Here is a 72,089-nt window from a genome sequence, read left to right as displayed (position 1 = left end):
TGAATGCAACTTGAACAATTCTTCAAGGGCCTCTTTGCAAGCTTAAATAATCAGCTAATAAGCTGATTTGGGTCTACTCCTGGGACGGTTTTTGGGTTGTCCATTTCTTGGTCGGTTTAGTTCACTCGGTTCAGTTCAACTGGACCACTTTTTCATAATTAATTAATAATACTTTATTAACCCAAATTACATTGGATATAAATTAAAATTAATTATATTATGAATTAATACATATAATTTTGGGTCGTCTTAGGCTGAAATTTAGTTCGTCTCCATACATGTTAACCCTTACAAATTTTGATTTTATTTCCTTATTCAAGATTAAATTGCAATCATTAAGTTTAACTTATGCCTTCATATGTTAAACATAGCAATTTCTCTCCACTAATGTAGGTAGCATTGAAAACTTAAATCAATAGGTCTTTAAAAAGGTTGTAACGTAGCTAGGCTAGAGGTAGGTAAAAGATAGATAAATTTAGGCTTTTAAACCCTAGACTCAGCTTCAATCGAACCTTTGGAATAATTCCCCTCAATACACCAACTTACTTTACTTTTACATGCTCCTTTGTACATCTATTTTCTTTCAAGTACATGTGTTCTTTTTTTTTGAGTATTTTATTGTATGTACTACAATTTTTAGAGCATTTGATACTTTTTTCAACTCCCCCAAACTTATTTTCAAAGAATATTCTGAATAGTACTGAGTCTAGTGTTTGGGACAATTTAAAGATAATTAAGAGAGAAGTGATGGCTAAATATTGGAAGGGTTCAAAGGCTAAAATTTCATCAAGGTTGGCTAAATAAAATTAGGCCAGATAGTCTCAAAGTTGGGTTTCAAAAGATAAAATTTCATCAAGGTTGGCTTGAAAGGCTCAAACGGTCCAAACAAGAGTTGCCTAAATCATTTTCAGCATTCCATGCTTCCTAGAATTTCGCCTCAAGAAACTACTAAGTCAATTCTAGAGACTTAAACTTTCATGCATGCCTACCTTTCTTAAGGAACTAAAAAATTTTATGGTGCGATTTGCATGCTTTATTAAAAATAAATTTATATCATTATTTAGCTAACATAACAATTTATTGAAATAATAGAACTTTATTTATACTGAAGTTTATCATACTTAACAAAATTTCAAATTTTTAAACAAAATATATCCTAATCATAATTAAAAGAACTATTTATTCTGAGTAGAAATAATTTCAATTTTTCGGTCCCAGTACTTAAAATGAACAATGTCCTAATTGTTTAAAGTGAATAGATACTATACACCAGGTAGGATTCTAGAAAAGAGGAGGTGAGTCAATTTTACTGCTTAAGTACCAAGCTCTTTCTAAATCCAATCCTAGACATGTATATATCTATTGCCACACTTTATACTTCGCGACTTGTTCAATTTTATTAATGATTTCCATCTTTTTTTTTATTATGCAAAAATTCCTACTTAACTTTATCCTAAAATAACCTAATAACATAAATAAAATAAAGTCAAGATCCCACCTTTATTTATTTGCAGATCCTTCCGAATTCGACTCATCTTTTGCTCCATCATTATTGTCTTTGCATGACTCGCTTCGCTCCTTTTTCGATAATGGGATCCATGGTTTAAATATGTAATCTGGAAACACAGGTACAAAAATAAATGGGTCATTATAAATTTTCGTAAGAGCACTTCTCATCGAGTCATCCCTTATTTTTGAGTATTTCCAGTAAGCTTGTTGCTGCCACTGCATATTTTGCATTATGTCTATCAACTTTCACAGCTCATCTCGAAGATCTGGGCGAGGTGGTTGAGCTCTGAACATTGAAGTCTCGATATCAGGTTCAGCTTCTGGTTCCATTGGTTCCACCTTATCAGGGACTTCAGTCGATTGCACTGGCTCGATCTCTGTGGGATCTTCTTCTTCTTTTTTTTTCGGGACCCTCACTTTCTTCAACTCATTATTGTAGAACAGAGCCTCCAGCTATTTGATAGAGGTCTCAATCTGTAATTGTGCCCTGGCTATAGCTTGTCTTCTTTACGTTAGCAAGAATTTTAGCTTTCAAGCACAGAATTGTTATCGTAAAGGAAAACTAAGATGGGCTAAAACGTGAACGTCTAACGGCACAATTCTGTATTTCCCTCGGGATGATTTTTTCCACATCAATGGTCTTCCTAGTTAGAATCGAGTATAATAAGACCATTCGCTCAAATGAGATTGTAGTCCCATGTGAGCTAGGCATAAGGCTGAATCGAATGAAGTAGAACCATACCTTTGCGAGTGGTGTCAAATATTCTCTTCGACAAGTGTGGATTCCTTGCTTTGACACAGTCCACTTAGAACCTGGAACTGTAAGTTCCTTGAGAATTTTTTGCAAATTTTCAGACTCTATATTACTCATCAAGGAGGAATATTCGTCGTTTTCAAAATCAGGCAATTTAAAGAACTCATTAATAGCGTTTGAAGTTATTGGTACCTTGATTCCGCAAACTGGAACTTCTGTCAACTCGCTTGAGGTCAAATTCACATAGAATTCGCGTACTAACTCCTCATCCACACTACGTCTCTTCTTACAAAACAACTCCCAATTGAGAGTTTCAACAACCTGACGAATACGCGCCATAAAATCAATATAGTTGCTTTCTTTCAATGTGAAACCTTTCTCTGGATGCATCTATTGATTCTTGAAGATACTCTCGTATCTTGCTTTGGCTTCTTCATAGTGGAACTTGTTTTGTGATTCGTCAATTTGGGCAGATGCACGAGTTCTCTTGCGAGGCATGATTAACCTGATCATAAGATGGTAACAATTATTTTCTCAAAATTTTAATTAATATAAAATATTAATAATTAAATAAATTGAAAAATTAGATAATTAAATTAAAATTTAGGAGAAAAATTAGTCTTACCACCTTTTTTTGTAAAAATTAAGAGCTCTTAAGAAAAATAATTTTGAATCAAAAGATAGCAAATTAAAATAGGTTGAGGGGTTTTTGGCTAAGGATGGGTGAAAGGGTTATGTGCCGCTCGGGTATGCAAGGCAGCAGCTCGCAGTAGGGATGGATAGCAGTGTGCAGATCATTGAACAGGCCATGAGTGGGCACGCGCAGGGTGCTGCTGACCGATCAGCTGGGCGATGTCGTGGCTAGGAATTGTTAAGAGGTTTCGAAACTTAAGGGTTTTGGTGTTTTTGGAGGGAATGGTGTATGAATGAAAAAAATAAGAATAGGTGGCTGGAATTTATAGTGAAAGGAGTAGGAGCTAGAGTAGAATTCTTAAAAAATCTAAGTTCTAATTCTACTCAAAGTAAATAACAATTAATAATTAATATAATGTATAATAAATTATTATTTGCTATTAATTTATTAAGATAAAAACTTATCGAATAAAATATGATTAAATTAAAACTAGTCCTTACTCTAAATAAAGCTGATAATAATTAATATATATTATAATGGATATAATTATATATTAATAATTATCATCTTTTTTTTAACTAAAAAATTTATTCTAGATGCTTTTTGAAAATATTTACAAAAAGTGGCATCTAATTTTTAATATTTACAAAAAGAGCAACCAAATCTTTAAAAAAAATTCAATTAAGTTCCTAGACTTAATAAAAATTCAAAATTGAGTTGCAACATAAAACTTGGATTAAATTTGACCCTTTTATTTGAAAAACTAAAAATTTATTTTGTCATTTAGGGAATAATTTCTTGGGAAATTATGTTAAAATCAATTCCCAGGAAAGATTGGAGAGGTCATAAGCGGTCCCGTTTAAGTTCCAATCCCTTAGACAAAATTTATTTAAACATACAAATCCCAAAAATATACCCTAAATCATTTATTCAAAAAGAAGAACAAGAAAAATTAAATATCTGATAAAACGAATGAGATTTGATTCTGTTCAATTTTATCTCCCCAGTAATGATTCAAATGTTGAACATTAACTCGAAAATTACCTCCCTGACCTTGAAGTTCAACAACTCTGTATGGATAGACTCGATGAATCATAAATGGACCGGACCAATGTGATTTTAACTTACCTGGAAAGAACCTTAATCTAGAATTGAATAACAAGACTTGCTGACCTACTTCAAATTTCTCGAACTCGAATGTGCTTGTCATGCCATTTCTTGAGTCTCTCCTTAAGTAATTTGGCATTTCGTATTAAGACATTTGGAATTCTTCTAACTCGTTAAGTTGAAGCATCCATTTCTCTTTAGCACTTTTAAGATCCAAATTGAGTCGTTGGAAAGCCCAGTAAGCTTTGTGTTCTAACTCCAGGGGTAGATGACAGGCTTTCCCAAAGACTAACCTATAGGGTGACATCCCTAAAGGTGTCTCGTATGCTGTCCTGTAAGCCCATAAAACATCATCCAGTCTTTTGTATCAATCTCATTGGTTCGGGCAAACTACCTTCTCAATTATGCCTTTGATCTCCTTGTTTGCCAGTTCAGCTTGCCCCTTCGTCTGCGGATGGTAAGCTGTAGCGATCTTGTGTTTCACTCCATGCATATCTAATAACCATTTCAACCACTTGTTCACAAAATGGGACCCTTCATCACAGATGATGGCTCTTGGGGTTCCAAACCTTGTGAACACATGTTTTTGCAAAAACTTTATTACAACCTTAGCATCGTTTCTAGGATATGCCTCTGCCTCAACCCACTTAGACACATAGTCTACTGCTACTAATATGTACTTGTGATCAAAAAATGAGGGAAAGGATCGAGAAAGTCAATACCCCAAACATCGAATAATTCTACCTCAATGATGTTTGTTCGAGGCATCTCATTTCTGCTAGTGACATTTTCGACCCTTTAACATCAATCACAACTCTTTACGTAAGCATATGCATCTTTGAATAGTGTTGGCGAAAAGAATCCAGCTTGCAATACCTTGGCTGCAGTACGTGTACCTCCGAAGTGTCTCCCACTCGGAGCTGAGTGACAATGGTATAAAATCTTATGTACTTCATCTTCTGCCATACATCTCCTGATCATTTGATTTGCACACTTTTTAAACAAACACGGTTCTTCCCAGAAATAGTATTTCACATCTTGAAGAAACTTTTTCTTTTGATGATACGTCTTATCAATCGGCATCAAACCACAAGCTAAAAACTTGGCAATATCAGCAAACCAAGGGGTATTATGGACCTGATTTACCTTCAGTATGTGTTCATCTAGAAACGTCTCTCGAATTGGTATAAGAGGAAAGTTCCCTTCTTGCAGCTCCAATCTGGACAAGTGGTCTGCTACTTGGTTTTCCACTCCCTTTCGATTTTGAATTTCTAGATCGAACTCTTGAAGTAGAAGTACCCATCGAATCAGTCTCGGCTTAGCATCTTTCTTGGCAAGAAAATACTTAATTACCGAGTGGCCCGTATAAACAGTCACTTTGGTACCTACAAGATAAGATCGAAACTTGTCAAAAGCAAACACAATAGCAAGTAATTTTTTTCTGTTACCGTGTAATTTAGTTGAGCTCCTATCAGAGTCCGACTCGCATAGTAGATGGGATGAAAAATTTGTTCCTCCGCTAACCAATGACAGCTCCGATCACGAAGTCACTTGCGTCACACATCAATTCAAATGGCAAATGCCAGTCTAGTGTGACTATTATGGGTGCCGAGACTAACCGACTCTTCAAATCATTGAAAGCTCTTAAGCACTCCTCATCAAATTTAAACGTCGTGTCCTTCTCCAATAATTTGCATAAGGGTTTAGTAACTTTGGAGAAGTCCTCGATGAATCTTCGATAGAAACCAGCGTGGCCCAAAAAGCTCCTAACACCCTTTACAGATATTGGAGGTGGGATTTTCTCAATAACATCTGCCTTTGCTTTATCTATCTCGATTCCATGTCTTGTTATCCGATGCCCTAGAACAATACCTTCTCATACCACGAAATGACACTTTTTCCCAATTAAGTACAAGGTTTGTTTGTTCGCATTGCCTTAGTACCTTGGCTAGATTGGCTAGGCAATCATCATATGTATCTCCGAATACTGAAAAATCATCCATAAAAACTTCCAAATATTTCTCAACCATGTCAGTAAAAATAGAAATTTTCTTTGAAATGTAGCAGGTGCATTACATAAACCAAATGGCATGCGCCTAAATGCAAATGTATCATACGGGCAGGTGATTTTTGTCTTATGTTGATCTTCTGGTGCTACTGTAATCTGATTATACCATGAGTATCCATCGAGAAAATAGTAATAGTCTCACCCTACGAGTCTATCCAGCATCTGGTCCAAAAACGGCAAAAGAAAGTGATCTTTCCTAGTTGCCTTGTTTAGCTTCTGGTAATCGATGCAAATTCTCTATACCATAACCGTTCTAGTCGGTATCAACTCGTTATTCTCATTTTCAATGACCGTGATACCCCTCTTCTTTGGCACGCACTGGACCGGACTTACCCATGAACTATCTGAGATGGGGTAAATTATACCCGCATCTAACCACTTGATTATTTCTTTCTTGACTACGTCCTTCATGATGGGGTTCAGTCTTCGTTGACCATCAATCGTCCCTTTTTCACCATCTTCTAAGATAATCTTATGCATGCATACAGATGGACTAATTCCGCGAATATCGGCTATGGTCTATCCGATAGCCTTCTTGGATTGTTTCAACACTAGGATGAGTTTCTCTTCTTGGTCAGTAGTTAATTCTACTGAAACAATCACAGGCAAAGCAGAAGAGTTACCTAAATAAACATATTTCAAGTGTGAGGGAAGTAGTTTCAGTTCTAATTTAGGTGGCTCCTCGATTGACGCTTTTGGTTGGGCATAATCCCTTTTCTCTAACTCCAAAGATTCAAAGCGGGATTGCGGATTAAATCCCGTTGATTAGCTTCTAACAAAGATAAGTATTCATCCTCGTCTTCTTCATTTAGAGGATCTGATGTTAAAATTTGTTTCAATAGGTTTTTTATGTTTCTAACAAAGCTAAGAAAAGACTGAAGATGATGGCCTTTTTTATGTTTTCAATCTTTTAACATTATTTAATACTAACTTTTATTTAATTTTCATAACATATTTCTAATTTAAACAAGCCTTGACTGTCCAATATTAATAAAAAGTGGCAAATTGCCACATAAAACCCAAACATTCCCTTTTAAACACTTTTAAATAACAAAAATCAAAAGCGATTAACTTTTACAATTTTTTATGATTGGAACGACGGAAATGTTCAAGTGTACACAATCGTAAAAGGTAATAAAATGACAAGTAAATATCGAGTTATTGTACCCACAGAGACTATGAAAAGAATTATTTATGAATTCTATTTAAAACACTTTGGTGAAGAAAATTATTTTGTTTCAAGAGGGTGATTAAAAACTATGATTTTAAACTAAGTGAACTAAATAAATAAATCTCAAATGCACGATTTCAAAATACGATTTTAATCAAGATGACATAATTATGTTAGATTAATGACATTTCTTAACTTAGAATTATTAAACTCATGTTTATATTGTTACGAATAAGTTCACGGCAACTCGGTAATTTGCTAACTTATGAACATACTCACCTACATAAATCCATTTATCTCTTTACTATATCCCTATGTCAATTCAACCGATTAAACAAACCTTAATAGGCAAATATGTTATTGTACATACATACTTATTAAATCGAAATAATCTCTTCTACATATCCCTATGTCAATTCAAACAATTAACTCGATTTAAAAAGCACATAAAAGACTATGTGAGGTAACAAAGTATCCTTACCTTGAAACAATTTAATCGCAATAATCTTGCAAGTTATGCAAGGCAAATGTATCGTCAAATACCGTTGCTAATCTTACCCTCAGCTACCTTAGATAATTAAACATGCACTGATTAAGTACTGTGTCCATTAATTACAATTTCAATCGTTTAAATAATTAATTCATTAGTTACCTAACAATTGTAATGCAAGAATAACTTAGTCATGATTTTACTTAATCAAGCATCTTACCGAGGCCTATAACAACATAAACACACTTTCAATAATTTTAACAAACGAAATGCAATCAACCTAACACGAATTAAATTCAAGATAAATTGATTAAATTAAACATTCCAACAACATAAATATTCATAGATATGTTCAGCATAAAAACAACAAAAATTAAAAAGATAGGGAACAAGAATCAAATCCGGCGTTTTTCCGTGGCTTGACTAGTTGCTCCATTCTTCCTTCTCCGTTGTCCTCGTCGACCAAGGCTGCTATGAACACTTAATAGCTACTCCAAATATCTGATGAATACCCCTTTCCCAAGAGGAGAAACGGACAAGAGAGCAAGGGAATTTTGGAATGGAAAATAAGAGAGAAAGTGGAGAGAAGAGAGGAAAGATATGAATGCTGGAGGTGTGTTTTTCAAATGACCAGCCTAAGGGGGTTTTATAGCTGAGCAGGGTTGCTAAAAATAGCTAAAATTATCAGCCAAAGATCCCTCCCTTGGCCGGCCACCCATGTGGCAAGGTTGATATTTTCAACTTTGCTAATTTAGGCTTCGGGCAAATCTATAAAGCCACCAATTGTGGAGGGGTTTGAATGCAACTTGAACAAGTCTTCAAGTTCCTTTTTGAAAGCTTAAATAATCATCTAATAAGTTGATTTGGGTCAGCTCTTGGGACGGTTTTTGGGCTGTCCATTTCTTGGTCGGTTCAATTCACTCGATTCAGTTCAACTGGACCACTTTTTCATAATTAATTAATAATAATTGATCAACCCAAATTAAATTGGATATAAATTAAAATTAATTATATTATGAATTCATACATATAATTTTAGACCATCTTAGGCTGAAATTCAGTTCACCTCGATACTTCAAATTACTTCTCGGTTTTGCGCTTCTAGCAGTGTCTGCCAAGCCATTTTTCTCCCTTTGTGCAAATCTGTCAAAAATAACCAAAATTAATCAAAATTAATTATAAAATTAACTGAAATTCAACATGTTTATATTTTAAGTGCACTTTAATTATTTTGTAAAAATTAATTATTTTTTCGACAAGAATTTTATCGAAACTATATGATTTTAAGTTAAAAAAGGTATGTAAAAATGTGTAAATTTTCATGTTTCCAATGATCTAGTCCTTGTCTTTTAATTAGTTATCAGTTCAATAATATTATCGAACCAAAATTTAATATAATCCTATGACAGACTTGTAAATATTAATAAATAATATTTACTAACTTGATTATCGAAATACAGGGTTCTGAAACCGTTGTTTTCGATACCACTAAAAGCGTATTGTTACAGTAAACACAATATACCTTTCATACCACCAACAAAGGTTAATATTCTTAAGCTTACTACTTAATAGATTCTTGTAAGAAAATCAAATTATAATAGCACAAAACAAATTTGTTACTTGTCGCCCAATTTTATCTTTCCTTTGTTCCTCGACGTTATGGCCTCATCTTTAGCTATGTATGATAATTCAGATATGGGAACAATATTATATCCAAATCTCCAAACATATAAAACATCCAAAATAAACATGTCATTCCTATTTCCCCTTTGAACCCTTAAGGTTCTAACATCCGAAATTCTTGTAACTCACAATCCACCCTTTCGAATCTAAATCTGACTTTAGAATTGTAATATAGGAACTCCACACTACACGAAAACATAATTAATTCTCAAGTTCTCATCATTCTTTCACTAAGTTAATTAAGTCTTCATCCATGGATATTTAACAACTTGAGAAAAAACTTGATGTTGTACTCAACCTTTTACCATGCAAGTTTATACCTACCAAAATTCAAGCTTAAAACAACTAAGCAGCCATAATCAAGACTTACTTTCTCTAAATTCTCTAACCTTTATTCATGGCAACTTTAACCACACATAATAATTGTCATTCTTAAAGGCTATGATAAACAAACTTTTTTAACTAAGATGAATCAAAATGGCCACTTTTGATCCTTATTCTTTTATTATCTAATTTAATTAGATTAAATCTAACGGTTAAAATTGGTTTATATAATAGTTAGCAAGTATGAATGGCCAAGATCAAAGCATTTCAATAACATAAATTTGGTTATGGTTTAATATCCAATAAGGGATTTGCAAAATTATACACCCAACTCCTCAAGTTCTAGCTACCTTCTCAATTTAGTCCTTATACTATGGTAGCATATAGTATGATAGAAAGCGGTAAGTTTTCTAGAAATTTAATCAGTTGGAAAGTGATTCCAACGTTTAGTATATCAAATTTTATTTACTTTCCTTGAAATCTAATTTTCCCATGGAAGTAACTTTTCCATGAACATAGAAATATGATTCCCATGATAAAAGGTGGGTGTAATAGCCCGTTTTTAGTGGTGTCAAAATCAGTTGTTTCGGAACCACAAATTTAACCAGCGAATTATAGAATCAAGTTAATTAGGTAAAATGGTCGTAAAAGCTGCAAAAGTTAATTGCTATTAGTTTCTATGTGCTAAATAGTTATAGAATCAAGTTTGGAGGGTTTTATGTGGCAATTAAACCTTATATATTTCAGTGGACGGTTTAGTATGGTCTTTTAAGAAATTTTTGTTAATTTTAAAGGTTAAAAAGGTAATTAGAAATAAATAAAAATTAACAAAAAATTAAAGATATTATCTTCTTCTTCTTTTTTCCTACCAAAACTGAAACACCATTGTTGTAAAAGCTTTGAGAATCGGCCAAGCTTAGTTTTATTGCATATAAATGAATTCCCTACCCGGTTTTAGTAATTTTGTATTTCTGAGATCGTTTTAGCTTAAGCCAATTAGTAAAAAGACTATTTTGTAAAACTGTTATAGGTTTGAAAAATCACCATTGATGAATTTGAAGTTTTTAGGTGTTAAATGTTTGAGCTTGAAGAGTTGCTTTGATTTAGGACTATTTTGTAAAGTAAATTTGGTTGATTTTAAGTTTAAGGACTAAATTGGAAATATATTCAATTTAGTATGAAATTATTGTAACATTTTATTAAGTATGGGCTGTAAGAGAGTCAAAGCGAATTTGGCGAACATGAATTGGGTTTAATTGTGATAGATGTGTAAGTTTCGGTTTTAGGAACTAAATTAAATAAAAGGTAAATGTTTAGGGTTGTAACACCCCATGCCCAGTCCGATTGCTGAGCCTAAGCTATGGAATTCCAAATTAGCCACTACAGTGACTCTCCACTAAATCAAAACCTAACCTCCATCACACTATTATTTAAATATGAAATATGTGCATAAGTTACTCACATGTAGGGAAATATCATGAAGGTAAAAACAATTAATAAAAACACATAACCAAGTTTCATTTAGTAATAGCTTGCAACAAATGAGGGTTCACATACTTTAACAAGTAAAGTTTCACATAAGGGTTCATTTTTTGTCTACTAGAGGTTTACTTAATGACTTTGCTAAGTGCTACATACTCGAAGATTCTTAATTCTTTTCAGACAGGGTTAGCTTAGCGAACAGGATTCGCAAAACAATAAGGTTTTAAAACAGAATAAGATTGGCGAACTCCCCTTAAGTACTTAGATCCTACGAACTTGATTAACAGAGCCCTTTGCTAAGCAATATTATTGAAATATGTTAAGGGTTTGCTACATGTAGTTCACTACATTTAAGGTTCGCACTCTAACACCAAAAACTGTAATAATAATTCGGTGAGCTTCAAAAAGATAATCAATATGGTTCTTACATGCTGCTACTTGAGTTAAAAAGGGTTCGCAAACAAATATGTGTGTGTGAGTTATAAGAACAGGAGAATTAAGAGAATATCAAAGCAAACTTGGTATATAATAAATCTTTTAAATATCATACGTTTTCGTCAAACAGTAACAGTTCACATTTTAACTTTTTATAGAAAACATAGAGATACAAAGTAATTTTCTATATTCTAAATCACTAGGCGAGGTCATTAGATTTATATATCTAAGCCCAAACAGATTATCCCATATTGCCTTTATGGTCCAGGGTTCACTTTCTCTACCCTCCCAATATGTATGCTTCGCTTGGATCACTTGTCTTGCAACTGTTCACCTTACGATCTACTTACCTGAGGTGTTTAGCAAAGTGTGTGTGTAACACCCCTAGCCCGTATCAATCACCAGATTAGGGCTACGAAGTATTACCGAAGTATAACATCATATAACAAACATTTTATTATTACAAACAAACCACAACATAAATCATAGTAATATCAACCAAAATGATACATACAGTCCCTTTTTTGAGCCCTCGAGGCCCTAAAAAGACATTAGAAATGAATCGGGACTAAATTAGAAACATATGAAATTTTTTGAAAAAAGTTAAAATTTTTCAAATTGTAGGGGTCACACGGTCGTGTGGCTAGGCCGTGTGACTAACACGGCTAAGAGACACACCCGTGTATTTGGTCGTATGGGTATTCAAAATAGGGACACACGACCGTGTCCCAGCCCGTGTCCGTGCCCATGTAACTCACTGACTTAGGTCACACGGCCAAGCCACACGCCCGTGTGCCAGGCCGTGTACCCTTCAACATAGCCTCACACGCTCATGTGCCAAGACATTTGCTAGGCCATGTAAGAGCCTGATTTGCAACCCTTTGAAAGCTACAAGGGACTACAGGGAACACATGGCCGTGTCACCTAGCCATGTGTCACACACGGCTAAGGCACACGCCAGTGTCTCTGCCCTGTGTCTCAGCCCATTTGGACGAAAAATTGGCCATTTCCAAGCCATTTTTCTCACCCAAACTCATATCTCTTGCACAAGCCAAATGTACCTATAATCAAGCATTCAAAACACACTTAACATATGCATATTCAAGCTTACACATTATAGAAACTATCCATTCAACCAATATGCCAAAATGGCACCTCAACTTCAACAATCAAACACCAAACCAATTGATTCATCAATTAAACTGCCAATTGAACAATTTCAATGCCACATTTTCCATGATATTCATATACCAAAAATAAGCACAACAAACACCATTTTGGGCCATTTTCCATCATACACCTTACCATTTTGATCTAAAACCAACCACATTTAAACTACCAAATCTTTCCATTAACCACATCATAAACTGCCTCAATCCATGCCAATCAATAATTTATACTAGACCATTATAAACATCATTTCATTTCCATCATTTTAACCACCACCACATCAAAATAACAACCACACATAAAACCATATATATTCATAATATCATACCAACTAGTTCATCATCCAAAATGATAATACACAAGACCACATAACGGCTAAATTCATCAAACAAGACACCAATACATGCCATTATAACCATGACCCAAAATCATCAAAATCTACCGATTTAGCTGATGGATAGTGTGATGGATCTCTGACAAGCTTCCGACCCGTATGAGCCTTCGATTATCTAAAAACATGGGAGAAATCACATAAGTAAGCATATAATCCTTAGTAAGTTCGTTAATCATAAACAATACTTACCTTTTCATTATAAAAGCTTAAAGGCAATTAATAAACATATCCAACATAGGTTGGCACAAGCCTAAGCACCAACAGCAATTCACATTATTAATTAGCACATAACTTAGTTAAATACATTACACAACAAAGAGCTCAATATACTTTCCATATAAACATTCATACTATTATGAACAACTAGAAATCTTTAATCACTATCATCTCATACCTTTCTCATGCTTTCATGACATTATAAATCGAAGCATATACCAATCCTTCCCTTTTGTATACCCGTTGAACTATTAGAATAATATTGGATACTCGGGAATCTCACACACTATGTGCTAACACTTGGTCGAAACCACTACTATCTCATATCTCATATAATTGCTCTCTCTCGAGCCATAAGTGGGTCTGCTCACACAAGCTGTCAGTCAGGACGTAGCTACACGATGCTGCTCACGTAAACTGTCAAGTAACCACAACACATGCCAAAAACTCAACCACAGGTAGGACGTACAAGACCAGCACCCAAAACACGATAACCCTTAATGATATGTCATTTGTATCTTATATATTCCTAAGGTTCAAACAGGTTCTGAAAGTCGTCGAAACTTCGTTAGATGTTTTCGTAGAGTTGTAATACTATAATATAATATAAAATTATTTCATTCTAACATAATTCAACACTAATAAAATGTACGAACTTACCTTAAACACGAACTAAGTAGTACGATCGATTAATCCAACAATTACTCTTTTCCCCGATCTAAACCCGTACGTTGCTTTTCTTGATCTATATAATCAAATTTAGCCCATTCAAATTTCATTCTATTCAATTTAATCCAAAAATCATATTTTGGAAAAATTATGCTTTTGCCCCTAAAATTTTGAATTCATTACAACTTACTCCCTAGCTCATAAAAAGGAAAATTCCTGCAATTTAGTAACAACCCATCCTATCTGAATATCAATTAAGTCCCTAGCAAGCCCTATATTCCATTTATTTCACATTTTTACCATGAACATTTTTCTATTTTTCATTTAAATCCCTAAGTGACAAATTGATAAAAAATTCATTTATAAAAGTTGCTCAACTATCATCAAACATTCATTTTCATCCATCAAACATAAAAAAAACTAATATACATTCATGGTAAAACCCTATACTTTTAAAAATTTTGCAAATTAGTCCACGGGCTAGCTAGATTAAGCTACGACGACTCCAAAAACATAAAAATCATTAAAAATCGAGCAAAAATACACTTACATGCACAAAGGACTATGGTCGAACCTTATCATATACCTTTATAATTCCTTTGTTTCTAATTTCAGTTGGACAATGAAGAAAGAAAGATGATTCCATTCTTTTTCTTATTTTAATTTTGGTTTATTTTATTAATTACTAAATTAACCTTATCAAATACCTTTATAATTACTTAATTAATGTCCAACTTTTTCCACTAATTATACTAATGGTCTAATTACCATTAAAGGCCACTCACATTCCAAATTGATAACAATTTGACACCTTTTACTTATAGAACTCAAATTTTGCACCTTATGCAATTTAGTCATTTTTTTTAAAATTAAACATGCAAATCATAAATTTTCTTAAAAAAAATTTATACAACGCTGCTAACATGTTGTAGACCTTAAAATATTAATAAAATAAATATTTTGAGGTCAGATTTGTGGTCCCAAAACCACTGTTCCGATTTCACTAAATGAGTTGTTATAGTGTAAGTACTTGAAAACTCGATGAACATACAAGAAACAATAATACCTACATACTAAGCACAAAACATAAGTTAAGTAGAAACTTAGGCAAGATTACAGAGCTACGAACTAGGATTCACCATACTTGTTCGAAGTTCAATTCGCAATTACTCACAGTCATACAATTCAGTAAAACTATCACGAATATCACATTCTTATTCAATTTTTCATTCTTGTTGGATAATTGGGTTTCCTTATAACACCTCAGAATGACTCAATGAGTCCTTAATAGTCTCATAAGTGTGGCACAAGGCTAAACACTCTCCAACACACTAACATGTCCCAATGAATGCAACTAAACTTAACATTTCGTTATCTCTCTAACCTGTCCAACGGCCTCAACGCCCAAAACATAAAACATACAGGTGAGTATTCACCATCCTATGGCATACCATTATATCCAATAGATTCAAAAGGTTATTTAGAACATTTACTTAGCATAGAGTTCGCAAAACACATAATCATATAGAGCTCACATGCTGCTATTCAAGAAAACACATATTTAAATACTTTCATGAAACAAAGTAATAGAAAAGACCTACTCTCAGAAATTAGGTTAAAATCCTAAGCTCTTAATTAACATTACAATTCACACATACAAGTGGCAATCCCAGAACACTCACCAATTTGCTTGAAAACTTTAGACAAGCTTTGTTATTCCCTTAACCTTTCTTGAAGATGGCTTTTGATTTCTAAGTGTTGGGCTCTTAGGACTTGATGACAGAATGATTGACAGTAAATTTAGGAGAAAAAAATATGAAATTCCCTTAATGGAAAAGTCTTAATTTATAGGCTCTAAGTGTCCTAATTTCCTTAAGATAATCTAATCGTAATAGAAGCAGGAATTCATTACATGCATAGATAATGTCACAAAGAGAAAAGTAAGCTGACTTTCCTAACTGAGACATGACTTTACTTTGACCATTCTCACTTATAACTCACAGTCCAAAACTATATTTCGTCGGCCCACTGGTGATCACTGCTTCGCCAAGCTAATACACTATGATTTACATCCTTTTTACACATCACTTTAGCTTGTTTAATAGTTAAATCTAAGGATCTTAGTATATATTTAGGTTTTTATGTTTAAAGTATAATTTATGCTTTTCAGTAATTTTTATTACATTCTATATATCTAAATAAGGTTAAATGGTCTTGTAGGCCAAATCGGGAGCTAAAAATGCATATTTGAGTCGAAACTGATGCCTATGTAGCGACACCAAGACACTGATGTCTCAACATCGAAGATAGAAGCCAAAAATGAGTCCTAGAGAAAAACCCTAGATGTCGCGACATGGCCTTTTTGTGTCACGAAATACCCCCTGTGGTTGGTTGCAACATTGCAGGGTTGCAAAGCCCAAAAACTCATACACATTTTAATTACATTTTTTTAGGGAAATAAGGAGTATTTGTCCTAGTCGAACTCTAAGGACTTCAAGATTATCTTAGGAACTTTAATATTCCAAGTTTAGCCTATGCAAAAGGCCATTGTAATCAGTTTAAACACACAATTTTAGGGTTTTGATTCGTAGGTTTTTTTTATTCTTACTTTTTACTTATGGTTATTTATGTTCTTGTAATCAGAAGATCCTATTCTGAAGTGAGACTCTTGCGAGAGGAGATTGTTCCGGAACCACGCTTTTATCGATAAATCTAGAAGCATCTCTTTTCCTTTATTCTATTCTTTATATCTCTTTCTTTAACATTGTTTCATTGAATATTTGTGTAAATATTAGAATCAATTTATGCTTTATACATATCTTGCATGGTTTCAATTGTTCTAATCTTATTAATTGATTGAAGGATAGAGTTTCTTAGTGGATCAGCTATTTGGGAGAGGAAGGACTTAAACCCTAGGCTTGATGGCCTTAGGAAGTCATTTAGACTGGAATTAACCCAAAATTGGTATGGCCTATCCGTGAACACCTTAACCCCTAACTAGCCTGGACTGTGAGGTCGAAAGATAATTAGTCCTTGTTGACTCATTATTTTAGTAGAAGATCGGAAGATCCTGCTAGGATATCTACTAGTTGATTGATTAGAACCCTACATCAATAATTAATTAGGTAACAAATTGGATCTAGGTTAAAAGGAACTCGCGTAGTCAAAACAAGGAATAGGAAAAGTCGATACATGAACCTAGGAGTAGATTTAGTTTTAGATAAATTTATTTAGTTTGTTATTATCATTTTACCTCTTGAATAACACTACTAATTCATGACTCGAGTAGATTAGTAATTATTTTTGGTAATTGGCTTAATAGAAGTTTTCCGCAACTACAATCCCTTGGGTAAAATCCTCGGAATATTTACCAAGTGTTTCATTGTAAACAAACTATATTACAACCTAACTCGTATACTTGAGGACACCTCCTCAATTCAATATATTTACCAAGTGTTTCATTGTAAACAAACTATATTACAACCTAACTCGTATACTTGAGGACACCTCCTCAATTCAATATATTTTGTAGCAGTATTCACACTCTAGACGTTTGTACATCTAGAGGTGGTCACAAGCCTACTGGCGGTTTTAGTTCACTAAATTTTTTTGGCGTACTCCTACTCGCCAAGCTCATTGGCGTACTTTAGCTCGTCAAACTTGCTTGTCGTACACCTACTCACCAAGCTACTAGAGTATACATACTTGTCATTTCCTCTGGAAAACCCCTGTTCACTAGTCTTACTGACGAGTACCTATTCGTCACACTTTTGGGCAATTTCTTGTTCGCCAAACTCCTTAGCGAACCCAGCTTGCCTGGCCCTATACTTGCAGGCCCTACTTCGGGATGTTACAAGGGTAATAATGTAAAATGTCATTAAAGGGTAAAATACATGATTTTAGATATTTTAAGGTATTTTAATTGGTTAATTGAGCTAAATTATTATATATACATCAAAAAATGGATCAATCGGTCGATAACCGCGAAAAAGGGTAAATCGTCGAGTAGTCCTCGGTGTAGTGCCTATTGTTTTTTTATTTAGGTAAGTTCGTATTAGGCTATTTCTATTTAATAACTATTTAAATTGAATTAAGTATATTTATAATGTATATAGGTTAGTATGGTTTATTGAGGTAAGTTTTGATGTGGAATCAATGGATTGAATTGTAAATTATAGCAATGTTACGTATTAGAAATTAGTTATGTTATTACAATGTTTACAAATGATCACGTTGAATATGGTATTGTGTTAAAAATATGGAAAGATTATGGGAAATAAGTTAAGGCCCGTGTGAGCTTAGTGAATGATTAGGATACAAATGACATGTCGTTAAGGATTATCAGGCACTATGTGTCAGTGATTACAATTATCAGGTACTTTGTACTAGATTTATATTTATCAGAAACTCTGTGTTGGTTTTATATTCATCATGTACTATGTTCCGGTGGTGGATACCATACCAATGGCTATAATCTAGCATTTGTTGTAGATTATCGGCAACTTGTGTGAGCAGCATCGAGTAATGGTTAATGTTCTGATTTTCAGCTTGTGTGAGCATTATTTTCTCGTGTATCTAAAATTAATTTGTTATAGTTCTCCAGGTAAAATATTTAATGAAATGATTGGAAATGTATCTTATCGCACGATATGTTATTCATGGATTGAAGGTGTATGGTATATTGTAAACGAAAAAATATATAGGATTTTTCCTATGTAATTATCACCTTTTTACTTAAATCCGTGGTTAAAACTAAGTAATTGTTGAATAAATTAATGAAATATGTGAAAATATGAAATTAGGACATAGAAATTATTAAAATATGATTTTATGCTTTATTATATAGTTTTCATGCAATAAATGGCTTATTTTATATTAATTTGAATATATTTTTTAAGATATAAAGTGGACCATGCATGATTAAATTAAATAATAAAATATAAAATTATATTTAATAATTCATTTTAAAATATTTCATTATTAATTTGGGTTTTTAATTAATTAATTAAATTGGATAAATTTTATTCTTTGGTCCTCTAACTTGTTGATTTATTCTGGACAGGTCTGATAGCTTTGTTGGATTACAAAACTGTCCAAATTGGAGACCAAGTCAACCCCAAAATTCGGCTGCGCATGACTGTCCATAGACCACTCTTTGGTTTAATTGCACAAGGTCCTTAAAGAGTTGAAGAAATTAGAGATTTACCTGAAGATTTGACATTGACCGAGTCTCAGTCCTAAGTTGTTGTGGCACTCAAATTGACCAAAAATCAAGGAAAAATCAGCTCAACTTGCTCAATTTATGGTCGGTCACCCATGGAAGATGCTTTAAAAGATGAAAACTCCTATTTTTAGCAAACTACCCCCCTCTCCTCACCTATAAATAAGACTCTCTCATTCCTTCATTCATCATCCCTCAAGCATCATTCTCTCTTTTCTCCAAATTCTCTTAGCCTTTTCTATTCCCACGTCTAGCATCATCTCTTTATAGAGATTTTAGCAATTAAACCTCTTAAAGAACCCTTGGTCGGCCACCTTGGAGAGCCATCAGCAAAGGACCAAAGCAAAGGAACGAAGGAGCCTCGTCAGTCAAAGTTTTGGGTGACAACCACTCTAAATTGGGTTTAATCTTCCTTTTCTTTAATTTAATATAAAGATGTTTGCTATGTGTTCTTTGTTCTTGTTTACAGCAATGTTAGCTTAATTTTATTTAAGCTAGGATGATTACTTTAATTAAATAATATTTATTTGATTCATGCTTATAATGTTTGTGCCTCAATCGATCATGTTTTTAATTAGAGTCAAGTCTGTATTTCATTCATACGTGCTTGAAATGCACCTGAATTAGCTGAGCGATCCTGGCCAGACGATGGCTAATGGACACATAATTGAAATGTGCATGCTCAATTTAGATCCTAACCCAATTAAATTTGAGGTTGCATAACAACTCTAACCAAGCTCTGTTATCTGCATACTTTTTTAGATTTGTGTGATTAAATTGTTTCAAACCCTTAGTAAATAAGGATCAGTAAAATGCATATTTACTAAGTAAAGGATTCTGAAAGGACCTAATGTGGTTTCCAAACTCATGAAAGATCAAGTTGCCATGGAACGTTTTTCGAATGTTATTAATTATATTGATAATAAATTAAGTTTAATTAAAGTAATTATCCTAGTTTATTTATGTTATAATTGTTGCAAATTGTGTTTAATTTTACTAAAATCTATTTCATTCATATAGTTTGCATACTTAGGATAATATGCATTAGGGATCATTACATTTAGTTTAATATATTTTAATCACCACTTCTCAACTATATTGTGTTTTTATTTACCAAATTGTTAATATAATTTTACAAATTAAGTGACTTAGCACAAATACAATCCATGTGGAGACGACAACTCGATACTTACTTATTACTTGATAACGACTGTGTACACTTGCACAAACCCACGCGTTACATGCATGTATTTTGATATCTACATGTTATGATGATGCTATATGTTCATGACTAACCATTTGGTATGGTAAGGAAAATAAAACATGGAAAGGAATACTAAGTTGCATGTTAGTTTCAATTATTATGCTTTTAAATAATAGTTATGATATGTTCAATTATACGAACTTACTAAGCCTTAAGTAAGCTTATCTCATTTCATTTTCTTCTTTGTAGATTGTCAGATTCAAGCTGTCGATTGGATCGTCTTTGGAGATCACATTATCCGTCAACTCTTTTAGTAGTTATTTACTTATTTTAGGCCAGGTTATAAATGGCATGTAAATAGGGTTATGGTAATGGATATATATAAGTATTTTGGTTATGTTTGGTGCCATTTTGAGTAAGAATTATGTGTGTAATGATGCAAGATATAATGGTTGTTTGGTGGTTTGTGACTTGTGTTGGTATAATCATTATTGGTACTTGTTATGTTATCTTTCTTATGATTTTTTGCTTATGTATTTGGTTAATTGGTGAATTTTGTTTAATGAATGTGGCCATGGGAAAATAATGTTGCCTTCATGATTGAACAGGCATGAAATTTTAGGTGTGTTTATGCTTTTGAATGGTTAATGAATATGCTTGATTTGTGGTGCCAATGATGGCATATTGGTTAGGCACTTAGTTTGTATGTTTCATGTTGTGTTTTAGTATATTTATGAGGATTTTCAACAGGTGGATAATTGGTAAATGGCATGACTTGAGGCATAAGTGAACCTAGGTGTGATTGCTCAATTTAGAAGGCACGTTTAGGTGTACACGGTTTGTGACAGGGTCTGCCACACGACCGTGTGCCATACATGGGTGCAAGGCATGACAATGTGATCTGTTGAATTTAGGTGCAGGTTGATCCACATGGCCACGGTCTATTACACGGCTTAGCAGCACGGCCGTTTGACCTTGGATTACACAGCATCAATCTTTTACATGGTTTCGGGACACAATTGTGTGATAGCACCACACGACCTTAGCTTGGCCACACGACCGTGTAACCCATGTTTTTAATTTTTACCTATCTTTTCGTAAAATTTTCAAATTAGTCTTGATTTGTTTCTGGGTTGGTTTAAGAGCTTCATACGCTCAATTAAGACTCGATTTTTGTAACACTCCTAACCCGTATCCATTTTTGGAACAGGGTTATGAAGCATTACCAGACAAATAGAATAGTAAACCATTCAAATTATACATTAATACAAACATAATCAAATTTCATTCAAATACATTCATAACGTCCCTTAATCGAGCCCTCGAGGCTCTAAAAATACTATAGAAACAGTCTGGGACTAAATGACAAACATTTGGAAATTTTAGGAAAAAGTTGAAATTTTTGGACTACAAGGATCACATTGCCGTGTGGCCAGGCCGTGTGACTCACACGGTTGAGACACACACCGTGTCTCAGGCCATGGGACATTCGAAATAGGGACATACGACCGTGCCCCAGCCTATGTCTATGCCCGTGTAACTCACTAACTTAGGTCACACTGTCAAGCCACACGCCCGTGTGCCAAGCTGTGTACCTCTCGAAATGACCTCAGACACCCGTGTGTCAGGCTGTGTGCTAGGCCATTTAACTACTGGACTTCTATGCATTGAACCTATAAGAGACCGTTGAACCAGGAATATCGATATCTTAGGAAATATATAGATACCTTAAGAAAAGTATCGATACCAGATTGATACCTACCAGGGTTTGAAAGAAACAAAATGTTAATTTGGTATCCATTACCAGAGGGGTATCGATATCTTGTAAAATATCAATACTTAGACAAAAAGCATCGATACTTTTTTTCCTAAAGCAATTCTAACTTGTTTAAAAATCGTTAAAACATATTTGAAAATGTTTGACTCAATTGAAATAATTTCAACTTGATTTTATCAAATTGCTCAACTTTTCTTTTATTCAAAAACATTTTAATTTGTTATATCAAAACATATTATCCAATAAGGCTTAGTTTAATAATAATCCACCAAATTAGTTAATTATGCTTAATGTTAATTAATTAAAGGTTAATTAAGTTATTCTAGATTAGTTAATCATTAGACAATTATAAAAGACAAAATAAAATAAAAACAAAAAAAAATTTCATGTTCATCTTCTTCTTCATGAAAAAAAGAGAAAAATAATAAGGTTTGGGAAGCTCAAACTTTCGGTCATTAGTAGGTGAGTTCAATTTAGTCATTTTATTGTAATTTTTATGTTTTTGAGGTCGTGGGAGCTTGATTTAGCTAGTCCATGTACCAATTTGTAAAATTTTTAAATTTTATACAAGTTTTCATTGATGAATGCTTGAAGAAATTGGTACTAAATTGTTAGATTTTAAACTTAGAAATGTAAAAGGACTAGTTTGTAAAGTTTAATTGCTAGTTTTTGAACATAGGGACTCAAGTGTATAAATTTCAAAATTGGTGTAAATTTCTATAATTATAGATAGTAGAGATCCTTAAAAGTGTGTAATTAAGATCGGTTATTAAAGCTCAAATTTGAAATATATTACAATTGCAATTTTAAATACTAAATTGAATCAAATGCAAAACTTTAGGCAGCATTCTAAAAGTGAAATTGAACTAATTCATGCACATAATAGGATGATATAAGATGTTTGCAATTTATAAATTGAACTAAATTATTGTACAGATCGAGAATTGAACCAAAACGAAGATAATGAAAGAAAAGGCAAAATTGCTTATTAGTCCTTAAAGATTGTTTGTTTTTTGTTTTGCCAAGTAACTTCATATGGAACTTACTATTTTGTTCATGTTTTGATTTATTTGTGTTTGATTAGTTCATTAGTTATATAAATGTGAATTGGTTGATTTTTGGCATCGAATGGACTAAATCGTAAAGTATAAAGTATATGGTGATTACAAATAAGTACAATGTACCAAATGGAAATGAAATGTTTATATGATTTAATGATATGTATATGTTATTATAGGGATTGAAACGATACGAAAATAATAATGTTGCACGTGTGAACTTAGTAAATTATTAGGATACGTATGGCATGCCATTAGGGTCAAATATAAAAACGATCAGGGATTTACATGGTTATTTGAGATCTAACATTTATTGCAAATTCTTGATTCATAAATGTTAGCTTGTGTGAGCAAATATATATCAGCTTGTGTGAGAAGCCTTGATCACTGTCAGCTTGTGTGAGCACTATAGTCTCGTGTATTTAACTTCAGTTTACTAAGGCTCCCTCGAGTGAGAAAATAGTAATTAAAAGGAAATGAAATGGTTGAAATGATTGAACATGAATGGAATTACATATGCTTGCAAATTGAATATGATTTAGTTATATATGGTATAAGATAAATTGTTACATATGTATATGATTGTGTTATAAGCTCATGACATGCAAATGAATTAACTTATTGGATGTATTTGTTGAAATGCATATGAAAGTTAAGTAAATTTCTTATGGACTTACTAAGCATTCGATATGCTTACTCTGTTGCCTCCCTTTTTCCTTGTAGATTGTTGACTTGCAGAACATTTCTATCTGATTGTTGAGAAGCTCACACTATTCTATTATTGATTCAATAGTCTTTTAATCATTTAAAGCTGGATTTTGTGTCATGTATATAGGTGTTATGCTTTTTTTAACTTAAGAGTTAATAAGATTTGAACCTTATCTAAAGTTTGATTTTCGAGAAGGTTAATGTCCGTATGTATATGTATATGTATATGTATATGTATATGTATATGTATATGCATATGTATATGTATATGTATATGTATATGTATATGTATATGTATATGTATATGTATATGTATATGTATATGTATATGTATATGTATATGTATATGTATATGTATATGTGTATGTATATGTATATGTATGTTTTGGTAACTTGTTGTGACATTGTGAATGACATTAAAATCGTATGTTTGAATATGAAATAATATAGTAAAGAGGATGGTAATGGATGGCTAAATACATGAATGATTAGGTTGAATTGAACATGCTAAATTGGTATGTTTTGATGTTCAATTGATCTTATCTTGGATTGGTTGAATTGATATGATATTATGAAATGTTTAGTATGTACTTTGGCGTGATTTTATGTAGGTAAGGTTGTACAATTATGCACCAAACCTAGAGTTAGTGAGGTAGACATGAAATAGGATACCAAATTGCCTAAATTTTACCAAAAACAGAGCCCACGTCCAGACGAGCAATCTTCCTCGTCGCAACGATAGCCAACAGTATGTGACGTCGTGACGTTGAGTGGCCTAACTTCGTGGCGTGACGAAATTGAAGATGTCACAACGTCGGCCCTAAAATTTTAAAACTTTATAACTTGATCCTATTTCATGCTCAGGTCAACAAAAGAGCTTTAATAAGCTCGATTGAGACTCGAAAAAGATTGTATGTCCTGATGAGAATGTGTTTAGAATATGATTGAATGTTTGAATAATTTATTTGTGGTATATTTGATAGTTGTTACTCCGACAACGAATGTGGCATTCTATAGTTCGAACCTGACGATTGGGTTAGGTGAGGGGTGTTACGTAGCCTTTAGCCAAAAAAAATTGTGATTCCAAATGTTTTTTACAATTATTTAAAAAAAAGTTTTATATATGCACATTATTATAATTAGAAAATATATGCAAAACAGATTTGAAATAAATTTACTTTCAATTAAAATTATAAATTAAAAAATTATCATTTAAATTTTATTATTAAATATTAAATCAAAATATTAGTTAAGAATAATATTTATTATAAAAATTAAATACATGAATATTATCTTTTAGTTAACAATATTAAATTTGTAAATTATCATTACATTCCTAAGAAGTAATTAGTTAACCAAACATGATAACATAAGTTTCTTGGAATTTTAGTCAATCTCATTTAATGTATACCAAATATTATAAAGTAACATTCTAAGAAATTGCATTCCATTAGAATCATAAAATGAAAAGACACCAAATGTTACTTATATGTACTTAACCTTCCAACGAATTCCATTTAATTTAACTATTTCTACAATTATGTCTTTACTCAATAATTACTAAGCTATCTACCTAATTACTCAATAATTCTTTTTGCTAATTCTTTACTCTATCTCTTACATCCCTCATATTTAAAATTTTGAGGTAACTTGATTTGAGAAATTCAACCTCAAAATTAAAATTTTCAGTACAATTGAAAATTGGACGGTTACAACCATAACATTTAAAAAATAAAAATTTATTATTATATAGTAAAAATAATAAAAATTATTTAAGGGTAATTATTAAATATAAATATCATATATTCATATCCATATAGACCTACTTACAGGTGGTTGGGCCTTTGGGCCTGAAGGCCCGCTCGAAAAATAAGAAGGTTTGGGTAAAAATATAGGCCTAATGGGCTTGGGCAAAAAAATAATGTCCGTTTAGAAAACGAGTTGCGCCTCGAGTAAGGCTTTTTTAGCCCCCGAATATGCCTAAAAAAAAGTGTAGTTTTTTTTTTGTTGTTGTTTTTTACTCTCTTTTTTTACCATTTTCTTATTGTTTTTCAATATTTTGCTACCATTTCACAAGTATTTTGCTACTATTTTGTTGTTATTGTATAACTCTTGTTTTATTTTTAATTTTGTTACTATTTTAGAGGCACTTTCTTATTAAGTTGCACCTATCTTAATATTATTTAAGTATACATATTTTTTTAAAATTTTATTATCAATTTGTTAGGAAACATTTATTTTAATGTTTTTAGTATTTTTTATGTATTATATTTTTTAAAATTATTTAAAAATAATATAAAAATTTTTATCTGGGTCGGGCTTAAACAAAATTTTAAGCCTATTTTTCAGTCCGAACTGAGCCCAGACCTAGCAAACGAACTTAAAATTTTAATTGTGCCCGGCCCGGCCCATAAACGCCTCTATATCCATATAACCAATCAGTGGTTACCAAAACTTTAACATTTTTATATGAAAAAGAACTTCTCCATTGTATCACATATTGATACTGAAACAATGATAGTAATAGGAATACTCAAAATATGTCTTGCAAATATCAAATGGTATTATGGTGAGCTCACTCAGATAACTTTGAGTTTAAAGTAGAACCATTAACATTGAAATTCGTAAAATAACAAAAACAATTGAACCGGTAACATATGACTTAATTTTTCTTTTTTAAAATCAAAGATCAAATACTTACAAAATTAAGGTAACACTTTTAAGGTTTTTGTCAAGTCCTATGACCAAATTGCCCATAACTACTAACCTTCCTCAAACTTCTTAAACAATTTTTTTAGTTGGTCAAAAATATTTGTTCTCTTTGCTTCAAAAAACAATGAAAATCTTTTAAAAAATCATAATATATAATTATTAAAAATATTATAAAATACTTATCACTTCTAATAGCAGCTCACATTATCGTGGTTTTTATCACACTTTCATGACTCATTTTGTTCGTTGTTTCTCTAAAAGTAGTAGTGATTTTAATTTTAATTTCTAGTCGTATTAGTTAGCGTATATATATTATAAGGTTTGTCAAATTAAGGGTACCGCCAGATCTATTGAGAACTATTTTTGAGAGCCTTATCATGATAGAGTACTAGGATGGAGTTTGTAAAATAGGAATAAAAGATGAGGAGGAGAAGGATTGGCATTTGAGACTTGAACTTTTGTTCAACACTAATGTAATGGATCTCTTGGGGCTCTTGAAAATTCTCTCTTAGTTAACCATAATCAAATTAGTTTGATGATGGCAATGTTAGGATGCAACTTTTAGCGATTTGAGCAAGATGATGCATCTCTAGTGTAAAACTAGACCGTTGGTAACGGCTAAGAATCGAAAAGAGAAAAAGAAGAACACACAGAATTTTACGTGGAAACCCTTTCGAAAAAAACCATGGGAGAGAAGAAGATAATTCACTATGTCGAATTCGAATAATACAAGAGAAGAGACGACTATGTCTATTTATATGTTTGTAAAACCATATTCTAGTCAAAGTCAAATGGAAGTAAAACAATTAAGGTTAAAACACTTTACTCTAATCAACATTAAATAGTGAAAGTAGAGTTATATACGGATGCCACTTGTAAATCCCCCCATCTTGCCACTTATATTTATTTGCATAAGAATTTGGGTCATACAATTCTAACAATCTCCACCATGACACGAATTTTCAACGAACAAGTTCTTCATCATGAACTCTCAACAAACAAGTTCTCCACCTCTTCCATGAAACCCCTTAAGGGTTTATCTTCAATAATGAACACCAAACAAGTCTAAGCAATGATCAATCTTGGTTATAGGAAGTGACTTAGTCATCATATCTGCAGGATTATCATGAGTACTAATTCTTCTCACAACAATATCACCCTGAGCAATAATATCACGAACAAAATGATATCGAACATCAATGTGCTTTGTTCTCTCATGATACATTTGGTCCTTCATAAGGAAGATGGCACTCTGACTGTCACAAAATATTGTACTGATTTGAAGGTCTTCATTAATTCACTAAAGAGCCCATTTAACCAAATAGCTTCTTTACCAGCCTCAGTAATTGCCATGTACTCAGCTTCAGTGGTAGACAAAGCGACAGTAGTTTGCAAAATGGCTTTCCAACTAATTGCACAACCCCTAATTTTAAAGACATAACCTGTGAGAGATTTTCTTCTATCAAGGTCTTCAGCAAAATCAGCATCTACATACCCAATGACTCCATCTCTAGTTCTTCCAAACTGTAAACAAATATCAGTAGTACCTCGTAAGTATCTCAAAATCCACTTAACTGCTTTCTAGTGTTCTTTACCAATATTCGCCATGTATCTGCTAACTGCACTGACTGCATATAATAAATTTGGACGTGAACAAACCATAGCATACATGAGGGATCTCACTGCGCTAGAATATGAAACATGTGACATGTACTCAATCTCATCATTTGATTATGGAGACAAAGCCGATGAAATTCTGAAATGGGCTGCTAAAGTAGTACTAACAGACTTAGCATTCTGCATATTGAACCTGCAAAGAACTTTCTCAATGTACCATTTCTGACTTAGGTACAATTTACTTGTTTTTCTATCTCTAAGAATCTCCATACCAAGTATCTCCATACCAAGTATCTTCTTTGTTGGTCACAAATCTTTCATTTCAAATTCTTCACTAAGTTGGGATTTGACCTTTCTTATCTATCATTTATCTTTTGCTGCTATCAACATGTCATCAACGTAGAGCAGTAGATACATAAAACAACCATCACTATTTTTCTTAAAATAAACACAACTGTTAAAGCTACTTCTTTTGAAATCATGAGAAGTCATAAAGGAATCAAACCTCTTGTACCACTGTCTTGGTGACTGTTTCAAACCATAAAGAGACTTTTTCAACAAGCAAATATAGTCCTCTTTTTCTGAGGCTATAAATCCCTCTGGTTGTTGTATGTAAAAATCCTCCTCAAGTTCTCCATGCAAAAATGCAGTTTTTACATCTAACTGTTCAAGCTCCAAATCATGTATAGTCACAATACCAAGTAAAGCTCAAATTGAACTATGTTTTACAACTGGGGAGAACACATCTATGAAGTCCACACCTAGAATTTGACTATAACCCTTTGCAACAAACCTTGCTTTATATCTGGGTTTTTCAACTCCCAGAGTCTCTTCTTTCTTTTTAAACACCTATTTACAATGAATCATCTTTTTGCCCTTAAGAAACTTCACAAGATTCCATATTCTATTTTTGTGGAGTGATTCAATCTCCTCTTGCATGGAAGTCATCCACTTTTTTGAGTCTTCATAGCTAACTATCTCGGAATAAGTAGATGGCTTTTGGTTCGCATCTATATCTTCAGCCACATTTAAAGCATAAGCAACTAGACCAGCCTCGACATACCTCTTTGAAGGTTTAATCTCTCTTGTAATTCTATTTTGGTGATAACGTATTGTGGTGAAGAAATAACTCTATTCTGACTTTCTGTACTAGCTTGAGGAGTCGACTCTATTCTAGATTTTGGATTAATTTGATGCTCCACTTGCTTTTGTTGTTCTTTATTTGAAGAGTCTTTAAGAGATAATAAGTTAGGTAGCATAGCAGTTTCATCAAAAACAACATCTCTACTAATCACAACTTTTCTATTTTTAGGACACCATGACTTATACATTTTTACACCAGCTTTATAACCAAGAAACACACATTTAACTAATCTCAATTCCAATTTTCCATTATCAATATGAGCATACGCAGGACACCCAAAAATATTTAAATTAGAATAATTAGCAGGATTACCAAACCATACCTCTTATAGTCTTTTTCCCAATGGCAACAGATGGAGATCGGTTGATCAAGAAACATGTAGTAGAGGCCGCTTCAGTTCAAAATGACTTCGCTAAGTTGGCATTCGACAACATACATCGACCTTTCTCCATAATTGTTTTGTTCATATGTTCTGTAAGGTCATTTTATTGAGGAGTATGACAAACTATCAAGTGTCTCATGATCCCTTCTAACTTGCACAGTTCATTAAACTTATCATAACAAAACTCTAAGCCATTGTTTGTGCGATGGTGTTTTATTTGTTTTCTCTTCTATTTTTAATCATAGTTTTCCAAGACTTAAATGTGGAAAACACATCGCTTTTCTGCTTCAAGAAAAATGCTCAAACTTTTTTAGAAAAATCATCAATAAGTGTTGGCATGTAATTTGATCCACCTATTAAAGGCACTCTGGCTGGCCTCCATATATCAGAATGAATATACTCCAATGTTCCCTTCATGTTATGGATTCCTCTGGTGAATCGAACTCTCTTTTGCTTCTCAAAAATGCAGTGCTCACAGAACTTCAGTTTGCAAATTCCTTGTCCATCAAGAAGTCCTCTTTTGCTCAATTTTGCCATGTCATTCTCACTCATATACCCTAGACACATATGTCAAAGTCTAGTAACAACATCACCTGACAAGGGTAAGGAATCTGCAGCTGCATCACCAATAACAGTAAAACCCTGTAAAATATATAACTTACAGTCTTTCTCTGCCCTTTCATCACAACGAAGGAACATTTGGAAATCTTTAAAACCTCACTTTCAGTTGTGTATTTGTACCCTTCTGAATCAATAGTACTCAACGAAATCAAATTTCTCATCAAACATCTTAACTTTAATCGTTCTAACACCTGTGATTTTACACGAAGCATTATTTCTCATCAAAACAACACCTTCAAACATTGTTTCATAAGTTGTAAACCAATCCCGATTGGGACTCATGTGGAAGGTGCAGCCCGAATCAAAGATCCACTCCTTGCTCACTTTAAAATTTTTGACAGAAGCGACTAGAAGTTCACTGTCGCTGTAGTCTTCTACAACATCAGCTTCGCCAGATTTTTCTGGTTGTTTGCCCTTTTGATTCACAACCTCCCTTTTGATCTTATTCTGTAATTTAAAACACTCAGATTTAATGTACCCCTTCTTCTTACAAAAGTAACAAGTTTTACCTCTGTTTGAAGACTTCAATCTTCCTTTAGATTTACCGTGAGGATTTCATTCCTGTGTCCTTCCACGATCATCATTAGTATTTCGATCTTGTCTCCCACGAACAAAAGGACCCTCTCCTTGAGAGTCGGGTTTAACCACAAGATGTTTCATCTTGTCATACGAGGTTAAAAAATCATAAACGTCATCAACTGTGATAGACTCGCGGCTATACAAAATCGTGTCCTAAAGGTTGAATAAGAAAAGGGCAATGAACAAAGAAGAATCAGCCCTAGATCTTCTTTATCATACTAAACCTCCATGGCCTTAAGATCCGAGAGAATTTCTTTAAACATTGTTAAGTGTTCGTGCACAGAAGCACCTTTCTCCAAACGATGAGCATAAAGACGCTGTTTCATATGCAGCTTGCTGGTTAGAGTTTTCGACATACATAATTGCTCCAACCTCTTCCATAATGCAGCGGCGGTCTTCTCCTTCATCACATCCTGTAAAATTTCATTAGACAAATGCAGATGTAATTGTATTAATGCCTTTCGATCTTTACGCCTTTTCTCTTCCTCTGTCAATGTTGAAGGCATCTTATCTACCCCTAGTAGGGCATCCTCCAAGTCCATTTGCGCAAGAGCTGCCTGTATCTTTATCTACTACAACGCGAATCTGGTGTTGCGATCCAACATCAAAATTTCATACTTCAAATACGTCATGACCATGATCGAGATGAACAACTCAAAAACTCTTATACTAGTTTGTAAAAAATTAGACCGTTGATAATGGCTAAGAATCGAAAAAGAAGAAGAATAACACACAGAATTTTACGTGAAAACCCTTTCGGGAAGAAAACCACAGGCAGAGAAGAAGATAATTCACTATGTCGAATTCAAATAATACAAGAGGAGAGACGACTACGTCTATTTATAGGTTTGTAAAATTATATTCTAATCAAAGTCAAATAGAAGTAATATAGTAAGGTTAAAACACCTTATTCTAATCAACATCAAATAGAGGAAGTAGACTTCTATACGGATGTCACTTGTAAATCCCCCTATCTTGCCACTTATATTTTATTTTCACAAGAATTTGAGTGACACAATTCTAACATCTTGTTTATTTCTGAATTCTTTCGTTGTTGTAGTTTTCTCCTTTTTGGTATTATTCTAAAGACATGATTTTGTGCATCGATTTATACTATCTTATTCATCGTTTGTACTACGTGTCATGTTTTTATATTCTTATTGTTCATGGTTCTTATTAATAGTAGTATTTTATTAAAAATAATATTTAAAATATTTTAATTAAAATATTTAAAAAGAATTAACATCAGAATAGAAAGTAAATAAAATACGATGAAAATAAAGAATAATAAAACTTTTAAAAGAAACATTTTTCGCTTTGTGGCTCTCTATTTTGTGTGCTCTAAATCAGTGTGTATCATGTGAACTTATATTAGCTATCGGTTGGATTGTGACGTTAATTTTTTAAAATATTAAAATATTTATAAAATTTATATAAATTAATGCTTTTTTTGTTCTTTCTCTATTTCATTAGTAGACATATTTTTATAATATTTTTTATTCTTTCTAAACATTTAGATAAATATATTATTTATGTAAGCCATAAACACATAATAGCTTTAATGAAGTTAACATACCTTTAGTATTTTTCTTTTATAAAAATAAACATCACTTAAAGTGCTTTTTGGGTTCATGAGAGTGCAATATATCAATTTTTCAAATACAATAATCACACTAGCAATAAAAATTTCTAAATGAAATATTAAATCTCTAATCAATCCTAAATTCTTCAAGGATTTATATTAATCATCCTCTAAAAATTATTACCCACTCACGATACAAAATCAATAATTCCAAAATGAAAATAAAATAAAATAAAATAAACTAGATCTTGCATACAAAATCCTAATCTATCATAAGAAATGCCACAATCCTAATTTTTTAGAGATTAATCGATAAAGCACGAAAGGTAAAAATATAATTGTTACCAAATTAAGTGACCAACATGAAAGTATTGAAAGATTAAACATCAATTTTGCAAAAATTCTATAGAGTAAGAGAATAAATAAAACTTGAGGAAAAAGTGGTTAGTGTTGGAAAAAAAATCTATGGTTTGATATATTATTAGTTAATTTAAATTTACAATAACTTATTATATTTTATTTCAAAAATTATTTATGATAACCACTAACTTTATAATAAATATAAATCAATCAAATAACTTGTTTAACTTAGATATAATTTTATTTTAAAATTAAGAAATTAAACTTTATTTACTTTTACCGTCAAATCAAAAAAATGTGAGTATAAAATACAAATAACTTGGCATCTAAAATGGTTCAATCTAAAATAATGCATATATTAAATTAAGCTCAAATGGTTGAACATGAAAAAACTATAACCCTCAATGACTCGACTCTAAAACCCTCAATGCCTCGAACTCAAAATAATTCAAACTTTTTAAAACTCAAGTTGACCGACCTAGATTGATCCTACTCTCAATTGACAAGTCTTGTCTATATGCTATAAGTTAGGAGTTTGAGCCTTATTAAGCCTAAACTCTTTGGTTTTCGGTTTCCATAGCTTTGCCTTTTTGGGCATTAAGAGGTGCCCCACTTTGTGAACTTGCTTCATATTCAACCACCTAGACTCTCCATAAAATTGAAGGACAAAATTTTAAGGCCAAAACAAAGCATAAATACCTTGTGAATACAATATCGCACGTGTATAGAAATATCTATCAACTCCCAACAAATAACACTTCGTATACTTTTTCTGAGGAATCAACCAACCCTCAACTTCTTATCCTGTTTGATAATTCACTTTCTTATTTCTTGTTTGATAATTCACTTGTTTGCATAGGTTTCTTTTTTGCAAGCATTTATATAAGAATTTTTTTGATCGGAGAGAAATTGATTAAGATGAACATTCATTCTAGACTAATACTACATGCAATGGAGTTAAGCTTGTGATTGCAATGACTCACCCACACACTACATTACCCAACCAACATATGTTACACGTCCAAAGTTTTAACTATCAAAATCAAACCAAAGAATCACCAACTCCAACAAAATCAAGCATGATCATATAATTTAATGAACAACTTGCCAAAACATTCATGTAGTTCCTTCTATTAACAAAACAACCAAAAAGAAAAAGTCAAAGCACAATGGCACACTAATATTCATAATTCATACTAGGAAGTCTATTTCCAACTTAACTGCCTCATTTCACGTTCATACTACAAGTATTAGCTTTACTATGTTAAGCATGCTATGGTTCCATGATTAAACCGAGCCACAGTCGAGCCTAGTCCACCAACCCGAGTCTCGGATGGCATGTGTGCAGAACCTGGCTGTCATGTCTCACCCTGCCATGCCGTAGTCACCTGCCTGGTCATAAATGTTGTAGCTCCCAGGCATTCCCATTTTTCCAGACAGATGTTCATCTCCTGCGTCAATTAAATAGGGCTGTAATAAGATAACTGGTATTTTGGACTCCTGAAATACAATTACAACCTAGCACCTGCAGACAACATATTGAGATATCTTTTCTGCTGGAAGAATGATTGGTTTTAACTATAGAGTGGAAGGCCTGCCATGAAGCCTCGAGTATATAATAACTGCAGCATCATTTAGATTTGCTGAATTATCTATTCTAACACACATCCTGAAACGAGAATGCTATCACAAACCATCTTTGCAAGTGGATTTTTCCTTCATTACATTTCAGAAATTTTAGGATCCTCCTACTAGCATCAAAACGTTTTCAATTTACATAGCGATAAGGAGAAGTTAATATTCTAACCGTTGAATGTAGTTGGATTGGACATTACACCCAAGAAATGCAGTTCAGAGGTTATCTCAGGGTTCTGGAAACAGAGATCTTCAGCCCTTGGTGCAGGGTTCTGCCCAGAGAGAAGATTCTCGGGCTTCGTCTTCTTTTCATTCGGTGACTCGACTTCTGTCTCTAGTTCTGATTCAGCATTGTTGGATGATGACCCCAGTTGCTTCCTTTTAGACCGAGCCCGTCTATTTTGAAACCAGTTATAGACATTTGTTTCAGAAATTTGGCCATGCTGGCTCAGTTCTGAGGTTATCTCTTGGATCTTTTGCTTGCTTGGAGTTCCAGTCCCCTGATCAAAGATTCGTTCCAGAATCTGAAGCTGCACTGGAGTTGGTGTCCACCGCTGTCTAGCAGTAATTTTGTGACCAGCAGATGTCATTAACGGGTCACAATACAGGCTCCCCAGCCTACCACCTGCAAGACAGATGATTGTTTCCTTTTCTTTTAGTTTTTCAATAGCCAAACATTGAGTCTTAGAAAATCAAATATTCAGTCACAAAAAACCATTTCAAGATATCCAAGTTAAACTGCATTATCATCAGCTCCTAATAATTCATAATGGTTATAAAGGCTAAACAAATCCGACAAGATCAACAGAGACAGAACTCACTACATCCTAACTCTCATAACAACATATTCATGTACAACACTTCCAATGGTGCCATCAATTGTAAGCCAACACAGGAAGAAAGAGCCAACAAGCATGTGGTCTGTTGGAGGAGTATTATAAGAATCAATCATTGGCAACCTAAATTATTTGATAAAGCATTGTTCTGATATTAAAGTTGTCACAAAGAAGGAAAAGACTACTATTGGTAATAAGGCTTGGGTTCGACTCTGTTTAAGCGCCAAACCCGGTTCAACTTGGAATGTTGTCTGATTGAATGTGTGTATTAGACCGATATATATATTGGTAATCGGGAAACAGATAAGCATTAAATTGGTATTTAACTCATTCAGCACTGGAAGGGAGGAATTATATATAGGATAAGCAATAACGAGGCAGAGGAAGAGAATAAAGCACCCAAATCAGTACATGAAATTGACCCAACTGAACCAAACATTTAATAATGGAAAAAGCAGTGTTAATTTGTATAGAGGACCCTGAAATCATTCAGCAATTTCATTCAATTTTGGAGCAAAAGTAATTAATTTCAATAGTACGTAGGAAGAAAAGACGATGAATGAAACCAAAAGGCTAAAAACAGAAGAAAAAAAAAGTGTGCAGCCAAAGCCAATGCCATAGCGATTCCATCATCACTTCACTTAGAAACACAAGACCCATGGGGCAAAAAACAAAAAAGAAAGGACCCTCGGAAACCAGCAATATCCATTTTAGAAAATGACAAAAAGGAAGAGAAAAGGCCATGATATGAGATGAGAGAAGCCAAAAATGAAAGACGCCATGAAAAAAGTTTGAGCATGACATGCATATAACGATATAAGGGGAAAAGAAAGGGAGAGGCCTGCGAGATCTTGCTGGGCAGTGAGGTTCTTATGCATCTCAACGAGCTGCTCACAAATGGCGGCATAAACAGCAATTTGCTCTCTGAGAGTCTCCAACTGTTCATCGGTCATCACTTTGACATACATTACTCCACCATTATTCACATTTACATTCAAAATCTCTCTCTGGTTTTGATTCTCTTGATCTTCCCATTCCATTATCATGATTTTTTTTCCTTTTTAACTTTCACTCATATCATAACTCTATCAATCTATCGCGATTTATCTGTCATGTCTTTTGTCTGAGGAAGGGAAAGTCAGTGGTTGCTCAGTCCTCACCAAAGCAAATGAATAGAAAAAAAAAGGAAAAAGGTGAAAGTTGAAAGTTGAAAGTTGAAAGTTGAAAGGAGAAAGGAGAAAACTTTGAAAAGTAGGGAAGAAATGGACAAAGAGGGAGAAAATATTGTTAGGATGTTGGCGCTTGGCGGGGCTTAATGCGCTTTCCAGCGTAAGTTAGCAATAAGGTATGTTTTTTCTTTTGACTTTGACTTGGACTGTTTTATTATGGTTAAAATTAGGATTCATATTTTATTAGATGATGACAGCCAAGATATATTAGAAAAATTAAAATTAACTCTTAAATTACGCTCTTTATTTGAGTTAAAGATTTAAATTAGAAAACCACAAAGCATTAAGATCTAATTAAACGAAAATAAAATAATCCCTTCTCTCCCGCTCCATTTTTTCTCCTCTCTTCTGTCAAAACATTTGATAGGTTTAATGCTTGGGATTAGTATGGTGATTGTGGCGAAGAAGAAATAATGGGGAAAAGACGTGAAAGAAAAATTAATTAATTAATTAATTAAAATTTTAAAAAATAAATAAATAAATAAGAGTATCATATGTCACATTTTGATTCACTCTAATTTTTTTAACAATAAAAGCTAACTTTAGCTATGAAATTATAATTTAATTAATAATTTAAAAAATTAAATACTTAAGTTTTACAAAGAATATAGTTTGAGAGCCAATTATTCAATTAAGTATTAAATTTAATTAATTTTATTTTTAATGATGTCACAACATTTGTTATATTAAAAAAGCATTTTTCCAATTTGACTATTTTGTTATTCATCCAATCATAACTTACTCTTAGCTATAGGAATGCTATAATGATGCTTCTCGAAACCATTTTTTTGAAAAAATAAAAATTAGTTGTCAACTTAAAAATGAAAATTGGGAGTCGCCGCCGATCTTTTATTTAGGTGTGATCAGATCACCTTAAAAATAATTTTAGGTCTGCGCATTTTGAGAAAACAGGTTCGGGAGTTGATTACGCATGAGGAAGGGTTGCCGCCCTCGTGACGCCTAAAATTGGTACCGAATTAATTGTTTAATATCTTAATGTCAAGATTTTGAAAAGATTTTAAAATACGATCATTTTATCTTGAATTGGATTATAAAGCTCTCTTATTTCAAAGGAATAAATTGTCACACTCAGTAAGTTAGAGTGTAACATTTCGAATCCTCGAAATTAAGTTTGTCCCTTTCTAAAAAATTTAACACGTTTTAAAAAGGATATTTGATGATTTAAGTCAATCGAGAAATTAGAATCCAGTAAGTTAGGGTTCGGTTTCTCAAAATTCTTAAACATCAAATACTACCTTTATTTTAAAAACGAGATAACAAAATATCGTATCCAGTAAATTAGGATCCAATATTTTGAAATCTAAAGAATTTTATTTTAAAAAATGCATGGTCTAAATAAAGTGGATACTTGATGATACGAATTCATCGAGAAGAATTGAAGCCCAATAAGTTAGGGCACAATTCTCTCGATAATTATTAAACACCAAGCCTCTTTTTTTAGGAACTTTGAAATAAAACAATTGTAATGTCTTAATGAAATGTAATTCTTACAAACAATATAATTGAATAACAATATACAAAGTAAATGATGAATGGCAAACTAATTCTACAATTTGGAGCACACACATATATAATGCATTAACATTTATAATCAAATCAACTAATAATCAATCTTACAAATATCAAAATGAGAATAATCAATACAAAAATAATTTAATCACAAGTAAACCAACCAAAATAATCTAAATGAATAAAAATTTTAAAACATAGAATAAAATTTTATAAGTTACAAATTATAATAAATTTTGTACACATATATATGTATATTAAAATAATGAAAAAAATAATGAATAAATAAAAATTACTTCATTTGAAAGAATTTGAAAGCAAAATTAAATGCATAAACATTTTTAAAATCAAGAACCATGACCAACAAATTTTAAATCCAATCTTGAACAAAATTAAAATAATAGTATATAAAATAAAGTAAATAGAAAATACAATAGACTTAAAATATTAATATGTAATGCATTTAAAACACAAAATCCAAACTAAAATAAAAATTTACTATGTTCTAAACCATAATAAATTTAAACACTATTGAAAATAAATATAGTATTAAGTTTTAAGATGAAAATATGATTAATTTGTGTTTAAAATATTATTGAATTTAAAAAAACCTAATTCGTACTAAAATGAAATCCATTTCGACTTTGAAGGACTCAATCAGTAATTAAACACAAACATCATAACAATCCAAGTCAATCACAGAAACGACGTCATTTAAATTCGGATCTAAATGAATACAAAATTAAACTCAAGGTATAAATTACAAATAAAAAAGAAACCAAATTATAAATTTATTAAACACGGAGGGACTTGTTGAATAAATAAACCCAAATGATCCATAGTGCGCGGATCCTTCCCGGGTCGGGTCACCGTTCGGATCGGGTCTTCAAAACGACGCCGTTTCAGAGCCATCGCATTGACTCCAAACGGCCGCGTTTCATCTCCGTATTTAAAGACCAAAACCTTAAAAGATTATTTCATTTCTGAAAACCTAAGGAGAACAGACACCCTCTGCGCCGTTCTGCGCACCAAGGGCGCTCAAGTGTTCTCCGATCCAAGCCTGGTCTCCGATGACGACGGAGAAGGCTCGAATCTCGCCACCAGGTAACTTTTATCCCTTTTTTTATTGATGTTTCTCCCTTTAACAAAAACTCGATAGTGTACAAAAATAAAAAAAATGAAGAGAAAAAAGAAAATAAAAAAAACAATCTGCGAATGCCCAAGAAAAAGAATCCTCAAATCACCTTTTAGTATTTCGATCTTTGTATTTTGAATGCGTAAATCCGTTATAGTGTTCGAATCGGTCTTCTTATAGCCCGATTTACAGAAAAATAATGAGAATAAAAAAAGGGTTCCCCTATTCTGTTCTTTTCCTTTATTTTAATCCACTCCACTGTAATATCAGGGAGATAGGATTACTAGCTTCAATCTGCTCCGCTGTAATCTCAGGGAGATAAGATTTCTGGCTTCAATCTGATGCGATCTACTCTATTGTAACTTTAGAGAGATAAGATCCTTTATTTTAATCCACTCCACTGTAATCTCAGGGAGATAGGATTACTGGCTTCAATTTGCTCCACTGTAATCTCAGGGAAATAAGATTTCTGGCTTCAATCTGATGCGATCTACTCTACTGTAACTTCAGAGAGATAAGATCATTTATTTTAATCTGCTCCACTGTAATCTCAGGGAGATAGGATTACTGGCTTCAATCTGCTCTGCTGTAATTTCAGGGAGATAAGATTTCTGGCTTCAATTTGATGCGATCTACTCTACTGTAACTTCAGAGAGATAAGATCATTTATTTTAATTCGCTCCACTGTAATCTCAGGGAGATAGGATTACTAGCTTCTATGTGCTCCGCTGTAATCTCAGGAAGATAAGATTTGTGGCTTAAATCTGTTTCCTTACACTTGAAGATGAGATTTTCCATCTTCGATCTGCTCCGCTATTACTTAGGGAGACAAGATTTGTAATTTCCCAGATCTGTTCTCTGGGGAACATGACCTGCATAATGAACCTAATTATGCCTAATGATTAGGATGGCATGATCAAAATGAATCAAATGATCCTAACTAGACATGTGAATAGTGTTTGCATGAATGCGGAGTTTTATTTTTTCAAGAATGATCCCGCTTAGGTTGTCATTAATCGAAATTTATTAAGGCTTTGTGACTGACGTGCTACAACGCCTTCTCGCTTGACCGACTTTTCTGAAAACATTTAGTCAGGTTGCCCCCACTGTAAACCTTAAAGTTTAATCTATTAGGGCACACAATTTGTGCCATCATTCTCCCACTGCAATCTAAGGGTAGCAATATGTGGTTTTTCCTCAATCCTTCCCTATCACAATTTAAGGATACCGGATCTTAATCTTTCTGGTCCCTTTACACCATTTCCAAGGTGTTGTACCAAAGACTTATGCGCAAAAGAAGACTCTCTTCTCCGAGGTAACCTCTTCCTATTGTCTGATGATCATCGTTTGCTTGTTTATTTAAGCTTTATCATTAACCCGTCATCTTATCATTTTGTTCAATCAATGCATTTGACAACAAAATCCAAAGAGAAAGTCTAAATTTAGACTTTTCCTTCTTAAATTTCTAACCTTTAAACCTGGTGTGTTCTAAACAATAGTCCTGTTTCAGGTTCTTATATTATTTAGAAACTTTTTAGAGTAATATGCAAAACTTCCTTTATAAAAGTTTTATTAGTCCATAAATCATTATTCCAATGCAACACACTTGCAAAAATGGTCATAGCAATGGATAAGGATAAAGTTAGTTCTGGGCATAACTCAGAATGAATAAATTATCACAAATAGTAAAGAAGGATAATAAAGAAATTGATTGGGAATGTATATCTTGGAAAAGAAAAGAAGTATTCCAAGAACAAAAAATTCAATATAAATAATAGGAGAATTGGGTACCCCAGATATCGTAACTCGAACTTCTCTGTACAAACTTTCTAAAGGTCATTTTGAGTTTGACATGTGTTTAGGAGATCTACAGTACTTTGTCGATGCCCCAAGATGTCGCCTATCCCTTCCTATTGATTCAGGCATAGCAAGATTGCCACACGCCCCAATCTGATCAAGATACAAGCTGCTTTAAACACTTCATGCCCCATTCTGATCAATATTTGAGCCATCATTTTCGGGTTTTCAACTCAAATCCCATTTTGGCCAAAGGTGCCATTTGCGGGTTTTCCCCTTAGCCTCTCCATTTTTACTTTTTCACCATCATTTTTTTTAGGAATCAAAGCGCCCTTTGTGGGTTTTCACTTTGATCTCATTCCTTCAAATGAAGTATTTCTTAACTGAGTCTGAGTTTACAGGATTTGGCAAGTTTTTTCCATCCATCTCACTTAGAATCAAAGCTCCACCAGAAAAGGCCTTCTTTACGACATAAGGACCCTCCCAATTTGGCATCCATTTTCCTCTAAAGTCTTTTTGTATAGGGAGAATTTTCTTCAACACCAAATCCCCTTCGTGGAATTCTCTAGGACAAACATTTTTTTATAGGCTCGCATCATCCGTTTTTGATACATATGACCATGTTGGATGACTCTCAACCTTTTCCCTTCTATTAAGTTCAACTGGTCATATCGAGACTGACCCATTCTGCCCCATCCAATTTTAATTCAAATAATACCCGAAGAGAAGGAATCTCCACTTCAATGGGCAAAACAACTTCCATCCTATAAACTAGAGAAAAGGGTGTTGCCCCAGTAAAGGTCCTAACAGATGTTCGGTAAGCTAAGAGAGCAAATGATAGCTTTTCATGCCAATCCTTGTAGGTTTCAGTCATTTTTCCCACAATTCTCTTAATATTCTTATTGCCGCCTCTACTGCACCATTCATTTTTGGGTGATATGGGGACGAGTTATGGTGATTGATCTTGAACTGACTACAAACCTCCGCTATTGTGCTATTATTCAAATTCAACGCATTGTCAGATATGATTCTTTCAGGCATTCCATATCGACAAATGATCTCCTTTTTCAAGAATTTACTAACTGCCGATTTCGTGACATTTGCATATGAAGCAGCTTCCACCCATTTGGTAAAGTAATCAATGACCACAAAGATGAAACGATGCCCATTCGAAGCCTTTGGTGATATTGGCCCAATAACATCCATGTCCCACATGGAGAACGGCCACGGAGCAGTCATAGCGTGCAGAGGTGAGGGAGGTATATGTATCTTATCTCCATAAATCTGACATTTATGACACTTCTTAGCATAGCTAATGCAGTCCCCTTCCATAGTAGACCAATAGTATCCAAATCTCATGATCTGTCTGGCTATTGTAAAGCCATTTGCATGGGTTCCGCAAATGCCCTCATGGACTTCCTCTAGGATCTTTCTAGCCTCCATGGCATCTACACATCTTAACAGCACCTGATCTTTCCCTCTTTTGTACAACACTTCCCCATCTAAGACATACTCAATGGCTATTTTTCTCAGCGTTCTCTTTTCGTTTTCTGTCACTTGATCAGGGTATTTTCGATTCTTCACATATTGTAGTATACTCTGATACCAAGAGTGATCATCTTTTCCCTTTTCTTCAATACTGTAGCAATGAGCCGGAACTTCATATATGCTCATCTGAATAGGCGTCATGATTTCTAACTTGTTCACCTTAATCATCGAGGCTAGAGTAGCCAGCGCGTCAGCCATCTGGTTTTCCTCTCGTGGGAGATAACAGAAAGTGATGTCATCAAACTCGTCAATCAATTCAAGAACCAGTTCTTTATAACTGATCAACTTAGGGTCTCTGGTTTCCCATTCTCCTTTGAGTTGGTATATCACCAATGCAGAATCTCCATACACTTTTAGCACTTTGATTTTACGTTCAATGGCTGCACGAATACCCATAATACATGCTTCATATTCTGTCATGTTATTTGTGCAATCAAAGTCCAACTTGCTAGCAACAGGGTAATGATCTCCACTTGGGGATACCAAGACTGCCCCAATTCCATTACATATAGCATTTGAAGCTCCATCAAAATTTAACTTCCAGAAGTGGTCTATTCGAGGGTTTTCTTCAGTGTTTGCCACATACAATAAGTCCTCATTTGGAAAATCAAAGTTCAAAGGCTCATAGTCTTCCAAGGCTCTGCTGGATAGAAAATCAGCTATTGTACTTCCTTTTATAGCCTTCTGACTTACATATACTATGTCAAATTCAAAGAGCAGAACTTGCCATCTAGCCATTCTCCCATTTAAAGCAGTTGATTCCATCATGTATTTTAAAGGATCCAATTTTGAAATCAGCCAAGTCGTATGATACATGTATTTCTTTAGTCTTCGAGTTGTCCAAATTAAAGCACAACATAACTTTTCAATGGACGAGTACCTCATTTCACAATAAGTGAATTTCTTGCTGAGATAGTATATTGCTCTTTCTTTCTTTCCTGTTTCGTCATGTTGGCCCAAGACGCATCCCATGAAACTGTCAAACACCATTAGATACAATATCAATGGCCTATCTGGACTAGGCGGTGATAGTATTTGAGCATTAGCCAAGTATTTTTTTATCTTGTCAAAAGCTTTCTGACATTCCTCATCTCATTCTTCCGGATTATGTTTCTTCAGAAGGCGAAACACTAGATCGCATTTCTCAGTCAATTGTAAAATAAATCAGGCAATGTAGTTCAACCTTCCAAGGAAACCTCGGACCTCTTTCTAGGTGCTTGGAGGAGGCAAATCTCGTATTGCTTTAACTTTATCCAGGTCAATCTCAATCCCCTTCCTACTGTTTATGAAGCCTAACAATTTTCCTGATCTAGCTCCAAATATGCATTTTGCTGGATTGAGCTTAAGCTAAAATTTTCTCAATCTTAAGAACAATTTCCTCAAGACTCAGAGATAATCCTCTTCAGTTCTAGATTTTGCAATCATATCATCAACATAGATATCAATTTCTTTATGCATCATGTCATGAAACAGGGTGACCATTTCCCTTTGATACGTTGCTCCTGCATTCTTCAATCCAAAGGGCATTACTTTGTAACAAAACGTTCCCCATAGGGTAATGAATGTGGTTTTCCTCATGTCCTCAGGATGCATCTTTATTTATTTGTATCCAGAAAAGTCGTCCATGAAAGAAAATAATGAGTAATCAGCTGTGTTATCTACCAAAGTGTCAATGTGCGGCAGTGAAAAATTATCTTTTGGATTAGTCTTATTCAGGTCCCTATAATCCACGCACATTCGTACCTTTCCATCCTTTTTGGGAACAGGGACGATGTTTCCTACCCATTCTGAATACTTAACCTCCTGTAAGAACCCAGCATCAAACTGCTTTTTGACCTTCTCTTTTATTTTCAACACAACATCAGGTCTCATTCTTCTGAGCTTCTGCTGAACTGGTTTGCAATCCTCTTTTATAGGTAAACGATGTACCACAATGCTAGTATTTAGCCCTGGCATATCTTGGTAGGACCATGCGAAAACATCTTTGAACTCTCGGAGTAACTCAATGAGGTTATATTTTGTCTTTGCGGTGATATCAATTCCGATTTTCACCTCTTTTCCTTCCTCTAGGCTCACAATTTCTAATGATTCCTTATGAGGTAGGATTTGTTTATCCTCTTGTTCCACTATTCTCAACAAGTCTGAAGATACACCACAGTCTTCGTCATTTTCAAAGTCATGAGATCCTTCTAAACACATGTCTTGTTCAAAAAGAGACTCCGTGTTTGAAACACCATCACTCATGTCATTGATATCTAAGGACCTATAGGAATACACCAAAGAATATAAAAAAGTATAAATTTATGGATAAGTATTTGTACGGTCAGGTTATAAATGAAAAAAATATTTGGAAGACAATTAATCAAATAGAAAATATTTACTCGCTTGGAAAGAATAAAAGAATAATTACTCGAAATGAATGTAAAGATGTATTTTATTAGGATAAAGATATTCAGACTTAAGCCTATTTCACAAAGGATTTCTTATCATTCTTAGGCTAAAAACAACAAAAATGTTTTGAACATTACTCTGAATAAGCTCTAAAGACTACAAGTATTTATTCTGCAGTCCAATTGTTTAGCTCACTCCCAGGTTCGTAAGGGCAAATCCCCAACAAGGACCTTCTTTCAGCTGTCTCTATAGCATTGATATGAAATTTTTCCAACATCTCTTCAATGCCTTCCCTTCTGGACACCCATCGCTTAGGGTAAACACAAAGGATTTAGATATGTGAGGGAAGGTAGGGTAAACACAAAGGATTTAGATATGTGAGGGAAGGTCAAAGGCTCCCACTTGACTTCCTCTTCGCTTAAACGTGCCCTTCTTCTCTCCTGCCTTTTTCTCCACTTCTTTTCTCATTTGTTTCATATATGGCTTGTAACCTAAGCCAAAATGATCAAACTTTCCCTTCAGCATGGGTGCTTCAACCCTTCCTTGAAGGTATTTTCCCAACCCTTTCCCTGGCGAAGCTCCTCTTCCTACCATCAACTGCAGACCCATCTCAGTAGTCTTGGATATCTTTGGTACTAGGATCCTGTTTCCTTCAGCAATAAACGTTGCATTCACAAATTCCAAGGACCGGAAAGAACATTCCACTGCCTCATCATTTGTCTCTACATAAGGTGCATCACCCATTACCATCGCGATAATATCCTCCTCCACACTTATTGTTACTAATCGACCCTCTGATATTAGCTTCACCTTCTGATGTAACGATGAAGGTACCGCCCTTGCCGAGTGTATCCACAATCTCCCCAATAAACAATTGTAGGAAGGCTTAATATTCATTACTAAAATGTCCACCTCATAAGTAATTGGGCCAATTCTTAATGGTATTTCAATTCTTCTTATAACCCTTCTTTCGGTTCCATCAAATGCCCTTACTATATTCTAGCAGGGTTTCATATGTGAACTGTCCACAGGTAATCGATTAAGAGTGGACAAAGGCAATACGTTCAATGCGGATCCATTATTGATCAAAACCCCCGGTAATGTGTCCCCTGACATCGGGTAGTAATGTGTAGAGCTTTAGTAGAACCCCTACCTCCAGATGGTATTTCATCATCATTAAAGAAGATAAAATTGTCAGCACTTATATTGTTGACAGAGCGATCCAATTTATTAACTGAGATGTCCTTGGCCACATATGTTTCATTTAGTACTTTCATCAGCGTACTTCGATGTACTTCTGAACTTAGGAGCAAAGCTAATACAGAAATGCAAGCCGGTTGTTTGTGCAGTTGCTCCACAACACTGTATTCACTGTGTTTCAAAAACTTCAAAAACTCATTTGCTTCTTCTTCTTTTATTGGTTCATTAACCAATGGCTCAGATTCCACCGCCTTCCCTTTTTTCTGTTCCACCGTCGGAGTCTTTTCTCTTGGCAATTCTGCTCGAGTGTCATAACGCTTCCCATTACGTGTATAAGAACCCCTTTCTTGGTATTCTTTTACCATATTACCCTCAACTTCTTTTCCTGGGATTGTCACATTGCATCTGTAATTCCACGGGACCATTTTGTCATCCTTATATGTGAAACTTGACGATTTCGTGATTACAATTTTTGGTGTTACCTGAGCCCTAGCCTCATTACTCTTAAGGCGTGAGATAATGACTATAAGATGATTTATTTTCGGGGTCCCTGTTCCCAACTCTGTCGCGCATATGCTCTTCCTTTCTTCCACATCTTCATAGAACCTCATCTGCTTGTTATCCATCATGCTTTGAACCAAAACCCTGAATCCTTCACATTCTTGGATTTCGTGCCCTGTTTTATGGTGGAATTCACAATAATTTCCCATCTCATACCCTTCCTCCAAATCTGAAATAACTAACCCTCTTTTTGCCATCTCTTTCCATACTCGCTTCAATGGAGTTCTTACTTTAGCGATGTCAGTCTTGCCTTCTTCCCCCATACCTTTTCTCAACATATTCAATCCCTTATCATCATGATTGGGCAATGGACCTTCTGTGTTGGGTGAGTCATCAAATTTGACAACACCCAATTTTATAAGTTCTTCTACAACCTTCTTGAAAGCGGTACAATTTTTTATTGAGTATCCTGAAATCCCCGCATGGTAGTCACATTGTGCGTTCGTGTCATACCATTTTGGATACGGGGGTTGTAGAGGATTCAAGTAACGAGGAGCAACAACATGTGCATTAAATAACTTCTGATACAGCTCTTTATATGTCATTGGAATGGGAGTAAACTGGGGCTTCTCAGTATTTTGCCTCATTGCCGATTCTTGTTTCGATGAGCCTTGTTGATTAGTAACCATCTTCCCTGGTTGATTCACTGTAATTGATTTACTGTATGCGTTCACATTGTTTACTTCACCTTCTCTGTTTTTTGAAGCTGGCCTTCGATTATTCTCCCCACCATCTATTTTTCCACTTTTAATAGCATGTTCAATCATTTTTCCATTATGATTATATCCGCGAAACTCTTTAAGGCACTTCCTAACATGTGCGTGATAAACGGCGCATTCAATGTGTTGATGAAAAGCATCGTCATTTCTTTTTCTAAAAGTGGTAGCTGAACTTGAACTGCAATCTCTATCCACCTCTGTGCATATTGTCTAAAACTTTCGTTTGATTTCTTTTCCAAGTTCTGCAAAGTAATTCTGCCAGGCATTATTTCAAATACATGACTGTACTATCTCATAAAAGTCTGCGCCAAATCCCTCCAAGTACTGATTTTGGCCCGGCTCAACTGGTTATACCATTTAGACGCTACCCCAATGAGGTATCTTGAAAACAATGTATTAACAGCTGGTCATTGTTAATGTACCCAGTCATTCTCCTACAGAACATTGTAATATGGGCTTCAGGGCAACTGGTCCCACTATATTTATCAAATTCTGGCATCTTAAACTTGTAAGGAGGTACCAAATCCGGAATCAGACTCAGATCTTTTACATCTATTCCACGATAACTTTCAATGTTTTCTATTGCCTTAAACTTCTCTTCAATCCATTTCCATTTCTCCTCAAACTATTTTGGCAATTCTTCCTTTTCTTTATCCTTCTCAGCTACTTCATCGAAGTCCGGGACAGCAAGGTTAACTAGGTTTTCACCAGGGTTAGAACCTGATCCAGCTTGGGAGTTCATCGGTATTGGAATATCAGCTTGAAACCGCTGAGGCCTTATTGAAACAGAGGATCTACACGACAGCACCTCAGTCTGAACTTGCGCTTGCAGAGGCGTAAAGCCTGGAGGATAGGTGGGTCCAGTCTTGTCTTCTTCTTCATCATTAATCATAGGGCTTTTCCTCTTATTTATTCCTTTTAATAACTGCGTCAGCTCAGTCATCATGTCCTTTTGAGACTCCAGCATCTTTTCTATCATGTCCTGTTGAATTTTTTCCAATTACTCATTCATTTGCATCTGTAACTGATCTTGCATTTCCTTTTGAAGTCGCTCCAAATTTTCTAATCTTTGATCTATATTTTTTGATTTTGCACGGGTACCGTAGCGGTGCTTGGTTGATGAGTTAGTACCGGTTTCCAGATTAACTGAAGCACAACTTTAACCAATTAAAACCCTTTTTAATAATCTTGAATGCATATGATGACATGTAATGCAGATACATGAAATGAATGCAAAAAGAACGTCAATTCTGATTTAATTTCTTTTTAGAAAACTTCATTGATAAAAAATTTCTTTACATAAAAAGAATTACAGACATCACTTTGCCCTAATGCTCAGAGCTCTAACTTCTTTCAACAATGAAGCTAACTCCTGACCCCGGTCCGATTCTAGTTCATATTTTACACTTAAAACATCAGCCTGAATCGCCATTGTTTACAAATGATCAGCTACCTCCCGAACCTGAGCAATAGCTCTACCCATAATGTAATCCCTGTTCTGAATTTGATTCTGCGAATGATAAAGTTGCTCCCTCCAACGCTCTTCGTTTCCTTCCAAGGATTCGATCCATTGTCTACAGCCTTGTAATGTGTACTCAAATTCTTCTATCCTCTTTTTCAATTCTTCAACCTTGCACAGACTTGTCTTTAATTCCACTACAGAATTACGACTTCTATACGCAGCAAGTGATCTCTCGAGTTCCGCTATTTTAGCTTTCAAGTCCGCTTGATAGTTTTGAGTTTCTAACACCTGCCGCTTTAAGGTCTCTTTCTGAACTTGAGTCTCCCAGGACTTTCTTTCCCACCGATCGGCTTTGCTTCTTTCTTCCTGGATCTCCTATCGCCACTGCTCTGAAGTCTTTCCCAGCCCGGCAGTTCTCATTGATACTCGTAACCTCTTGTAGTCCGTCTTTAAGCTATCGAGATCCTCCTCTACTTTATTCTTCCCCTTCTTTAATTTTTCAGCTTCTAATTTTTGGACGTCGACGTCTGGCCTCAAATGCATCTTCTCTTCTTCCAACCGCTCTATTTTCTTTTCAAGTTCTAAATTCCTCTTTTCAAAATCTTGTTTTATAATCTCCAAATGCTAATATAGGGTTGCGCGCAGACCAAGATCGAGTCGTCAAGTCACGGGAAACTCCTACGAAAGCTCTAAACAATCAAATCTGAAATGAAATAGAAAATTAAAAGATTAGAACTTTGAATTTCCAGATCTGAAATAAAATCCCCAAATCAGCAAAGAGTCAAATTGAGAATAGAAATAAGTGTTAATAAGGGTTCTTGAAACCCTAAAGGAGGTTGCGATTCTACCCAATTGAACACCAAGATAGTTTTCCCCAAATTGCGACAATCTAATTTCACCCAAAAAGAGTATGGATGAATCGGCAAGAACCCTAGAAATTGGGGATTTTTGGTTGATTCTTTAAGATAGAAAAAAGGCTGGAAACACAATAAAAACAACAAATAAATTAGATAAAGATTCGGCACAAGCAGAAATAAAGAAAGAATTGACAGCAAGAAATTAAAGATAAGTCCTAAGAAGCCTTGAAATCCCGAAAGATCTCACAACTCCCTTCAAACGGCTCTAATCTCCCCTCCAAAGAATATCAATGGCAAGAAGGCTGAAGATGGCTCCCACAATCAAAAGATTATTAAAACAACCTCTAAAGAAAACCCAAGAGAGAATTCTTGGAGAAAAACTCAAAGAGAATTCTGCACTTAGACAAATCTGAAATTTTTGATATATTTGAGAAGTTAATAACAAGGTGGCTGGCCAAGCCTTTATATAGGCCTCTCAAGTGTTTTCCTAATCTAATTAGAAAACTAAAAACAAAAAACTCCTAATTACTTTAATATTTAAATGGAAATTTGGCCAAGGGCTTTTAATTGGGCCTCTTAGACTGAATATTTACATAAAAATTTAAACTAAGTATTAAAAAAATAAAACTTTAAGAATTGGGCCACTTTGACAATTTGGCCTGATTTTCAATTAAGTATGGGTGGGCTTCTTGATTGGGCCTGGAATCTTCTCATTGGGCCTCGCCTTCAAGAATTTGGGCTTGTGATCTATCTCCTACCGAAATTGGGTCGTTGATGCTCGTAACGGAGATCCAATGCGCTTTGGCTGCAAGATTCAGTTTCTTGGACCAATATTTCTAAGATTTGAAATCTTGATTTTCTCGATTCTTAAAATCGCTCCAAACAGTAAAATTGGGCCAAGATTCGGTTTCTTGATTTTCTTGAAAATAAGAAAGTGAATCTTGATTTTCTTGTTCTTTCACGTACACATCTAAGGCCTTACTAACAAATTCTTGAATGGTCTCATTTAGTTTGGAACGCATTTGTCAGGCCTTTGATCTCGTATCAGATACTCTTCCATTGGTCGAACACTCTCCAAGTTTAACTCCGGGATGTTATCATTAATCCTTTTACGTCGCCACTCACCATACTCTGGAGTTATCATCGAACCCATAGCTAGCCTTTTCATCCTATGAACCTAATTCCAAGCCTGAGAAATTTTCTTCACCTTTTTCTTGTAATTGTCTCCTCAGTACGAGAACTCACATTGAGCTAAACCATACGTTGCCGGCACAAACTGTCTTGAATTGTATTGCCTTAGGACCAGCAAAGGTGCATATCCGACGGCTCCCTAAATCCCAAGCAACGGAACCCAGTCAAAGCTTCTACAACGGTAAATCCATCAGGAATCAACCAAGGAGCTCTCCATTCCACATCATCCTCTTGAAGATTTTGCAGGATTGCTATCCAATTTTCTTCTGATATATCGTCTATTCTGGGGGTAGCCACTATCTCCTTTAACGGGGAGTAATGCTCAGAGAAAACCCGATACGAAACTTTGTCAACCTTCCAGAAATGACTAGGGAACCAAGCTATCAACAGTTGCGCACAACCTATAAATCTGCCTTCACCAGCTCGCCTACATGCATTCAAAGATCTAAACGTTTCAGCCAAAATCGCAGGAACAGGTGTGACCCCTTTACCCAACCGATCAAAAAGATCTGAAACAGCTTTGTCAACATGCCCGAGTGCCCTAGGGAAAATCACTAACCCGTAGATTCTCAAAGCAAACACATAAACCTTCTTTTTTTCCATCAGGATGTGCTAGGATCAAGTCCCACAAATTCCTCCATGGGATACATTTACACTCGCCCTTCTGTTTAATCCTGGCCGTGATCCATTGTTCGCTTATTCCCGTAATACTCATTAATTTCTTCCAAAATGCTGGGACATATGCGGCTTTGGAATATGCTTTATCAACCTGAAGCCTAGGGCAGTGCAGTAAAGCCGTATATTCCTCTACTGTAGGCACCAAATCTACATTCTGAAAAATAAAACAACTATATGCAGGATTCCAATATTGAGCGAGAGCACGAAACAGTCATTCATCCACCCTGATGTTAAGTAAGTACGGCAAGTCCCCATAATTAGAGTACAATAATTGCTTGGTTTCATCATCCCACCGATCCCAAATCTCACTTAACTCCTGAAGGCTATTTTACGTCACACTAATACGAGTGTAGTCCTAAAGCTCTGACACATGATCCTTAGCTAGACTGTCTCCCTTTTCCAATTGCACTTTCTCTGACCATATACGGACAATGGCATTATCTTCCACTTTATCAAGAAAATCATTTGCCATGACAATTTTCTAATTTGGTAACTGAACTTGAATCAACACTCCTTGAAATATGCAATGACATGCAACATATCAACAAACACAAACAAGTCAGTATTACACCACAACAATTTAAAGCAAGTATAAGAAAATTAAGCACCTATCCGGGAAATCGCTAGAGGTTGGTATAATTCTAACCAGGTTGGTCTCCTAAGTTAGCTATATAAGGTTTGGTTCTAGAGTTAAGGTACCCGAACCAGTAAATTCCTCGATCTTCACCCATTATAGGCTCATACAGACTGAGTTCGGTTCAGGGGAATACATTTCCCTATGGCTGCACGGAGATGAAGATCTCACGAAGACATAGGTATGGATATATCCCGAAAGTGATCCACTATCCTGCACGAAGGTGAAAACCTCACGAATGAGTAGCTTCTCACTCCCACTTAGAGGGCTAAGACAAAAATAGCCTTCATGCAATATGATGACAAAACATAAAATTCAATTTACAGTAATCATGTAAACAAATGCAAAGAGAACATCGTAATTTTTCAAATCAAATTTTTAATTTTCGACAATAAGACAAACAATCAAATTTACGACCTGACTCTCTTGGTGTCCCCAGTGGAGTCGCCAAGCTGTCGAAACCATTTTTTTGGAAAAACAAAAATTAATTGTCGACTTAAAAATGAAAATTGGGAGTCACCACCGATCTTTTATTGAGGTGTGATCAGGCCACCTTGAAAATAATTTTAGGTCTGCGCATTTTGAGAAAACAGGTTCGGGAGTCGATTACGCTTGAGGAAGGGTTGCCGCCCTCGTGATGCCCAAAATTGGTACTGAATTGATTGTTTAATATCTTAATGTCGAGATTTTGAAAAGATTTTAAAATACGATCCTTTTATCTTGAATTGGATTATAAAGCTCTCTTATTTCAAAAGAATGAATTGTCACACTCAGTAAGTTAGAGTGTAACATGTCGAATCCTCGAAATTAAGTTTGTCCCTTTCTAAAAAAATTAACACGTTTTAAAAAGGATATTTGATGATTTAAGTCAATCGAGAAATTAGAATCCAGTAAGTTAGGGTTCGGTTTCTCAAAATTCTTAAACATCAAATACTACCTTTATTTTAAAAACGAGATAACAAAATATCGTACCCAGTAAATTAGGATCCAATATTTTGAAATCTAAAGAATTTTATTTTAAAAAATGCATGGTCTAAATAAAGTGGATACTTGATGATACGAATTCATCGAGAAGAATTGAAGCCCAGTAAGTTAGGGCACAATTCTCTCAATAATTATTAAACACCAAGCCTCCTTTTTTAGGAACTTTGAAATAAAACAATTGTAATGTCTTAATGAAATGTAATTCTTACAAACAATATAATTGAATAACAATATACAAAGTAAATGATGAATGACAAACTAATTCTACAATTTGGAGCACACACATATATAATGCATTAACATTTATAATCAAATCAACTAATAATCAATCTTACAAATAACAAAATAAGAATAATTAATACAAAAATAATTTAATCACAAATAACCAACCAAAATAATCTAAATGAATAAAAATTTTAAAACATAGAATAAAATTTTATAAGTTACAAATTATAATAAATTTTGTACACATATATATGTATATTAAAATAATGAAAAAAATAATGAATAAATAAAATTACTTCATTTGAAAGAATTTGAAGGCAAAATTAAATGCATAAACATTTTTAAAATCAAGAACCATGACCAACAAATTTTAAATCCAATCTTAAACAAAATTAAAATAATAGTATATAAAATAAAGTAAATAGAAAATACAATAGACTTAAAATATTAATATGTAATGCATTTAAAACAAAAAATACAAACTAAAATAAAAATTTACTATGTTCTAAACCATAATAAATTTAAACACTATTGAAAATAAATATAGTATTAAGTTTTAAGATGAAAATATGATTAATTTGTGTTTAAAATATTATTGAATTTAAAAAAACTTAATTAGTACTAAAATGAAATCCATTTCGACTTTGAAGGACTCAATCAGTAATTAAACACAAACATCATAACAATCCAAGTCAATCACAAAAATGACGTCATTTAAATTCGGATCTAAATGAATACAAAATTAAACTCAAGGTATAAATTACAAATAAAAAAAGAAACCAAATTATAAATTTATTAAACACTGAGGGACTTGTTGAATAAATAAACCCAAACGATCCATAGTGCACAGATCCTTCCCGGGTCGGGTCACCGTTCGGATCGGGTCTTCAAAACGACGCCGTTTCAGAGCCATCGCATTGACTCCAAACGGCCGCGTTTCATCTCCGGATTTAAAGACCAAAACCCTAAAAGATTATTTCATTTCTGAAAACCTAAGGAGAACAGACACCCTCTGCACTGTTTTGCGCACTAAGGACGCTCAAGCGTTCTCTGATCCAAGCCTGGTCTCCGATGACGACAAAGAAGGCTCGAATCTCGCCACCAGGTAACTTCTATCCCTTTTTTTATTGATGTTTCTCCCTTTAACAAAAACTCAGTAGTGTACAAAAATAAAAAAAATGAAGAGAAAAAAGAAAATAAAAAAAAAAACAATCTGCGAATGCCCAAGAAAAAGAATCCTCAAATCACCTTTTAGTATTTCGATCTTTGTATTCTGAATGCGTAAATCCGTTACAGTGTTCGAATCGATCTTCTTATAGCCCGATTTACAGAAAAATAATGAGAATAAAAAAAAGGGTTCCCCTATTCTATTCTTTTCCTATTTGCTGCTGCTTCCGTGTGTTGTTTTTTTTTTCAGGTATTCGGCCAGCCTGGAGATACGGAGGTGGCCGTACGGAGGCGCGCGTGGCTAGGAGGCATGGTGGTGCACGTGCGGGAGGAGCCTGACCTGCCTGCGGCGCAAATTGTTCCAGAAACCCTAGGGTTTCTGAATGTTTCAAGTAGATGGGCCACTTCGAGTTGGGCTAGTGTTTGGGTCTAGTGTTGGGTTATTCGGGTTTGGGTATTGCTAATGTATTTTGGGTTAGGGTAGAGTTGGGCCTGTAATTGGTTAACAGTTTGTAAATAGACATTTAAAATGGACTATTTTTTATTTGTTGTTGTTGTTTTTGTTTTTTTTTTGTTTATTTCCTTCTGATTTGGGCCGGGCAAATTTGGGCTATTACAATGCTTTTTTAATCCATCCATGTTATTCACACTCATATCCAAGTTAAAAGTTGTTCAAGGCTTTTACGTTTATTTGAAAATAGATTTTGATTTAGTTTGGATGGACAGTGTGTTTACTTCTGATGAGATTAAAAATAGCGGCGGCGGTGAGATTAATTACTGTAACGATGAGATTAGGTAATGTAGCAGTAAGATTAGAAACAATGGTGGAGTGTGTGTTTAGATTCAAACGCAGTTATAGCAGTGAGGTAAGAAACGAAAATGACTATTAAGGACATTAGATTAAAAATGATATATAATAGAAGTTTTTAAAATTATTTAACATTTACAAAATTAATAAATGATTTTAATAATAATTTTAATAATAAATAATTAAAAATGAATTAAAACTCCAAAAAAATTCAAAATTTTATTTTATTTAATATTTCAAAATTAATCATATATTTAATTATAGGGGCTCAAATCATTTTGAAAGATTATTGAAATTATTGAGCCCTTAGAAAAATAAAATATTATTGAAAGATAAAATAATGAAGCAACTCTAGAATAAGAAAGAAAAGAACTAATATACGAGTAAAAGAGGAAAAGAAAAAGTAATTGGAGTTGCTAAATTTTTACTGGACCAAAAGGCTCCAGCCTAGATTTCAGTTGTAATTTTTTTTAGTTTAAAAAAGTCAACACACTGAAACCCGATTGCATTCAAAGGAAGCTTAGTGTTGTTGTATCACATCAGTTGATGCTAAATGCAAAGGTTTCAAACTCCAAAATATGTTATTATTGTTGTTCATATAGAAGTAAATATATATTTTTTAATTTGTACTAAACTTTATGTGATTGAACTATTCATAGTAATATGTATATTACTTTTAGAGCTATCGGTGATATATATATATATAATTGGGGACGCAATAAATTAAGCCTTTTGCAATGCCTCGAGAGAATCTTTGCATCAGGCTAATTGCGGTGGTGTTCTTAGAGATGAATCGGGTAAGAGGATTGCTCTATTCTCCGGACCTCTTTGTTGCCGCGATGCTTATTTAGCTAAGCTTGATGCCATTAAATTTGCATGGGAGATTTTTATAAAGAGCAAGTGGTTGAATTGTCATAATCTAATTGTTGAGTCAGACTTCAGTGTTGTTATTTCATGGTGTTCTGAATCACTTCCTCGACTTTGGAAATATGATGAAACTTTCAAAGTTATTATTAATCATTGTATTACATTGATTTATTATGTCAAAATTATTCATGTCTTACGGGAAGCTAATAGTTAGACCAATCTTTTGGCTAAAACTAGCATAAATAGAAACACAATGTTTATGGTCCGGAATTGAATGTTATTATGGTGTATTGCTGTTGTTGCTTCTTGATGGAGCAAATAAAATAAAATAAATGAAGTTTTTTAAATTGTTGTCCTATATATATAATCTATTTATATATTATATAAAATGAGCTCCTGAAAGAGCCATTGAGATTAATTGGGAGATATTTGTCATTTTCTCATAATTGAGCATAGTATCTTTTCTGTTTTCTCTAAAAAAAAAAACAACCAACTTATTAGATTTCTAACGAAGTCCGAAACGTTATATAAATATAAATGTAATTATTTTTAGACATTATAACCTCCTAATAAACGGTAGCTCATTTTACCCACCTAATCACTATTTTGTTCTCTTGATTTATATATATACACACATTTACAGTTTAATCGCTTATCATTATTTTCTATGTGGGTTTCAAATTATATAAGGGGATGTAAAGACTAATTCCAAACTGCTGGATCAAATGTCTCTTTATCAAAAGAAACTTAAATTATGAAGTGTTTAAGAAGGCAATGAAGTTAGTGTAGAAACACATCATCAATGGGGAATTAGGTACTAATCTATTCCTTTTTTGTTTCCAAATCGAAGAAAGATGAAATCAAGTGTTAAATGTAGTTGATGTAATTTTAACAATGATTTGTTAAATTAGTACAAGAAATTTTATTTCATATCAAATAGGATCTATAATTAAATGGAAAATAGAATTTTATTTAATTAATTGTTTTAAAATTTTAATTTCATCTTTGGTCAACACTGACTTTTTATTGTTTTATTCTGTATTTACTTGGTGTTTATGAAATTATTAAATAGGTTTAATTTATGAATTTTAGTTAAAATTCATGTATTGTAAGGTATTTGACGAATTATAAATATAATTTTATTGTGTTATTTGAGCTCTCAATCTCCTAAAAGGTATATCCATATTTTAACTTTTAAGTATTAATTAGTTAATTACATTTAGGAATATTTTAATTGTGAGAATTTTTTAAATTTTATTCTCACAATACTTTTCAAAAGAAAATTACAGCATTGTAGTTAAAACATATTGGTAAATATTTCATTGCTTAACAAAAAAATAAATTTAATACAATTGAAAAAGCCAATATAGCCTTGGTAAATACAATTAAGAGTACAATATTCTACCAATAAATCTAAATTCCTAAATTATAAAATGCAAAATTTTATATAATTAAAAAAATGATACATTAAACATTTACATTATAATTTGAATAATTAATAAATATAAGGTAATTAATAATATATGGAGGACAAACTCATCCTTTAATTTGATGGTTTCTTACTATATATTAATGCATGATTTTTATTACGTGTCAATTATTTCAAAAATTGGCCTTCAATGATCATCTTACAGGAAGGTGGGTGGTGAGGATTAAAATACAGATTTGATTGGAGGTGTACCCCACAAATGAAATGATACTACAATATAATATATATATTTGAGTAAGCCCTACGCAAAGCCCTAGTCTAATAATGGTGAGTTAGGATTGTGAATGATCAACAGTAGTTCATCTGTTTCATACTATAACATTCGTTCAGCACTACTATTTGTTAAAGTTTTAACCCAAGGAATGAAATATTCACAATCATACACTGTGACCAATGCTACCAACACTGCTTTTTCTTTTTCATTTTCAGTTTCAGTTTGCTCAGCTTAGTTTTGGTTTTATATCTATGTTAGCCTAAGCCAATGAAATCATGATTCTAATGACGTGTGTTGATTAATAAGCCAGTATGGGATTCATTTGCCTTTGCTTTACGTTGCTTGAACCAGCCATAAGGAACACCCTTTCTATTAGATACTTGCATCTTTCTTTTTATGTTTTTCTTGGAGTGGACAGGACAAGACAAGACAATTTGGTGCACCTAATCAACATTATCAACAATTTTAACAGTCAACATTTTGTACTAACATTTATCAATAAGGTAAGGTAATAGTGGGCAGTTGGGGGGATCTGCTTTTCATTCTACCCTTGGATTCTTTTCCTATTCCCATTCGTATTCCTATTCGTATTCCTATTACTCCATCTTCCACTTACTTTTAGATTTATGGTAACAACTAGTCTTTAACATATATCCTCTTTATTCCCCCTCTTCCTCTTCTTTCAACCCTTTCATTCTAGCTCCAACCTATGAAGGAATAGGAACTGTGTTCTAGTAGTAAGTAAAGCCTACCAAATTTGGGTTCAAGTCCAGCCCGTTTTAAGAAATGTCAATTTAATCCATTGGGGCAATGACTCAATAAAATGTAGCCCTTCTGTCTTATTCTTCAACCACCCCTGATGTCCTAACCCATTTTGCATTGCTGCATTACATACATATGTAAAGGCAATTTTGCAAGACTTTGGCGTTTTATGAATGTGATAATTATGGGAAGGTGAAGCCAATTTTTTTCCGGAATTAAAGGTCTGTTTGATTGAAGGAATTAATTTTCCGGAAAATCATTTCCAACTTTTCCAGCGTTTGATTGGCGGAAAACATTTTCCATTTGGAAAATGAACTCCAAAACAAGAGAAAATGGATTACATTTTAGGGAAAATGTCTTACCCTTTCAATTTCCGTAAGACATTTTCCATGCTCTCCTCTCTATCGCCTCCTTCATTCCTTCCTTCATTTTCGATAGAAAATTGCTTCTGTTTATCGATTTTCCAGTAACTTGTTTTTTTTAATTATTCAATACTTATTTTTTTAACACAATTACAAATAATTTATTTGATATTAATTTTTTTCAATTTATAACGATTAATATTGTAGCTTAATAATTGAGTATTATTATAAATAAATCATTGCAATATATGTAAAAATAATTTAAAATATAAAAATTTCTTAATATATATCAATATATGTAAAAACAATTTTTTCGAAAAATATTTCCAGGAAATCTGCCAAACAGCCGAAAATATTTTACACAGATTCAATCAAGCACCAGAAAATATTTTTCAGTAAATCATTTTACAGAAAAGTAAAACATTTTCCCGAAATTATTTTGCGGAAAATATTTTACTGGCAATCAAACAGACCCTAAGTTACATAATTTTATGAGAGAGGTAAAATGTAATTTCGTCAATTTAATAACTTATATCTTTATAATTTTTTAAATGATTAAATCAAAATTTTATTATTTTAGGGAGCCAAAGTGCAATTTTATCACATACTAACTTAAAATTTTATAAATTGTAAAGGGACAAAAGTGCCCTTGAATTATGGATAAAAATGCCTCTAGTCCCTCTCATATTTGATATTGAGCAAAATGATCTTTCTCAAAAAAAATCAGAGCAATTTAATCTCTATCAATTTTGAAAAGTGAATAACTAGGGACAATTAATCATGATGATTAATGTTTACCATCAACTATGCATAATTTTGATAGATATAATAACAACTTATACCCACAATTTTTATATATTCAGTCTATTTGGTTATGATTTTTTTTTTAAATGTGTGAAAAAGATTATGAAATTTTAAAAAATCTAAAAAATTCAAAAAGAATATATAAAGAAAATTTTAGCTTAAAATGTATATATTAAAATAGACAGGATGTGTAAATTTCGAAGGTTAAATTTGTTATTATACTAATCAAAATTATGTAAAATTGACAAAAACACTAATGTTGTGATTAATTGTCCTTAACGGTGTGCTTGGTCTAGTGGAAAAGTGGAGGGATGGGAGGAAAAAGTGCAAAAGTTGAAAGAAAATAAAATTTGAGTGTGTTTGGTTGGGAAGAAAAATGAGAGGAAAGAAAATAAAAGGGATGACCATTTTCCATCCTAATGCATAAAAATTAATCCTTCCAAATTGGCACGATGATAGGAGAGAAAATGAGAGAAAACTGTATATTAGTTCAAAATGATGCATTTTTCAAATGTTTTATTTTCTTTCCTTTTATTTTTCAACTCTACCAAAAAATGGACGGAAAAATAATTATCTTTATTTTTCTTTTTCTCTATCCTTCCTACCAAGCACATCTAAGAAAGAAAATATATATTTTTCCATCTTTTCATTTTTCTACCTTTTAATTTTCCATCTTTCTAATTTTCTTTCCATTCTACCAAGCAAAGCCTAAGGTAGTGTTGGGTGCTTTCTCATGTTATGATTCCAACGAAATGTGATTCTTTGGAATATGATTGACAAGAATTTGATTGTCGGGAAAGTTACTTTACAACGTTTGGTATGATAATGACAATGATAATTTTAATTGATATTTAAAAAAATTTATAATGTTAATTGAAAGCAAAATTCTTTCAAATTTGTCCTACTTATATTTTGTAAATATAATAATACACATGTAAAATCATGAATATATAAAATTTGTTTCGGAATAAATTAAAAAATATGTATATATAATACTTGTGAAAAATCCGTTGAAATAATAAAAAAATCAACTAATAGGACAAATGAGGCAATAGCTTAATCCAAAATCAATATAAAATAAAGTTAATTTTGTTTTAATATTTTTTAACTTTCTAATCTACATAGAAAAGTAATTGATAATGGGAAGTTAGACTCCAATAAAAATAAAGAAAATTTGACATTGAAATCACTTTTTAGCTAATTAAACTCTTAAGAAAGTGATGACCTTTTATCGTACCTAAATGCTCAGTTTTGAAATTGGAAGATTAAATTATTTCGATTTAAAAAAACTAATTTTCAAAAAAGTTTTTTTTTTTGGTTTTGCACTTGGCTCACAGCACTCACACTAGGGAGGATTAGTGATGTGGCCCTAGCTCGGGAAGTTACGACCGATCCAATTGAGCTGCCTCAAGGACCTATAACTCGGTCTCGTGCCAAGAAGTTCCAAGATGCTTTAACAAGTTGCGTCGACCGAGCTTGGGGAGAGGGAGTAGCCGAACTCAATGACCATACAAGGACCAGCTAACTGGCCGTCCCATGCAGCTTATTACAAGCTAAATTTTAGTTCACTTTAGCTCATTGAGCTCGTTTGCTCGTTTTGAGCTTCCTTTAATTTTTTTACAATTTTAGGTGCTGGAATAAATTTAGTTATTTAAATAAGTTAGTTAATTTAATTTCAGCTTATTAATATGTCTTAAATTGAACTTATTAATTTTGTCTTTTAGTTTAATGCATGGTTTAAATGTGTCTAAAGAAGAGACAAATTAATTAGCTACTGCTGAACTTATTTTGTGCCTTAGATAATGCATGTTTAATAGTTGTTTTAATGTGTCCAAGTCTAAGACAAATTAATTTCATGTTTCTAATTAATTTGTCCAGCTGAATTTAAGTTGTTTTAAGCTGATTTTAATTTTGTTTCAGGTATATGCATGGACGACATTGAATGGGGTGTGATGATGGTTGAGATGCTCCAAGCACCTCTTCATTGAGTCCAAGAGACCTTGAGCTGCTGATTTCTCTTCCCCAAGCTGGCCATTGAGTTCTTCAACAGCCCTTAAACATTTTCACACTTGTTGGAGGTTCCTTTCACACTCATGACTGTTCGGTTTGAGCTTTCACACCAAGATGGCTGATCAATTTCGTTTGTTCACACTATATGGCTGTTGAAGTACCCCAAGCTGCTATTTAAAGTCCAAGACCAATCAGCTCTTCAAGGCAGCCTATTAAAGATGGTTCATACCCTTGGGCCGAACCTAATTAAGTCAATTCAGCTCCCAATCACTTCATTAATTTTCAGCTGAATCAAGGCATCTAGAAGCTAACTATTGACGTCCTCCATGCTCAAGGAAACTTCAAGGAAGCTGCTAGGAACTTTCAAAGAAGTTTCAGCTCATTAAAGCTGAAAACATTTGTCCATTTAGTTGCCCATGTGTCTATTCGGCTAGCATAGATTTCTAGCTATAAATACTTAGCTAATTTCTTGTTGTAGGGACTTTTTACCAATTGTATGAATCAATTGAAACTTGTGAGATTTCCAATTCTCCTTGTTCTTTTCGGGACTGAATTGACTTATCAAGTTGTCTTGTGGCGTCATTCTTTCCTTTGTTAATCCGAACTTATCACTTCTAGTGTGGCGTTCATATACCTTTAGTTCCTATCACATTTGATAACGAGTCAAGGTTTTTTGTTGATTTCCTAAATCGAAATTCACCAAAGAGCTACTTTGAGACTCAGGCCAACAATCACTCTATTTTTGGTTCATTCTCTGGGTTTGGCCAAATTATCCATTCCTTTGTTTAACCAGCTTCCTTTTAAACCTTATTTGAAGCCTACCTTCTATTTTTTCCATCCCTCTTGAAACGAACCAAGTTTTACCCCAAATTCATGATCGGACAAACTAATACGACTCGAAGCAACAACAATTGAGCTCGTATCAATTAGTTGAAAGTGTTGATACTTGAAGCCTGGTCCCACCACCCAACAAGGCAAAGGGACCAATACATTTTGATCTCTAAGCACAGATTATAACTGTCACTTCACTCCTTTTTTTTAATGATTTCTTGAATAACATCATACATTCATAAACACTAAACAAATTCTAGGGAACCAGAAGCCAATGAAGGTTTTGCATTATTGGGTAAGAGTATCGTATTCGTTTCTTGTTTAGCTTTTATTGTAATTATGTGTATATTATGTATGAATTTTATGTGATTCTTTCTCCCTTAGGTTTTGTAATGATTTGATTTGATTTGATTTTGATTAAAAAATATTACTTTAAACCCAAAATCCTAATTACCAATTAATATTAACCTTATAACTTACGTAAAAAGATGAGTTGAGAAGAAAGTTTGAATTAATGATAATATTTTTTATCATTTATTATATTATTAAATTGATATAATAATAATTTATTAATATATTATTGGAATAATAACAAAGGTAATATTAATTAATTATTAATTCATTGAATATAATTAAATAAATTAAAAATAATAAAATCGTCTTAGATAAATTATATATAGGTATTACGCATACCATTAATTATTACAAGAAATAACAACAATTAATTTGATCGTGTAGGTACCTTTTTACTCTCATGTTTCTTTTAAATAAATATGATAAAAATATTAATATAAAATAAAATAATTATAATTATTTTTAAATTTTTTATACAAAATATAAATTAAATTTATTAATAACTTTTTATTATTAGTGTTACAATTATTATCACTTAATTAAATTTTGAACCCATATTAGACTATAGGTTAAATTTTGATGATAGTCTATGTACTTATCAATTTGTGCGGATTTAATCCCTCTACTTTTATTTGCTCAAAATTAGTCTCTCTATTTTTTTTATTTGCTCATTTCCAGTCCCTTCATTAATTTTTTTCATTAACTTTGTTAAAAAATTAGGTACAATCACTAATTTAGCCACTCAACCTTTACAACTTTTGTTAATTTGAACCCTTCTCTTTTTTTCTTATAAAAAATTATACACTAATTAAAATTTTTTTATAAAATTTTATAAATGTGTCAACAATAAATATGATTGAAACTTAATATTAATCACCACGAGATTAGAAATCATTATTTAATTAATTATGAGTTTATTCTTATGTCACGGGCCGCGGATCAAAGCCCGTGACGAATGCACACAGAGCTTCTCATGGAGGTCAATTGATTAAATGGGGCTCATTTGATCCACTTGAACTGGCCAGTGAAACACTCTAGTAAAACTAGAGTTACCAAGGCAATTATTGTAAATCCTAAGGGATAAAGATGTATAGAGTTTAAATCCCTTAGGACTTTCATCTTGTAGACAGACACTAATCTCAATCATTGATGTAATTCAATCTGCACCATTGGATATGGGGGAGCTCAACTATAAATAGAGGGTTTCCCCCTCATTTGTAATCATCCCATTGTATTCCATTCAAAGTTATTGAATATACTTGATCAAAAAAAAGTTGTTGAATATATTTTGAGAGTATTTACTCAAACACTTGGTTTTCTTAGTTTTCTTATGGCTTTTTTGTTCACTTTTTGCTTCTTCATTTGTGAGTTTGCTTCTGCTTTATTTTAGTGCCTTTTTCTTTTTGAATTTCTTATTTTTGAGAGTAAGGCTGACTTAGGCAAATTTGAAGCAAAGACATTGCCTAAGGTCGCGTGATTTGCCAAACTTAAGTTCTAGCCCTGTGACAATTGGTAACTGAGCTAGTGTAAAAAGCCACCGGTTAAGATGACGAAAGAAGTAGATGAACAAAATGTCTCGATGGAGACCCATGGTGATACGAGTCATAAAGGCCCAACTCAAGCTCAAGAACGTGATGGGCTCAAATTACCACAAGGCCCAATAACGAGGTCAAAGGCCAGGCAAATGCGTATGAAACTAAATGGAACTGTTCAAGACTTCATTAGCAAGGCCTTAGATGTGTATACAAAGGAAAAAGAAAATCAAGATTCACTTTCTTGTTTTCAAGAAAATCAAGAAACCGAATCTTGGTCCAATTTTGCTGTTTTGAGCGATTTCAAAAATCAAGAAAATCAAGATTTCAAATCTTGGAAATCTTGGTCCAAGAAACTGAATCTTGCAGCTAAGGCGCATTGGATCTCAGTTACGAGCATCAACGAACCAATTTCGGGAGAGAACGAATTACAAGCCCAAGTTATTGAAGATACGACCCAATAAGATGTTCCAAGCCCAACCAAGAAGTTTAAATTAGACTTAGTTGAAAATCAGGCCAAATTGTCAAAGTGGCCCGATTTGTAAAATTTTAATTCTTTAAATACTTAGTTTTAATTTTTAGACTTTATGAATAAATTTCTATGTAAGAATTCAGTCCAAGGGGCCCATTTAAAGGCCTTGGACAAAATTCCCTTGAAAGGCAAAAATTAGAGTTTTTTTAGTTTTCCTAGTAGGGATAGGAAAGTAGTTAGGAGGCCTATATATATGGCTTGGCCGGCCACCCTTATAGATGATATATTGAATTCGATTTTTTTTGTGGAGTGAAAACTCTCTTTGAGTTTCTCCAAGAATTCTCTTTTGAGTTTTCTTTAGAAGTAGTTTTAACAATCTTTTTGATTGTGGGAACCATCTTCAACCTTCTTCTTGCCTTATTTTTACATTGGAGGGAAGATTAGAGCCGTTTGAAGGGAGTTGTGAAATCTTTATTGATTTTAAGGCTTCTTAGGACTTTATCCATCTTTTTTGCTATTTGTTCTTTTTTAATTATTTTTGTTTGTGCCGAATTGTTGATTAACTTGGTTTAATTGTTCTTGTTGCGTTTCCAACCATTCCAAGTTTCAAGGATCTGTTTTGCAACATTCTTTGGCATCAAGAAACGTTCTTTATTCATCATTTCTTGCCGCCCAAGAATCATTCTATTTCAATTTGGTTTTCTTGGTCTTTTAAGTTTAATTTTCTGTTTTCTGTTTTCGTTTCAGAGCTAAGTGTCGATAGTTTTCGTAAGACTTTTCCCGTGACTTGGTAACTCGATCTTGGTCCACGCGCAATACTCTATCACATGGGAAGACTCGAAAAGTAGCAAATCGAAGGATATGTTGTCGAATTTGGAAGGGCGGGTGACCAATCTCGAGGAATCCATGGGTGGTGTGAAGGAAACGCTCGAGGTAATTGAGGGGCGCACCGATGAGTTGAACTCGATGAGAGAGCAACTTAGGGACTACGTAATGAAGGCTCTCAGTTCCAATCAAGATGCAATGAGAGAGACCCTCAATGCTGCCATAGATGATTAGACCGAGAAGTTGACTAAGAAGAATGATTCTCTCAAGACCATGGTGCCAACCTTGAAGGAACAAATTTAGTAGCTCAATAAGTAGATGAACAAAATGTCTCGATGGAGACCCATGAGAAGACCAAGAAAATAGCATATCGAATGATATGTTATCGGCTTTGGAAGGTCGGGTAAGCAATCTCGAGGAATCCATAGGTGGTGTGAAGGAAACACTCGAGATAATTGAGGGACGCACCGATGAGTTGGACTTGATAAGAGAGAAGCTTAGGGACAATAAGGTGAAAGCTCTCAATTCCAATCAAGATGCAATGAGAAATACCCTTAATGTTGCTATGGATGATCAAATCGAGAAGTTGACTACGAAGAATAATTCTCTCAAGACCATGGTGTCAGCCTTGAAGGAAAAATTTAGTACCTCAATATCTACAAACCTACTTTGGGTAATGAGGTGTTGGTTGCAGAACCCAAGCCTATGGTAGATGTCCTGAAGCCAAAAGAGTTTAATGCGACGAGGTTTGTAAAGGATGTGGACAACTTCTTGTGAGGAATGGAGCAATACTTTCATGCCAAAAGGATCATGGATGATGCTACTAAGGTAAATATCATTGCTATGTATTTTACTAATGTTGCTTTCTTATTGTGTTATTGTACGTCCATAGTTGAGAAACGGTTTGGAGATACCATTAGGACTTGGGAGGAGTTCCAAAGTGAATTCAATGGGTAGTTTTACCCAGAATATGTTGAGGATGAGGCTCGGACTAAGCTACATCAGTTTACGCAACAAGACAGGGTTAGAGAGCATGTGCGGGGGTTTAATAAACTCATGCTCTAAATTTTTGATTTGAGTGGGAAACAAGCATTCTACTGATTTAATGATGGGTTGAAGTCATGGAAAAAACAAGAGTTGCATCGACAATGCATCAATAAACTTACTGTAGCCATGGTCAAGGCAGAGTCCTTTATCGAACTTAGTCTGAGAAAAGACAAGTTCGAGTCTTCCAATCCTAAACACACCCAAAAATTTAAGAAAGCAAAAGAAAATGAAAACCTCGGCTATGAAAACTCTACTAAGAGAAAGAAAAAGAAAGCAGAAAAAGAGCAAAGAAAGAAGGCAAAAAAAATGACAATGAGGAAAAGGAAAAGAACGGAGGGAGAAAATGTTTACCTGAAGAACGCTGCAATGAAGAGGAGTGTTGTTATGGTCGGAGTCGAAGGAAGCAAAGTAGTGGTTGTCTGACTGAGTGAGAACATTTTTTAGGTGAGAAAGGGTAAAATGGAAACAAGGCAAGCACCGAATCAGTAACCAGTGGGGAGGAGACGGATTAGAAATGACATCATTTCCCTACATAATCCTATAATAGAATAAACCCGTAATAGGGCATTCCACTGAACTAAACAGTTGTTTGTAGTGGGCCCGCGAAATAGAGTTGTAATAGTTATGCCATTACATTAAATCAAACAAAGTGTAAGTATATAAATTCTAAACTATAATCAATTCTAAATCCTAAATATTAAGCATGATATTAAATCCTAAAATTTAAACCTCAAATACTAAATATTAAGTTATAAACCTTAAAAAATAAAACCCTAAATTCTAATCTCAATCTTAAACCATAAATCATAAAGTTCTAAAATTTAAATTCCAAAATTCTAAACTCTAAATTTAAACATAATCATAAATTTTATTATTATTAGTTAATTTTTTATTGGCTTTAAGGGTGTAAAAAGCCCCCAAACGTTTTCAAAAAAAGCAATTAAGTCACTGCTTTTTTTCTTCTTCTTTTTTTGCACTCAATTTGGTACTTGAATTTTGAACATGCATAAAAAGGGCCCTCAAACTTTTTCCAAAAAAGCAATTAAACCCTTTCTTTGTATTTTTTTTTTTGCACTCAATTGGGTACTTGAACTGTCAAAATGCATCAAAAATGCCTTTTGATTGTTAACTTTAATAGTTGACTGTTAGAGCTAACCGCCCTTAATTTTTTCATTTAAAACCACCACAGGTCACAACTACAGTGTGACATGTGGCAAAAAATGCTAAAAATAAAATTCAATAAAAGTTATAAAAATTATTAAATTTTAATAAAAAATGTTAAAATATTATTAAAAATTAAAAAAATTGTAAAATTTTATAAAAATCGTAAAAAATTATAAAATATATAGAAATATATAAAATTTTATAAAGTTGTAAGAAAATTATAAAAAATATAAAGAAATATAAAATTAGTAAAAAATTAAAATTATCGTACCAAAAGAAGCATTTTATAATTTTTCTATAACTTTTATTAATTTTTATTTTTATCATTTTTCGTCACGTGTCACACTGTGTTGTGAAACGTAATGGCTTTTGATACGAGTCAAGGAGGTGACACTCAAGGGGTTGTTTTTCCTAGTGGTCCAATCACTCGAAGCAAAGCACGACAATTAAAATCAAAGATGAATGCTTTTGTCCAAGACTTTGTTGCTACAAATTTAAGTCATCATGTTCGTGACGTTGACAAATACGGGAATGCAATTCACTGGACCAATCTTAGAATAGTGAAAGCCCATGAATTGGTGGATTAATCTTTTATGTATCTTATTATTATTTACTTAATTCTCATTGGTTGGGACACATCACTTATGAATTAAGTAATTTTATTGGTTAGGTTATTATTTATTTATTTTCTTAGATAATTTTAAAGAGTTTTTATTAGGATTCAATTACTCTTGAAAGAGTTTTATTAGGATTCAATTACTCTTGTAATTTGCCTATAAATTGGCTTCCTTTCTACACATTGGAGGGGGAATAAAAAGAGAGTATTTGTTTTCTTCCAAATTTGTGTGAGGAAAATTTTTTAGAGTAGAGTGATTCTTCTCTTGCTATTTAGTTTGGAGTTTGTTACTTTCGAGGGTATTTTGGAGTTACAAATATTCAAATTTCTTTCCCGTTCATCGGTGTTTCTAGAGGTTCTTCTTCTAGGGGTTTCGTAGGGAGCCGCTCAATCATTGGCGTTTTTGGTTACAAGTTAACCAAGGGTTTCATAAGGCAAATCTATCCTTTTATTATTATTTAACTAATTTTATTTATTCTCGTTTTATTTCTATTTGTGTTTCTCTTGTGTCTAGATCCGGGATTTCCGCATCAGTTGGTATCAGTTTCAGGCCATTCGATGTTATTTTTGAAGCTAAAATCATATCCGAAACGAGTCAAAATACCAAAAACACTTCTCATCGGTTTTGTCAATTTTTTTTCTCCTCTTATTCTTTAAAAGAAAAGCAAAAAGTGTAAAAAAAACCGCAAAAAAAAGTTGCCTACCTTTCATACGTAGGTTTCTTCTTTTCCTATTATTGTTATTATTTTTATTTTATTTTTCCCAAAATTAAATTTCTTTTCCTTCTTCTTTTCTTGAGTCAAGTATAATTAAAGCTTCAATTTTTGAAAATCTTAAGACACCAAACATTTCTGATTTTTTTTAATTGGGTAGAGTTTTCTTAAGTGTTCTTCTTATTAAAGTTTTTCTTTGACTCTAGAGTTAGGGATCATTGCAGGTCTACGTTTTTTTTTTGTTTCTCTTACACTTTCTAACACTTTGTTTCTTCTTGTGTTAGCAGATATTAAAGGCACGCACAATTCCTTCATCCGTATAGCCTCCATTACAAATTGCCTCGTCAAGTTTATTGGCCTCTTAGAGCAATTAGGGTCTTCATTGTCTCTTTGAAGTTTGCACTTCCGTTATTTGATCTTGATTAGTAACCTTTCCAAACATATTTACAAGTTTTGAATCATTCAGAGAGTTATTCTTTTGAGAGCTAACGAGTGAGGTTATTATTATTTTTTCTTTCTTGTTCCTGTTTGTTTGATCTTTCACAGATACCATGCCACTCACTAGATCCCAAACTAGTAAAAATGAAGAGGATGAGCAAAAAAGAGAGAACGATCCTTTGGTCGAGTTGTTACAAAAAGAGATGAAAAAGTTGCAAACTCAATTCGAACATCGCATGATCCAGATGTTACAAGAGCAAAGGGAGTATCTTGATACAAAACTTACAACTCAAGAGAGATACATTGCCGATAATTACAAAAAGTTGAACGAAGCCTTTCTAAGCCGATCAAATTTGCAAGATCGAACTTTTAAACGAAGGGAGGACCATGTTTTTGATGATGACTTTGAGTTCGAGTATGTACCTAGAGAAAGGTTGGAACAAAACAATGACACCTCCAAACCAAAATTTCCTTCTTTCTTAGGGAAGAATGATCATGATGCTTACCTTGATTGAGAGGAAAAGATGGAAGCAGTCTTTGCTTGTTACAATTACTCTGATGAGAAAAAGGTAACATACGCTGTCGCTGAGTTCATTAATTATGCACTAACATGGTGGAATCAATTATGTAAAAGCAGGATTCTTTATAGAGAGCAACATGTTACTACTTGGGTTGAAATGAAGTGCATCTTGCGAAAATGGTTTGTTCCACCATACTATTATCGAGAACTCCATCAAAGACTCCAACATCTTGTTCAAGAAGATAGATCTGTGGATGACTACTACAAAGAGATGGAGACTATTCAGATTAGAGCCAATCTTGTTGAAGAGGCTAAGGTGACTATGGCTAGATTCCTTGCCGGCCTAAAGCCTGAGATTGCAAATCGAGTTGAATTACAACATTCCATGGATGTTGAAGAGATGCTTCAAACCGCACTCACCATTGAAAAGAAATTACGAAAGAAAGGGACAACGAGGGGTGTTAGTTCAGTTTCTAATCCTGCTTGGAGAGGAAATTGGAAAAAACAAGATGATAGATTGTGGAATGGGAAAGATGCACAGTTCAAGCCAAATGAGCCTAGAACTTACTCCAAAGATAGAGGTATGCCTAATTCACTTAAAGGTTCTACTTCTACTAATCGAGCTCTATCTTCTTCTTCTACTTCTCCTAGTGCCATTAAGCAGCCAAAAGATATTACCTACTTCAAATGCCAAGGAAGGGGTCGCTATGCTCGAGAATGCCCTAATAAAAAGTCATTGGTGATTCGAGAAGATAGCGAGGTTGATTTTGAGTCTGATAACGAAGATGAGATGCCTCATTTGGAAGATGCTGATGATGTGCATACTCATGATGAGTATGAAGAATACTTGGAGTATGGTGAGAAGCACGTGTTGCTCGAAGGGCTTTAAATATCCAGTTTAAAGAGAAAGGGCGCGAACAAAGAGATAACATTTTCCACACGAGATGTTTGATTAGTGGACAACCTAGTTCATTGATCATCGATAGTGGAAGTTGCACCAATGTGGTAAGTTCTTCCCTTGTTGAGAAACTTGGCCTACCTTGTGTGAAGCATCCAAGGCCATACCGCTTGCAATGGTTGAATGATAGTGGGGAGGTAAAAGTATCTAAACAATGCTTAGTTTCATTTTCCATTGGTAGATACTCTGATAAAGTTTTGTGTGATGTTGTTCCAATGCAAGCTGGGCACATATTACTTGGACGGCCATGGCAGTTTGATCGACGAGTAAATCATGATAGTTTCCTTAACCAATATACCTTTGTGTTCCTTGGAAAGAAGTTTACTTTGGCTCCACTTCCTCCTCAAGAAGTCTACAATGATCAACTTAAACTTTCTAGTGAGATGGATAAGGGAAGTGAGGTAAAATCATTGAAAAAGGCTGAGAGTAAAGAGGCCCTTAGTGTTAAAAACC

General features: G+C 33.5%; 1 protein-coding gene across 1 annotated transcript; it reads right to left on the bottom strand.

Annotated features, from left to right (window-relative positions):
* Positions 1-34,134: 34,134 nt before the first annotated feature.
* Positions 34,135-36,805, bottom strand: LOC107955082 (WUSCHEL-related homeobox 13). The gene is made up of 3 exons (XM_016890793.2): positions 36,384-36,805; positions 34,879-35,331; positions 34,135-34,522 (listed from the first exon to the last, which is right to left on the bottom strand). The coding sequence occupies exons 1-3, from the start codon at positions 36,586-36,588 to the stop codon at positions 34,437-34,439; spliced, it is 744 nt and encodes a 247-aa protein (XP_016746282.1). The 5' UTR covers positions 36,589-36,805; the 3' UTR covers positions 34,135-34,436.
* Between the last annotated feature and the right edge of the window lie 35,284 nt (positions 36,806-72,089).

Source organism: Gossypium hirsutum, chromosome D07 (assembly GCF_007990345.1).
Source record: "Gossypium hirsutum isolate 1008001.06 chromosome D07, Gossypium_hirsutum_v2.1, whole genome shotgun sequence".
In the NCBI taxonomy this organism is placed as follows: Eukaryota; Viridiplantae; Streptophyta; class Magnoliopsida; order Malvales; family Malvaceae; genus Gossypium; species Gossypium hirsutum.
This window is presented reverse-complemented; position numbering and strand designations above follow the sequence as displayed.

Excerpts from the sequence above, each read along its gene's own strand:
- LOC107955082 (XM_016890793.2), bottom strand. The coding sequence starts at position 36,588 with ATGATAATGGAATGGGAAGATCAAGAGAATCAAAACCAGAGAGAGATT. Across the intron at positions 35,332-36,383 it reads TGCCCAGCAAGATCTCGCAG|GTGGTAGGCTGGGGAGCCTG; the intron begins GCCTCTCCCTTT and ends TCTGTCTTGCAG. Across the intron at positions 34,523-34,878 it reads CAATCCAACTACATTCAACG|GAGATGAACATCTGTCTGGA; the intron begins GTTAGAATATTA and ends TAATTGACGCAG.